The following is a 72,089-nucleotide window of genomic DNA, read 5'->3' as shown; positions in this document are numbered from 1 at the left end:
TTTTGTTTTCATCACTCAAGTGGGTAAAATCTGGAATGATTGAATTACTTAATAAAAAGTAATTATTGCTTCTAACTTTTAAAAATGGAAATATAGTTGACTTACAATATTGTATTAGTTTTAGGTATACAACATAGTGATTTAAAAATTATATACATTATGCAATGCTCCGCATAATAAGTATAGTTACCATATGTCATGATACAGGTTATTACAGTATTATTGACTATATTCCAATTCTTTCATTCTGGATTATCTGCTTCTTTTTGAGATAGTTGAATGATCATTTAAAAAAAGTCTCTATTTTTATTATGATGACTTAAAGTATATATTTTGACAGAGAAAGAAATGGCCTGTGTTCTTTAAAAGAGATGGACATTTGAAACAGGTTGTTTTAAAAAAACAGAAGTGCATAAAAGGCAAGTGTTGAAAGCATAATAATTCAAGCTCTCTTTTAATGAAAAGTTGTTCTTATACTAATAATAAGCAGGGTCTTATGTGAGAGATAGAAAAATGTAGAGGGGAAGTCCCCAGGGAAAATTTTCCTCTTTTTGAAGATTCACTTGATTGCATGGTATGTCTATTTCCTCCATTTTCTTTCTGTTCTGAGCATCTAGAAGAAAAACTGCAAAGCCAGAGTTTGCCGCCAAGAATCTCTTTATGATTTACAGAAAGAGCTGATATTGAGTGAAACAGAAGCATGAGGAAGCCAAATTTACTTCTCTCCACAATGTGACCCCACATGGAAGTCTTTGAGTAGCTCTGGAAAGGCACCTGTTATAAGGCTTACCAAAGACAGTAGCATTATCCTTTCTTAATGCATAAAATAGAAATCTTAGGTTAAAAATAACTAAAGGAGTTGCTCTAAGTTATCTATCCCTTTATAAACATTGATTTTTTAAACTGCACATCCTTTGTAAATTAGATGAAGTATACATGCCTCTCATGGAAAAATTAGGAAATAAACAGTAACATAAAAGAAAAAAAAAGAATCTAAACTACCCATAATACCATCACTCTATTTAAGTATGCTTATGTAATAATAGTGTTTCATGATCCACCTTTTCATTCAGTAACATAATATTTTACCTATTGAATATTTATTACATAAGTCTTCATGTAATGTGTGTAGTTATTGTCTTGAAACAATTGAGGAGAAATTCCTATAAGCATATCTCCTACATGCATATCTCTTCTACAGTATTCATTTCCTAGATAAATCCAGCTTTTTGACCTGCATTGCCATGCAGTTCTGAAGGTAACTACATAGGACACAGCCAGGGTTTCCAGGAGAGAAGGTACGGCACAGCAGAATTCTTACTGATCTGGAAGTCAGCACAACTGTTTCCTTCACTTCCTTGTGTGACCTTGGACAACATACTTGCTTTCACTGGGTCTCATCTATGGAATGACTATGAGAATGTCTACCCTAATTCTGTCACAGAGTGTGTGAGGTTGAATTGAGAGAGTATGTCAAAGTATTTTGTAAATGATAAAGAGCTTTCCAAGTGAAAAGTATTAATATTAGCTGAAATCAATCAATCATATATACTATGTATAAGATTCTATTCTAATTAATCTCCTTTATTCATGACAGCCTTTCTGTGAAGGAAGTATTATCATTAGCTCTAGTTTATAGATTTAAAAAATCAAGAAAGAAAGGATAACTTGGGTAAGCTCACACAGTTAGCGATAGTACTTAAATTTGTAACCAATTTATTTTTCAGAGTGTTGGCCCTTCTCCTTGATAGTAGCAGGAAAGTGTGGGCCTTGTAGTTAGCCCACCTGGGATCCAAATACTATCTCTGACTATGTAAGTTTCTCCTTGTGCCTGTTTCATTATTGGAAAATCAGAGATACTATAACACCGACCTGACCTCTTTGGGTTGTTATGTGTAGAAAATAAAGACTTATTTGTAAAGGACTTGGAACAGGTGCCAGGCCCCAAACAAGTGACTCAAAATGTTAATTATTATTCTTGTCAATAAGGATAACCCTTTCCATAAGAGCAAACCCTGTGGTGGTGAATTTGCGCATCTAAACTTGTTAAAGTAATAAATGCACTTTCTCTTTTCCTATGATATTGTTTCCCCACGTGTCCATGCTCTTACTTTTCCTAAAATCTTGAACATACATAATTTTTGGCTTTATGAGTAGCTTTTACTTTGTGAGGAAGTTAGTTACAGTTGAGGGATATTCAACATTTAGCTTACCAAAGGTTTAAAGGCAGTTAGTAAACATCACGACTACATTTGAAAGTAAAAACTAGACATGTTTTTTTTTCATTTTTCCCAAGAAAACTAACAATAGGTTTTTAACTATGATCTTGCTTTTTTTTTTTTTAAGTTTAAATGCTCAGAAAAGAAAGAACACTATCTTCTTACTGCTCTTCCTAAAACCGTTTCTCTCTCCCTCTCTTTTTGGGATGCAGTTTGGCTTTGAGAAAATATTGTATAAAATGGTAGTGGTATATCAAATAATTTAATACTATGGAAAGGATTGTGAACCAATCATAATATTTGGAATTGTAAGAAGGGATCATTGAAGAGTTAGTGGCTATGTAAATGTATTAACTGAATAAACCCAAAGTGGAGATTTTTAACATTTTGGTGGAAATATTTTCTGCCTTGACTACCTATTCTTCAGCTCTTTGATTTTCGGATCTCAGGAAACTTAAAAGTCACATACCCTGGGAAGGAGTATAGAATTAGAAAACATCCTCAAAGGACTGGTTAAGTGAGAGATACATGGCAGGGTTCTGGTAAGTAAAATTGACTAAGGAGCTCAACAATTTCTCATATCAAAGGGAAAAATAATTGTTCTATCTAGAAAGTCTGTTTCAAAAATCACAAATCCATAATGCACAAATCTTTCGAATTGAGTAATCCATTTCTTTACCAGGAAACTGTTCTAAGATAAAAACCCCAGAGGGAAAATTGATATATGCATATAGTAGTCTTACATCCTGGATTTTATGGGAGCAGTTTTTGGATTAGATGATGAGTCCCATCCAGTTTGAAAACATCATTATGGCAAATCTTTATGAAGATTTAATTGAGGTATTAATTTTTACACTAAAATAGTGGAAATAATGTAATGTATAATGAAAGGATTGGTGGTAGATGGAAGGAAGATCTGAATCCCTGGATAATAATGAAGTGGTCATTATTGCATAATGGTGGCATTCATTTTTCTCCTAATCCCCCTTCTGGAAATTCCCTTTCTTGCACAAGTCAGCTTCAAGCTACTTGGAAGGACAATCCTCCTTCTAGGAAAATATTCATCTCACCACATAAAAAATTACAATCCATACCATATTAGTATGAATGGAATGTTATAGTTCCTAAAAAAAGAATAATTATAAAAACTTGCTATAGTATAGGAACGAGTTTGATGTTATAGTAAGCAAAGCATATGTATAAATGAAAATACGTTACAGGGATTGAATTCTAGATGCTTTTCTTCTTTACTGATTTTCCTTAATGTTATTTTTACACTGTTTTAACAACAAATAACAATGCACTGTCACTTACTTTTTTAAACTTAGGTAATTTATTATAAAGTAGATCATTTCCCTCTCCAGTTTTAGTAGGAGATATCCTATCATCTAAAACCTAATCAATTGACCAATTAAGCTTTTGGTAGCACTTTGTCTAGGTAAAAGTATTGGCAATCAGAATACTGTATTTCAGAGTATTTTGATTGATGTTGTTAGAATTTGCTCCTTAAGGAGCTTAGAAAGAGGTAATGTGTAAGGAAAACAAATGACATATGTCTAAATGTCTTTAGGCTACCATAGCATTACTGTCCCATAGAAATTTTGGATAATTGCTTTTAACGGTTTATTTGCCAGGGGTGACCACATCACCAAAATAATACAGTCAAATATGAAAAGAATGACAAACAGAAAAAAATACATTTCCTTCTTTTATTTACAATCAGACAACCAAACAAAATGACGTAATTTTATTGATCCCAGAACTGTTAATCTAAATTATCAAATAGAACACAGATATTTTCATATGAACACTCCAGAAAATACCTAGATGTGTACATTCCTTAGGTCATATACACTCTAAATGGCAAAGTGGAACCCAGTACTTCCATGTATTTATATATAACCTGGCCACTTTATGATTATAAGTGGCCTCATAGATGCTTAATTTCATAAGCTGATATAGTTAATATCACTAGACTTATATTTGAAGATTTGAATAACTGTATAACCCTGACTGCTTTTTGTGAGACTATACTGACCTGATAATGGAGGGATCATCAAGTGTATCTTGGATTATGTTGAGATGCCCCAGAACTTTCCTCAGGGCTGCCTTTATCTCCTTATTCCGGAGGCTATAGATGAGGGGGTTGAAGAGTGGGGTTACCATAGCATAGAACAAAGTTGCGACTTTCTGTATACCAGCAGAATGTCTGAGTCTAGGGCTCACATACATGACCATCAAGGAGCCATAGAAGAGTGATACCACAGCCAAATGAGACCCACAGGTAGAGAAGGCCTTATGTCTCCCAGTGGCAGAAGGCATACGCAACACAGCTAATAAGACAAGCGTATAGGATCCAAGGATGAAGAGGAAGTTACCAAAGATAACTAACGAGCTTAGAGTGTAGCAAAGCTGTTGGGTTGTTGGGGCAGAGGCACATGCCAATGCAAACAGTGGCCCTGGGTCACACACAACATGGTCAATAATGTTCGGACCACAGAAGGGCATCTGAGAGATGAATACAATGGGGATCACGAACCACAGAAATCCACAAACCCAGCAGATAATGACCAGTTTGGTACAGAAATGCCCAGTCATGATATTAGGGTAGTGCAAGGGACGGCAGATAGCAAGGTACCGATCAAAGGCCATGACGGCCAAGAGGAAACATTCAGATGTTCCCAAAGAGAAAAAGAAATAAAATTGGAGGAAACATCCAGCAAATGAGATGGCCTTTTTATCTGAGAGGAAGTTGACCAACATCTTGGGGACTGTAGAAGAGACATACCAGATCTCTAGAAAGGAGAAATTCCCCAGGAATCTGTACATGGGGATGTGGAGTCTCCATTCACACCACAGAGCACAGACAATGGCCCCGTTCCCTGTTACAGTCAAAGCATACATTGTAGTAAAGAGTGAAAATAGGAGGATCTGAATTTTCCACTCACAGGAAAAACCTAAGAGTATAAATTCTCTTACAGAAGCAAAGCTGGAATATGGCTCAGAGACATTCATTGAGTCACTAACCTGCAAGATCAAGAGACATATTGTTATCAGTTAGGACTGGTTTCAAATGTGCTCCTTTTTCAAGGTAAAGAGAAGACAATGAACATGGGGTCATCAGGAAGAGAATGTAGTCTACTTGTTCTTGGCTATATACTCTGAGTTTTGGGCATAGTAGGTAGCTGGCTGCACAGAAACAAACTTTTGCCTGCTTCTGAATCTCTCCCTCATTATGCCACCATGATAGAACTAGGCAAAATTAAACTCACTTTGTAAAGCTTGTTATTTTTGGGTGGGGAATGATCTATGATAGTTTCTGAGTAGCATATAACACAGAGTTAACACTTAGTTTCTTATCCTAAACCCATTTTATAGTGCAAGAGACTCAGTAAAGAAGGTTTTAATTTTACCATTAACATCTCAATTAAATATGTTACTTAACATATCATTTAAATATGAAAAGAAATGGACATATTGTATAGCAATTTGGCAGTAAGTTTAAAGCCAATATCCCTGTATTTTGGTTGTTACTGCTGTTAACTTAAGCATTGTAAAAATGTAATTCTATAATTTTACTTACCAACACTGACTTTTAATATTGCAGTTCTTCAGTGTCTTCTGTAGGAAGCAGTGGCTTTAAGTTTTCACTTAATCTTTCACCTGTAAAAGTTTGCAAAATAACAGCTAGGTATGGGACTTTTTTTGAAGTCTTTTTCTTTCCATAAAATTTGGGATTGATTTTTCTTATATGCTTGTTTAAATTAAAAATTTGTACCAGATGGGGTGCCTGGGTGGCTCAGTTGGTTAAGCGACTGACTGTGGCTCAGGTCATGATCTCACAGTTTGTGAGTTCGAGCCCCGCGTCAGGCTCTGTGCTGACAGCTCGGAGCCTGGAGCCTGCTTTGGATTCTGTGTCTCCCTCTCTCTCTACCCCTCCCCTGCTCACACTCTGTGTCTCTCCATCTCTCAATAATAAATAAATATTAAGAAAACTTAAAAAAATTGCACTAGAAAAGAGAAGTCAAATACTTTAAGTACACTTACTTTATCCTACATTCTCATGGAAAAGGTGTCAGGGATCTGAGTTTCCTGAGCATGTGTGCGTGTGTGTGTGTGTGTGTGTGTGTGTGTGTGTGTGTGTGTTGTGGCAATATGCAGGGATGTGAGTTCTGAAAGTTATAAAGGCTTACATTTGGGTCACAAACACAAAATTTTCAAAAACAAATTTGCTTCTAAACTATTGCCCATACCAGTGCTCTGAGAAGTCTTTTATAATGATTTGGTGGAAGCTGTCTTTGTGCTTTTAGTAGCATGTATCTATTTTTTAAACGTTCCCCAAAAGGAATATTAATATTAAAATTAAGAAATTCTGGAATGAAAGAGAATTGACACGGAGGTGTCATGACTTTCTGCAGTGCTCAAAAGGTAAAAATACCACAGTTTTGACATCTACCAAATCTCTAGGGGACCTGGGTGATGAACCATATACTTCTTTGTCCAGCTGGATAAAGAGTTTTATTGCTTCACAAAAATTAAGAATGTACTTTCTTTATCACACGTTCTCCTGGGACTTGGCCTCTATGGCATTAGGAAAGTTCTTCTCTAAGCTGATGGATACTTAAAAAGTTAATGATTGCATGTTCTCTGAGGAGTCAGTAAAGAGTGACAACTTCTCTGAGGCACTATTATTTACAAATAGTTTGCCTACCTGGAATATGGATTCTAAAAAGTTTTTAGAAGACAAAATTTGAGGAAAAATAAAGCAAAATGTGTCATCAGAAGTTTTTTTTATTTTTTTAATGTTTATTATGAGAGAGAGAGGGAAACAGAGCATGAGTGGGGGAGGGACAGAGAGAGATGGAGACACAGAATCCAAAGTACGCTTCAGGCTCTGAGCTGTCAGTACAGAGCCCGATGCGGGGCTCGAACTCACAAACTGCGAAGTCATGACCTGACCTGAAGTTGTACACTTAACCGACTGAGTCACCCAGGTGCCCTTACCAAAAGTTTTGATATGAGTTTCAGGAACACTTCTAATGTCTGTGCACATGTTGGAAGATACAGAAATGAAGTACAGTGAGCTTGATGAGGAAAATGTCGAGGTATAGAACACTGTAGGACATTGACAATAAAATTTGTAGAAGTTAGAAGTAGGTTTTAAAAGGACAGCTTGTCAGAATTCTTTAGGTAGGAGAGAAAAGAACAAGAAGTGTCAGTTTTTTAAGTTAACTGACTGCAATACTACAGAGGAACATGTGACTTCCCAATTAATATGAGAGGAGTATTTGATGTCATTGATTGGTGTCCCCTTTTTACCTTATGGCATATGAAATTTATGTAGTATGACTAAAACCCCGAGGTGGGAATGGTGCTCATACCACATAGTGTAAACTGATAGAGAACATCATGATTGTATTCCATAGGAACGCGGGTCTGTGGACCACAGAATGAGGAATATCTAAAAACAAATTCCTCACATGGAAAGACTAAGGAGGAAAAATGGTATTTAGACCTTTATTACCTCTTAGTTATACTACTTCAGGACTTAGAAACTCCTAAAACATAGCCTTGATCTTATTACTTGCCTGATAAAAAACATCAATGGTTTTATTCAGAAATTCTCAAGTTATCCATTAATTGGTATCAATTTTCTTATCTTTCCTTACTCCCTTTTATACATAGATTGGACAGCATTTTATTCTCTAGATAGCTTTGAATTTCCCATATTCATTTCTTTGTGGTCTCTCTGTTTAGAATCTTCATTACTTCCATATACAACTGCAAAACCCCCATCTATCCTTCAAGGTCTATTTCAAATGACATTTTTCCGTAATGCTTTTCCTTATTCCCCTAACCAAAGCAGCTTTTACATCTCTGAATTTTTATTTAACCATCTTTGTATCTTTCCTAAAACATTTTTCACAAGCTGCTGTATGTTATCGTTATTTGTGTACTTATCTTTTCTCTCCTCCCACATTGTTAAGTCTTTTAAAGTTGAGAACAAACATCAATCAACTTAGAATTAATCAAGGTGAAAAAATATATGCATCTACTGGTCCTCATTAAATATTTGTCATATAAATGACATTTTAAAAATTATATGAGTTTTATTATTTGTAAAAACAACACCTGGCATACCAAAGTTAATAAAGACAACTCCAAGGTGCATGACTGCATTATCCTGTATTTACAGATGTGAAAGAAATTTGGAGGAAGGGAGAAATCTATATAGGTTAAAATTCCCTATGACAGACATCTTAGCTCATTGAAGAGGGCTTGAGGTATGACGTAGAATAATGCTACTCAAAGTATGGTCAGTGCACCAATGCAGTCCTCAAATTGTTACCAGTCCATGGCAAATACAGAAATCAAGAGTAAGCATTTAAACACACACACACACACACACACACACACACACACACACATATTATTAACAATAGACTAATTATGGAAAGAACCCAAATGTCCTTTACTGATGAATGGATAAAGAAGATGTGATATACATACACAAGAACTATTACTCAACCATAAACAAGAATGAAATCTTGCCATTTTCAATAACATGGATGGAGCTAGAGAGTATTATGGAAGGGAAATATGTCAGTCAGAGAAAGACAAATAGCATATGATTTCACTCATATGTGGAATTTAAGAAACAAATCAAACTAACATGGGGAGAAAAAAGAGAGGCAAACCAAGAAACAGACTCTTAACTATAGAGAATAAACGTATGGTTACCAGAGGGGAGGTGGGTGGGGAATGGGCTACATAGATGATGGGGATTAAGGAGGTCACTGGTGATGAGCACTGGGTATTGGATGGAAGTGTTGAATCACCATATGGTACACCTGAAACTAATATCACACTGTATGTTAACTAACTGTAATGTCAATAAAATGCTGAGAAAGAAAACACTATGAAATAAAAACATTTATGGGAAACAAGTTTTATGTGTGTTTAATAATACAGAATGGGCTATATATATGTTTTTATATTTCAGTTTCTACTTATTTTTACTTTACAAAATTGTCAACTAATGAATTGGAAAAAAAAAGCTAGGCTTCACTTAAGGTAGTTTCACAAGCATTGAATTAGAGGACAAATGAATTTACTTTTATTTTTTATTTTTTAATACTTTTTTCAAAATTTTTAATTATTTTCATTTTGAGTATAGTTGACATAATGTTACATTAATTTCAGGTGTGCAAATTAGTGATTGGACAAGTTTACACATTATACTGTGTTCTGCACACTTATAGCTATAATCTGTCCTGTTACATTGCTACTACAGTATCACTGAATGTATTCCTTATGCTCTGCTTTTTATTCCTGAGTTGTTAAATCCGTAGGTGGAGACCTGTATCTCCCCCTCCCCTTGATCAATTTTGCCCAGCTCCCCACCCCCCTTCCTTTCTGGCAACCACTAGTTCTCTGTATTTATAGGTCTGATTCTGCTTTTTCTTTGTTTTTTTTTTTTTGTTTGTTTTTTAAGATTCTGTTTATGAGTAGAATCATATGATATTTGTCTTTCCTGGTCTGACTTATTTCACTCAGCATTATACTCTCTCGGTCCACCAATGTTGTCTCAAATGGCATAATCTATTGCATCCTTTTTTATGGCTATATAATATTCCTGTGTGTGTGTGTGTGTGTGTGTGTGTGTGTGTGTGTGTACGCACCACATTTTCCTTATCCATCCATCTATTGATGAACACTTAGGTTGCTTTCTTAGGTTGTCTTGACTATTGTAAATAATGGTGCAATAAGCATAGGAGGCACATATATCTTTCTGACTTAGTGTTTTTGTTTTCCCTGGGTAAATACCCAATAGTGGAATTATTAGATCATATGGTATTTCTACTTTTAACTTTTTGAGGAAACTCCATACTGTTTTCCACAGTGGCTATACCAATTTACATTAATAACCAATGGTGCATGAGGGTTCCTTTTCTCCTCATCCTTGCCACCACTTACTATTTCTTGTCCTTTTTATTTTAGTCATCCTAACAGATGTGAAGTGACATCTCATGATGGTTTTGATTTGCATTTTTCTGATGATTAGTGATGTTTAGCATCTCTTCATGTGTCTGCTGGCCAACTGTCTTCTTTGGAAAAATGTCTGTTCAGATCCTTTGCCCACTTTTAAATTTGATTATTTAATTTATTTATTTATTAATTTAATTTAATTTAATTAATTAATTTATTTGATGTTGAGTTGTGTAAGTTCTTTATAGATGTTGGATATTACCCCCTTATTGGATATATCATTTACAAATATCTTCTTCCATTTAGAAAGCTGTCTTTTTATTTTGTTGATGGTTTCCTTCTCTGTACAAAAGGTTTTTATTTTGACATTGTTCCAGTAATTTATTTTTGCTGTTGTTTCTCTTGCCTCAGGAAAACTATCTAGGAAAATGTTGCTATGGCCAATGTCAGAGAAATTACTGCCTATAATACCTTCTAGGAGTTTTATGGTTTCAGGTCTCATGTTTAACTCTTTAGTTCATTTTGAGTTTACTTTTGTATATGGTGTAAGAAAGTGTTCCAGTGTCATTCTTTTGCATGTAGCTGTCCAGTTTTCCCAGAACCATTTATTGAAAAGACTGTCTTTTCCCCATGGTGCATTCTTACCTTCTTTGTCATGGATTAATTGGCCATATAAGTATGAGCTTATATCTGGGTTCTATCATGTTCTATTTTTTTTTTACTTTTCTATTTTATTTATTTTTTAAAGTTTTTTTTTATTTTTGAGAGAGAGAGGGAGGGAGAGAGCAAGCGAGTGAGAGAGAGAGATGAGTTAGTGCATGTGGGAGAGGCAGAAAGAGAGGAAAAGAGAGAGAATCCCAAGCAGGTTCCATACTGTCAGCACGGAGCCAATTTCGGGGCTCAGACTCACAAATTGTGAGATCATGACCTGAGCTGAGATCAAGAGTTGGGTGCTAACCTGACTGAACTGCCCAGGTGCCCCTCTATCCTATTCTATAGATCTATGTGTGTATTTTGTGCCAGTACCATATTGTTGATAACTAGTATATCTTGAAATCTGGATTTGTGACACCTCCAGCTTCATTCTTTCTCAAGATTGCTTTGGTTATTTAGGGTCTTCTGTGTTTGCATATGAATTTTAGTGTTCTAGTTTGGTGAAATATACTGTTGGTGTCTTAATAGGTATTGCTTTGATTTTGTAGATTATTTTGGGTAGTATGGCCATTTTGATAATGTTAATTCTTTCAATCCTGAAGCTTGGGATATTTTTCCATTTGTTTGTGTCATATTGAATTCCTTCATCAGTGTTTTATAGTTTTCAGAGTACAGGTTAAGTATTCACCTCTTGGTTAAGTTTATTCTTAGGTATTTTATTCTTTTGTTTTTAATTTCTTTTCTTTTTCTTTCAAGTTTTTATTTAAATTCTATATTTCAGGTGTAGAATTTAGTGATTCATGAGTTACACAAAACATCCAGTGCTCATCACAACAAGTGCCCTCACCTTTAGTAGCCCTCAGTTTTTTCTCTAGACTTAAGGTTTCCTTCCTCATCTGTTTTTTGGAATAGTTTGAGGAGAATAGGTATTAGTTCTTCTTTAAAGTCTGGTAGAATTCACTTGTGAATGCATCTGGTCCTAGACTTTTATGTTTTGTTTGTTTTTTTGATTACCAATTCAATTTTGTTACTTATAATTGATCTGTTTAGATTTTCTATTTTTTCCTGGGTCAGTTTTGGGAGGTTATACATTTCTAGAAATTTATCCATTTCTTCTAGATTGACCAGTTTGTTGGCATATAATTTTTCATAGTATTCTCACAATCCTCTGTATTTCTGAGGTGTCAGTTGTCATTTATCTCTTAATACTGATTTTATTTATTTAGGTCTTTGCTCTTTCTTTTCTTGATGAGCCTGGCTAAGGGTTTTTAGTTTAGTTTAGTTTTTTTTTTTTTCCAGAAAACCAGCTATTGGTTTTGTTGATTTTTTTCTGTTGTTTTTTTAAGTCTTTACATCATTAATTTCTGCTCTGATCTTTAGTATTTCCTTTCTTCTATTCATGTTTGAATTTGTTTTTTCTTTTTTTTTCTAGTTCCTTTAGGTGTAAGGTTAAACTGTTTAAATTTTTTCTTGTTTCTTGAGGTAAGCCTGTTTGCTTTATATTTCCCTCGCAGAACCTCTTTTTGCTGTGTCTCAATGATTATTTGGACTGTTGTATTTTCATTTTCATTTGTCTCCATGTATTTTTCGATTTCTTCTTTGCTTCATTGATCCATTGGTTGTTTAGTATCATTTAGTCTCCATGTGTTCGTGTTTTTCTTAGTTTTTTTTTTCTTTTGTGATTTATTTCTAGTTTCATAGCATTTTGCTCAGAAATCATGCATGGTATGATCTCAATCTTCTTAAATTTATTGAGGCTTATTTTATGACCTAATATGTGATCTAATCTGGAGGATTTTCCATGTGCACTTGAAAAGAACATATATTCTGTTCTTTTGGGATCGAATATTTTACATGTATATGTTCTGTTCATCTGGTGCATGTGTTATTCAAAGACATTATTTCCTTATTAATTTTGTGTCTGAATGATCTATTCATTGATGTAAATGGAATGTTAAAGTCTCTTACTTTTATTTTATAACCATCAATTTCTCTCTTTATGTCTCTTAATATCTGCTTTACTTTTATTTTATAACCATCAATTTCTCTCTTTATGTCTCTTAATATCTGCTTTATGCATTTAGATATTACAGTGTTGGGTGCACAGATATTTAAAATTGTTATCCTCTTGCTAGGTTGATCCCTTTATCATTTAATGCCCTTCTTTGTCTCTTGTTACACTCTTTGTTTTAAAGTCTATTTTGTCTGGTCTAAGTATTACTACCCCAGCTTTTGTTTCCACTTCTATTTGCATGGTGAATGTCTTATCATCACTTCACTTTCAGTCTGTTTGCATCCCTAGGGCTGAGATGAATCTTTTGTAGGCAGTATATGGATGGGTCTTATTTTTTTTTTTTATCAATATCACGACTCTATGTCTTTTGATTGGAGAATTTAAGATTCTCCATTTAGATTTAAAGTCTTTATTGATGGGCATGTACTTATTATCATTTAATCTAAAATTTGTTTCCTAATTGTTTTTGTAGTTATTTTTTGTTCTTTTCTTCTTCTTCTCTTGCCCTCTTTCTTTGTAATGGATGAGTATCATAGTGTTTCGTTTGGCTTTCTTTCTCTTTATTTTTGTGTGTCTGTCATAGGTTTTGGGTTTGTAGTTATCATGAGGTTCAAAGAGAACAGTAGAACTCACCTGAATGAGGAGGGCATTCTAGGTAGGAGAAACTGTGTATAGAGAACCTTGATGGAAAGGGTGGTTTAGCTGTGATGTGAATTTTTGGGATACTAGGAGGGGGAAGGGAGAGGATGGGAGTGGGTAAGGAAGAAAGCCTTACAGTAAGGAAGCTACTTTGGATGAACCAGAGAATGAAAAAGAAATAGGCAGATTAGAGACCCATCAAGTCAACAAATTGCTTCTCTCAAGTAATGTCAATCTAAAAATTTTTTGTTTTCATGATCCATCCCCTCAGACCTTGTGTCCTCCATCTATTACAAGTTCCTAAAACAACAAATAGCTAGAGGACTAGTTTAAATATTAATAATGTCACTACCCACATCTACTGCAATTAGTTTCTTTTCTTCATTCTCTAATATGCTTTGCCTTAAGTCTGCCCAAACTCATAGGATCTCTTTCCCTTATTGTTGTCTCAGTATTTGTTTTACAGTATTATCAGTGAGAAGACTTATGCTCAAAGCAGGAAAAACAAATAATGGTGATTTAGATTAATTTGATGTTAATTGTCCATTTTAGTAAATGAAGTGATTGTGTTGAGATGAGTTTATTTTCATTTATTTTTAAAAGTTTTTAACTTTTTTTATTTAAGAGAGAGAGAGAGTACATGAGCATGGGAGAGAGGCAGAGGGAGAGAGAGAATCTTAAACAGGCTCCATGCACAGCACAGGGCCTGACATGGGCCTTTATGCCATAACCCTGGGATCATGACCTAAGCCGAAAGCAAGAGTCTGATGCTCAAATGACTGAACCACCCAGGTACCCCTCAGATGAGTTTATTTTTAGCCTTGACCTGTTAATATATTTTATAAGCATATATATTGTATTGTCCCCCCAGGTCCCCCAAAATTTTTAAAGACCTCTTAAATATTTTTATTGAGACATAAGTAACATATAACATGTTAGTTTCACATGTAGAAAATAGTGATTCAATATTTGTATATATCACAACATGATTTCCACAATAAGTCTAGTTAACACCCATAACCATCACCACACAAAATTACAAGGATTTTTTTTTCTTGGGCAGAAATCAAATAACTTTCTCATCACTGGATGGGAATTCAATACGTTAGAGAACCAGTTGTTGGGGTGGAGCATTAGATGTATAGCTGAATGGGCTTATATAGAAGTTTCTTTCCAACCTTAAGAATCTGTGACTGAATGATATGTAAACCTCATTATTTGGTAAAGATAGTTCAACAATGATAATGCATCATTTGACAAATGCTATCCTGAGTGTGGCCATAATACCTACAAGGAAGAGAATTAAAAACTGTAGAGAGTTTTGCAATTCTCAACATATTTTATGATAGCACAAAGTTGCCAATGTGGGGTGGTTTTGTCATTGTATGACACCAGAAAAACCAGGCTGTATGTGAGGGGTTTATGCTTGGAAAGGTCATGCTACTAAAAAGCTATCTACTTCCTGAAGTGTCTTAGTCTGTTTCCTGCTGTAACAAAATTACTATAGACTGGCTGGCATATCAATAACAGAAATCTATTTCTCACAAATCCAGAAACTGGAAAGTCCAAGGTGCCAGCAAATTCAGAGTCTGGTGAGGACATTCTTCTTATTCACAGATGGTTGTCACTGTGAATACTCACACAGTGGAAGAGCCAAGGATCTCTCGGGGGTCATTTTTATAAGAACACTAATCCCATTCATGATGGCTCCACTCTTGTGACCTCCCAATACTGTACCATCACACTGAGGATTAGCATTTCAATGTATTATTTTGGGGCAACACAAATATTCAGTCCATAGCATGAAGGTTGTAAGGCTTTCAGGGCAAAGGAATACACATATCCCCTGCACAAAAATGATCTTTTCCAGATTTAGCAGTGGAAACAACTCTGATTCACAAATAATAGATATTGAGTTTTTGTTTTGGTATGTAAGAGCATTTATACAGGTCATGATATGGTTAGATAGAACTCTGGCTTGAGAGTCAGGAAAAAGTTTAGTTATGTAGCAACAAAATTATCATAGAGTAAATGGTATCTGTATAGTGGAGAAGACTATTTTTAGAAACTGCCTAACTTGAAGGCAAATTCTTTTTCTGCTAAAAGCCAGAGAGATCCCTGAGAATATGTGGAGAGAGAGTGAGAGAGAGGAAACGGAAGAGAGGAAAGGGAAGAGAGATTGAGACCACTCTCATAGGTAACTGCAGTCTAAAATTTTTCTAAAACTTTATGGAGAACACATTCTTTGAGTCCTGTCTTTTGCATGGATTTTAGCAGTAATTTAACAACAGCAAATAGAGTGGTAGAACTGTAGTTGCTTAGGATTCTGTAGAAAGAATTTAAAATTGGAGTATTGTAAATAGAATGATTAGGTTTTCTCTTCAATTAGTGCATTGACTTTGTATTAAAGAAGAGCCACAGGGATTTTAGCTGATTTGGAATGTGGACAGTGTGGGCTACAGCAGAGGGTCATTATTCTCTGATGAGAATAATGGAAGAAGAGGATTTGAATAGGAGCAGGAAACAGTTTTTTTCTTATTAATGTAATTTATTGTCAAATTGGCTTACATACAACACCCAGTACTCATCCCAACAAGTGCCATCCTCAATGCCCATCACCCATTTTCCTTGCCCCCCCCAAACCTTCCACCCCCCTAAATGATCAGATTGTTCTCTGTATTTAAGTCTCTTATCGTTTGTATCCCTTTCTGTTTGTAACTTTTTTTTCCCTTCCCTTTCCTTGTGGTCCTCTGTTAAGTTTCTCAAATTCCACATATGAGTGAAAATGTATGATATCTGTCTTTTTCTAACTTATTTCTCTTAGCATAATACACTCCATTTCCATCCACATTGTTGCAAATGGCAAGATTTCATTCCTTTTCATTGCCAAGAAATATTCCATTGTATATGTATACCACATCTTCTTTATCCATTCATCAGTTGATGGACATTTAGGCTCTTTCCATAATTTGGCTATTGTTGAAAGTGCTGCTATAAACATTGGGGTACATGTGCCCCTATGAATAAGTACTCCTTTATCCTTTAGATAAATTCCTAGTGGTGCTATTGCTGGGTTGTAGGGTAATTGTATTTTTAACTTTTTGAGGAACCTCCACACTGTTTTTCCGAGTGGCTGCACTAGTTTGCATTCCCAGTAGTGCAAGAGGGTTCCCCCTTTTCCACATCCTTGCCAACATCTATGGTTTCCTGAGTTGTTAATTTTAGCCACTCTGACCAGTGTGAGGTGTTATCTCAATGTGGTTTTGATTTGTAAAATTGCTTTTCTTAACTGGGTTGTGTGAACATGACTCATCTATAGAGATTTTGTTACAAAATTGACATGTTAAGACACATCATTCGTCTTCTGAATTAGAATCTCCAGGGACAGGGTTCAGGCAAATATAATTTGTAGAAAGGTCCTATTGATTTTGATAGATACTCCTAGTTGAGAAAGAATGATATATAGCAATATTTGAAGTAAAGAGGTTAACTAGGAATTTGAAGAAGACAGAGAGCATATTATCTATGAAAGTCCAACCTATAAAAATAAGAAATGTATATGATCTTCAATATAATGTATTCATTAAACTATAAGTATTACACAATAAACTATTGAAAGTAGAAATCTGATATCAAGTTCTAGTTCCTTCTCATGAAATAAGTGCCTATGATAATAACATAATAATCTGTTTCATTCTGGGGTACATTTGTTTATAAGTGTTTTTACAATGTGTTGACTATACTGGTAATTTTCTGCATGTCTTATGTTCTTTTACATGAGGGCTTTTTTTTTAATATGGGTGATTCAGCATTTGCATGTGCATTTGCTCATAACCTATGTTAAGATAGTCTTTGTCAGTTGTATTGCTGAGAAAGTCTGCTTTTCCTTTAAGACACTAATATTTCTGCTTTGTGACTCAGGAATGCCTATATTATTGGTATATTCTATACTCTATCACACTCTGATCTGAGTATGCATTGTTTTGACTAGTTAACTCTGTTCTAATGCCTATGTTTTCAGCTACATTCTAGTAATTGGGAATTTTCTTTTGGATGGAAAATTAACTTCCAAATGAGAGCCTGTACTGAGAATAAATTATCTGCAGACAGAAGAACAAAATATCATAATGATGGAGGTAGTTTAGTATTCACTTTTGCTAGGTTCTCTGACAAGTACATGAATTCACTTTATCCTTACCACAGCACTATAAAGAAAGTTCTCTTATTGTTACCTCTTTAAATATGAAATAATGGAGTCATGCAGATGGGAGGGGCCAGGATTTGAATTCAAACAGCCTGGTTCTTAGCAGTACCACATTTTGCCTGTTAACTACAAAATTATTTGTAATTGTCTGTTGAGCAAATCAATTAAGTAGCCTCTGTACTGAATGTTTTTGAGCTTCCTGACCCACCTCTGATTTTGGCTGCATAGAGTCCCTTGGGAGCTCAGAATCAGCCTGATGGCATCCCTTCCCCCTCAGTCCACACCCATGTGTTGTTCTGCTTTTTTCCCAGGGCATTTTCTGAAGTCACAGCCGCTGGCTTAGCATACCAGCCAATACATTTTGGAAACATAAGGAGTAAAGGTGCAACCATAGTTATTTGATAAACGTTTTAGCCTCATGCCATTCAGATAGACAATTCTCAGAGGTGCTAGGGGAATCAATCCCTCAGTGATTACTGTAGCTTCTTCTTAGTCCTCATTCCTGTTTCCTGAATCTACTTCCCAATAAACTACCTGCACCCAAGGCCTTGCCTCAGTTTTTCTTTTGGGCCAACCCCAAAAAGCCATTCTACTTTAATTGTGTTGGAAACAAATAATTGGTAAACTACCTGTTAACAAAAGGGTTTATTATCTGACAGTTAAGTTCACTCACTCTCACAGTAGAGAGATCAGTATTTCAAATGACTCATTTAATGCCCTAACTAGAAGTATATATACTTAAGCAATGTTAATATTAAGATCAGAATAGGTGAAAGGCAAGCTTTATATTTGAAGTGGGAGAAGAGTGATTGTGTGAAATGAGGCCGTATGAAGCTCCAGCAACCTGTGTGTTCTCAGGCACAGCAAATTTAGGAAAATGTACATATGTAAGTGGACGATCCATAAATTGACCTATCTATGCTTATGTACCTCTTGGAAAGTCTTCATGTATTCCCATGGGTATACAAAAGCCAGTTTGAGGATTAATTCTTTAGAATACTGTGTGTGCATGTACACCAAAACTAAACCAAACCAAAGAAAAACTTAATCACAGGGTATTTTGGATGTAAATGAAAGAAATCTACTCTATGTCCCAAGAAAAGTCGAGGAGATCTGTTGTAAAAGGGCTTTGCCGATAGTAATGGGAGGTGACTTACATGCGGAGTCTGTGATTTCTTTTGATTTTGTTAAAGAACATGAAAACACAGAATTCGTAAATATTCATATTCATTTAACATTTATTGCATGCTTTCTATGTGCAAGAGATGTCTCATTATCTCATTAGAACCACACACTAATTGTTCTCTTGTGTAGAAATTACCATTCCAATTTTAGTTGAAATTAAGTGACTTGCCAAATTCACATAGTTGACTGATGGAAGAATGAGTTCCTATCCAGACCTTCTGATTTAAAGTCCCATATCCTTTCAAAGACATCACAATGTAATTGATGTTGATCATCTGCTAGATGGCTAGAAGTTGAACAGAAACATAAGGCTTTCCCTATTCCCACCACAGACACAAATGTCTCGTATTGCTTTGACTGAAGTTTTCCTTAACACTAATTTCTACCACCACAAAACCCAGGCAAAATTAAATGTTTCTTTCTTTGTGTTTCTGGGACAAATCGTATGTATATTGATAAGAACATTTATTGCATTTTATGGCGATTATCTTCTTACTTGTCTGTCTCCCCTACCAGATGGTTATTTGATGGAAGAGACTCGGTCTGAATTATCTTCCTAATTATCTTTATAATCCAGTGCCAAGCAAAGTGTCTAATATGGAGGAGGCTTTCAGTGACTATATGTCCAATGAATGACTGCTCAAGTGAATGAAAGTAAAAGGGTGGCCATTTCACCCATATCATACTAAACTAGATTATTTCACACTTCTGCTGGGTCTGCTGTCAAAGACTTTTAAAGACATTTTAAACTTTTCCAGAACTTTCCAGAGAGCATTTTTCATTTCCTTATTCCTAAGACTGTAAATCAAAGGGTTGAAGAGTGGAGTCACCATTGCATAGAACAAGGTCATGATCTTTGGCATCAGGGTAGAATGGCTGGATCCAGGGCTCACATGCATCACCATAATCGTCCCGTAGAATAACAGCACCACGGACAAATGGGATCCACATGTTGAAAAGGCCTTATGCCGACTGGATGCTGAGGGCAACTGAACCACAGCAAGTAGAACCAGGGCATAGGAGATGAGGATGAAGAAAAAGCTAAGGAGGATGATGAGGGAGCTTAGGGTATAGCTGATGAGCTTGGACACGGGGGCAGGAGCACATGAAAGGGTCAGCAGTGGGCCTGAGTCACATACAAAGTGGTCAATTGCATTAGGACCACAGAAAGGCAGTTGGGAGATGAGAATAACAGGTACCAGATACCAGAGAAAGCCACATACCCAACAGGAAATTGCTAGGTTGAAAGACTGTTGTCTGGTCATAACTGTGGCATAATGCAGAGGATGACAGATGGCAAAATAGCGATCAAAGGCCATTGCTGAGAGAAAGAAGCACTCAGTGGAGCCCATGGAAAAGAAAAAATATAATTGAAGGAAGCATCCAGTGAAAGAGATGGTCTTGGTCTCTGAGAGGAAGTCGATCAGTGTGTTTGGAACAGTGGAGTTGACATACCAGATCTCCAGGAATGCAAAATTCCCAAGCAGGATGTACATGGGGGTGTGGAGATGTTGATCCCAAAAAACAGCACAGATAATGGCTCCATTTCCCATGAGAGTCAGGAGGTAGATGATGGAGAAGAACATAAACAGGATGACCTGAATCTCCCTGCTGCAGGGAAAACCCAGAAGGATGAATTCTCTCACTGACTCAGAAGAGGATCCTGATCCAGAGATGTTCATTTAGGATGTAATCTGTGCAGCAATGAGACATCACCATGAGACCAAATCCTAACAACTGAGCATAACATACAATGTCCTTCATGATCTGATCTTTATCTACTTATTTAACCTCATCTCTTTCCCTGTGCACCTTTGAGCTCAATGTCCAGTAAGAATAGTTGCATTTCCACCAAATGACATGCTGTTCTCCCTACCTAAGGTGTCTGTTGCTCCTTCCTTCTTTCTTTCTATCTTTTTGCTTTTCTATCTCTTCAGTGTATAAGCTTTATGAGACAGAAGTTATGTTTTTCATTTCTATATTATCAATGCCTAGTGCAGTGCAGCCTCTATAGCCATGCCCACATATTTGCTGAATCAACATTAAACAAATGACTCATTATTTTTTTAAGCTAGAATGAATGAGAAGTAACATTCTAAAATCTCTGGTAGTTTTCTGCACTAAATAATTTACACCTTATACTTTGTATCATGGATATTTCTTTACATGTTTTAGCTTACCTACTAGACTATCAACGTCTGAGAATAGAGACCAACTGTTAATCATCTTTGATTCTTTTTCTGTATCTAATACATTATGTTTTAGGCCATATGTACTATGTAATTGTTAAATGAGTAAATCATTATACCTTCAGTTGAATCTTAATTCAGATTTCTATCTAGAAGCCCTTAATCATTTCATGTATGTAGGGAAAGAACCATTCCATTAGACCTTGAAGCTGGGAGGGAAGTTGTAGGGACAGATGAGAGTAAGGGCATACTACAAAGAGGAGGTAGTAGACCAATATGGTATGTGATTAGAGTAACCAAATGTACCTGTTTATCTGGAACTGTCCCAATTTTAGCATTGACGGACTTGTGATTCAGGAAACCCATTAGGCCCAGGGAAGCAGGATGGATGGTTAGTCATCCTATTTGAGATCCTGAAGTGGACCCAGACTACACTAAAAATGTATATGCACTGGTTCCTTTGGGTCCTATTGAAGCCTATTCCTTTCAGTTGTCCACAGAGAAAAGGGAAAGGTTGTAAATATGACCTATGAAAGTACTGAGAAGATACCTGGGAACCATAACAAGGAGCTGCCCAAATTGCTTTCCTAGGACTTCTTGATGTCTGTGCCATCTGAATACTCTAGTTATCAAATACAGCTACATGACCAAGGTCCTAGGGTGGGTAGATGTAGCCCTGATACATTTCTTTCCCTCAAGACTAAATTACTCAGTAAAGCAGCACTATGGACCCAGAAGATTTTCTTTGAGAAACTCTGCTTTTCTCTGCTCTTGTGGCCCACTTCAGACAGTTGCTACTTCAATTCATATTTCTGTAAAAGTATTATTAGAAGAAAAGTACTCCATGAAGCCCAAGAAGAAATATAACTGGAGGAAGCATCCAGTGAGACAGATTGATTTAGTATTTAAGAAGAAATAGGAGTTTGTGTTCTGATCTAGATTGAGTTGATTATTTCCCCAAACATTTAATGTCTGGTTTCTGTGGCCAACCTAATGAAGAAAATGTATAGCAACTCAGGGAAGAGGAAAGACCTGAAATAGTTTGATTTGGTTTCTTCACTTAAGGTAAAGAAATACTTTGCTCTTCCCAAGGAGTCTTCTGGGGTTGGTATTAAGTATGTTTATGTCTGACATATCCTGCAGGACTTTTAATTTCTCCATGCCATTATCTTGGTTTGGCCAGGTTTTCTGCCTGGGTCTGCTTCTCTCAGCTTGCAGTGATATATCATACGATCTATTTTTACCAGATAAAACCATTACTGTGATTTTCCCAGCTGTGGCTACTCATGAGTTAAATATGTATGTGTGTGTTTACATATATATACACACGACATGAAGAGCCAACATTAGTTTTAAATGCATTTATGAAACATCTCAAAACTGATTTGCTTTTCCTAATTTCATAACCTGCTAAGACTTCCTAGTGAATGATATTTGTATTGTGACTTTGTCTTCAGTGCTATGTCTCTTTGGAACCCTGGAGTGATGTGTACATATAGCTCCTAAAATGGAATCAGGGAAACAATGCTTTAAGTCCTGTTTAACATTATCTTCTATGAGTTCTTGTCATAACTGACTCTTGTTTTCAAAAGAACCTATCTTGGAGTTGTGAAAAAGCTAGAAAAATTAATGTTTTAGAAAGCTGATTCATCTGTACTTACCTCAGTTAGTGGCAAACACCACAACTTTGCCAGGAATTAAAGCTATTTGGATTTTGTCCTTCAGATCTTTCATCAAAGATACTAAGAACAATAACAAAAATTAGGATTATTTCTCTAGGGGGAAAAAAAAGGTAGGAGCATGATGCAATTTCTGCATACTGGTAGCTATGTCCTTTCTTCTCAGTCTCAATTTTAGTCTCAAAAGTGTGGATTCCAAGACCTTCACTGAAAAACAAACTCTCTTTTGTTCAATTAACTGTGCAGTGGTTGCCAGAGTCTCATCAGGGGAGATGCCTGGAAGATGATGTGGGAAAGATATTGGAAATTGTTTCCAGTTTTTAATTTTGACGAAAGGATTCAAGTAACACCTACATAAAACATTTAATATAGAAATGGAGTTCTGGAGAGGACCCTATTCTCTATATATTCCTAGTCTGTATTTCCAGAGATTGGCCCCTTGTGTATTTTAAAAAGTGACTTCTCACCTCAGTAGTCCTTTGGTAGTCCTTTGGGTAGGCTAGTCTCTCAGGCCAGCATCTGCCTTTACTTCTGTGATTAGGTGTCTTTGGTAGAAGAACTAGGAAAAATAAATAGTTGTGTAAGATGAATATGTGGCTGTGTCTCCTGAACTCAAAGCTAATTATGAATTGTCCTTTATTTTGTGAAACCAAGGGTTCCTCTAGGGAAAGGAGGCAGCCCTATTGTCAATCCCCAGAGAGATGTAGAAAAAAATTTCTGGCTTATGAGGAAAAAAAAATGGACAACTTAAAGACTGAAATATTTGTTTCTAGTGCAGGAAGTAAATCCATTATGGTACATTTTACATTTTTGGTTTTCTTCAGAATTAATGTCTTATTGTATTAGCTTTGTAGTGTCATAGCATGATGAGCTCTCTCAAGATTCTCTTAACATTCTTCTAAGCTTTTGTTTTTTTAAGTCTATTTATTTTGAGAGAGAGGGATAGAGAGAAAGAGAGTGCATGAGCAGGAGAGGGCTAGAGAGAGAGGAGAGAGAATCTGTCAGTGCAGAGCCTGGCATAGGTCTCGATCCCAGGAACCTGAGATCATGACCTGAGCAGAAATCAAGACTTGGATGCTCAAGTGACTGAGCCATCCAGGTATCCCTCTTATAAGCTTTTGTGTGTGCATGTACTTTTTTTTTTTTTTTTAAGAATTATCCTTTTTTTGTTGAGTATAAGGGGCCCATATAATCATATTATAAAAATATTTCCTCTAATATGTTTCCTGCATATTTCTTTAAGATCTCACCATCTGACTGACTTTTTAGGGAATTTCTGGAATAAGGCATAGTAACAAAGAATAATCAAATTCCCACTTGTATTTGGCATTTGAGCAAAAAAAAAATTGAAGAATAAAACATTTATAGGTCATTATAGTGCAATGCGGGGATCTTTGAGCATCAAGAGTCAGTGTGAGTTAGAACCACAATATGTATATGGTGATTGGGAAGAATTACAAAAGGTAGAGTGAACAGGAACCAAGATATAGTTGCCCACTTAATAATTTTGTCTAGGATCAGTTCTTTCCATCTTAATGTCATCTGTGGTAGACATACCACAGGTTGTCAACTATTATCTTTTGTACCAATCCAAATGAAAATATGTCCATTTTGTAATGAAGAAATTTTTTCCAAAATTTGTGTACATCATGGTGGGGAATTGCCCACTGTGATGGAGATACTTTTATTAGCATCAAGTTTGTAAGGATATTGGAAATTCACTGGAATTTTCTTCTGCCTTAGTGAACAGTAACATTTGGCATGTAGGTTTGTTTTCTGTGGTATTTAGATTCACTTTTTGCTGACACATCCCCACCACTGAGTTAGCAGCTGGCAGGCATTTCTTCTCCATAAAAGCTAAAGGTCAGCATCGTTTTTTTAACATCCATCCCTCCTATCCCTAACAGATTTCTTCCATCATGGCAATTGATTTCAACTTCTCTATTGTGTAACATCCACATCCAATGACACCAGGCAGGTGTATAAACATGCTGATTAATGGATATTGGGATATATATTTTTTTGAGAAAAGATAACTATCCAGAAATAAAAATGAAAATATAATGAAAATTAAAAATTTATGGACAGGTTTAATAGTGGATGGGACAGCAAATAAGAAAATAAATTAACTAGAGACTACATCAGAAAACTTTCTACATTAATGCATTTTGAATAGACAAAAAAGAGAGAAAAATGGAAGAGAGGTTAAATATGGAAGTCTAACAGTTTAATTAGTAATCCTGAAGAAAGGAAAAGTCAGAAACAATATTTAAAGAGATCATATCTGAAAAATTTTTTAGATTTGGTCAAGCATAAAAAGCTAAAACTTCAAAGAATAAGTCCAATACATTCTAACACTGAAAATTAAAAATTCACACTTTACAAATTATAAACAATGGAAACTAAAGACAAAAATAATAGCTGTAAAGGAATGTGAAGAAAAATAGACTCTAGCTCCTGCCTTCTAGTTCTGTGACTTATTCACTCCATAATTGGAAGCCTGCAACTCCCAATCTCCTTTACCCATTTTGCCCATTTTCCCATCCTCCTCCCCTCTTTCAATCATCAGTTTGTTCTCCGTATTTATAGATATGATTTTTTGTTTATTCATTTGTTTTGTACTTTAGGTTCCACATATAAATGAAAACGTGATATTTGTCTTTCTCAGTCCAACTTATTTTATTAGCATAATGTTCTCTAGGTCCATCCATGTTGTTGCAAATGGCAACAACAAGTCCTTTTTTTGTGACTGAGAAATATTCCATTGTGTGTGTGTGTGTGTGTGTGTGTGTGTGTGTGTGTGTGTATGTATACCTATATCATCTATCTATCTATCTATCTATCTATCTATCTATCTATCTATCTATCTCTATCTGCCACATCTTCCTTATCCATTTGTCTACTCCTGGACACTTAGATTGCTTCCATACCTGGGCTACTGTAAATAATGCTGAAATAAATATAGCACATGTCTTTTTGAATTAATGTCTTTGTTTTCCTTGGGTAAATACCCAGTCGTTCTGTTTTCCACTTATCCTAAAGATATAACTCTTTGTGTCCCCCTTTGTGTGCTTAAGATGAAGAGTGTTTATTATAAGGCTCCCCATGTAGGGAAGACCCTGGGCCTTAACTTCTTTTTGCAAAGCTTCTGAAATGAATCCCTCATTTGCCCTGGCACAATCCTGTCAGGGAAAATGAAGGTTTCGTGCTCCACTGTTTTGTTTATTTCTCTGGGTTCTGAATCACCCAAAGAATCCAGTGTTGTTGTTCCCTTCTATCTTGTTAGTTTTTTGATGCATTTTATCATTTTTTTTCTGTTGGTAGTAGGTCTAAACAATTTAGGTTTCTATTATTAGTAATTAAGGCAACTCTTGTCATTTCTACTTCTAAAAAAATCGTAATTTGTCCATTTCTCTTTGTTTCTACTGCTTTTACATTAATCCATGCTTAAAAATGTCTGATCTCTTAAAAATATCAAATCTATCCATTTATGCCTATTTCCTTTGCCAGTGTCCTAGTGTAACTATTATTAGTTCTTTTCTGGAAGGCAGCCAGTTACCTGCTTTCCCATTTTCCTCTATCTGATCCTTCTAGAGTGATACTATAAAAAAAATTTATGAAATAATTTCAGTTACTTTTTAAAAATTACTTCAAATTCTTTCCACTCTTTTTAGAATAAAGTCCAAACTCCTCACCATGACCTATAGGACTCTGGCTACCTATTGAAACTCATCTCATATTCCCCCTTGTTCACTGTATTTTAGTCACCATGCTCTCTAACGTTGGTGCCTCTCACTTGCTCTCTATTACATTACCCTGTTTTTTTCATTCATAGCAGTTATCAAAATCTGCAATTATTTTATACCTTGTCTGTCTTTCATATTAGAATGTTTACTCTGTGAGGGACAGTGTCGCTTCTGTTCAAAATAATTATGAACTCAGTCATTAGCATAGTGCCTGGCATATATTTGTAGCATTATAAACAATTGTTGAATGAAAATACATGTTCTTTTTTTTCTGTAGGAATTTTTACATGTTATCTGTGTTCATATTTTTTTTAACCTATGGTTGGATTTGTTAACTGCAGCTGAAAGTTCTCTTTGTGTATGTAAATGATGAAATATTTTATCCTTCTTGTATGAGTGCTAAATATGTTCTTGTTCCTAGAAGAAATCTATATATTATATTGTAGAGCTTCTTCAATTTAATGGTGCTCTAATTATAGTTGGTTATGGAGAATAAGTTCTTTCACAAATTTTAAATAAGGGAAAGAAATAAATTGAATTTCTAACAATTTAAATGAGCTAGCCTTTTAAGAAAAAAATGAACAGCTTCTAACAGAAACTGGTAGCTCAGAAGCATTTATATGTAAGAATCCAAGTTCAGGTATTCAGAATAATTCCTTGGACAAATCAAAAGGGCTGGTTAGTTTGGTTTAGAAGGAACTATAAGTTTTTCTTCATCATTTTATAATAGATTAGAATATAACACAAATTTACATTTTATTTTTTGTAAGACCACTTTGTTTTCACATAGGAAAATTGGTTAATATGAATTTAATAAACTTCATCTACTGGTTTTACTGATCAGATGAGCTAGCATTTCACATATCTAGCATTATTAAAAATGTAAAATTATGTGTTCAACCAAATTGAATGTTTTCTAATAAATAGTTTATAAATAGTAATTGTGTTGTTCTGTAATGTCTTATATATAATTTCCAATATACTTTATTAACTTTAAGGCCTTGGACTAACACTAACTTGATAATTGATGAAAAATCTTTGGATACCTAGACAGCTCTTAATAAGATAGAACACAAAAATATTGATTGTGAGGCCCAATTTTAATTTGCTTCCTATTTAAGAAATATAAAAAGAGATGCATGGGATTATAGGAATTTATGAAATGTATGCAATATGGTGATCTGCTGAGATGCTTGTGTGTGAAAGATATTCTCAAATATCAACTCTTCTGTTTGTGCTAGTGAGGAAATAGAAGTTAGTTACTGTCTTAGTTCTTTTGGGCTGCTATAACAAAAATACCATAGATTGGGTGACATATAAACAAATTTATTTCTCATAGTTCTGGATGCTAATAAGAGAGATGTAATGGAAAACTGCTAAATTGTGTTAATTTTCTTTTTAGTGTGGTTGAAAAGGTAATCCCAAAGGTTAAGATTGTGTTGCCCTTTAGGACATTAACCAGTTTACATATAACTTAGAAATTTTATTTCAATGTTTTTTTAATACTCTATATGAAGCCACATTTTTATTTTTTATTTTTCATTTTTTTGAAATTTATTGTCAAATTGTATTCCATACAACACCCAGTGCTCATCCCAAAAGGTGCCCTCCTCAATACCCATCACCCACCCTCTCCTCCCTCCCACCCCCCATCAACCCTCAGTTTGTTCTCAGTTTTTAACAGTCTCTTATGCTTTGGCTCTCTCCCACTCTAACCTCTTTTTTTTTTCCCTTCCCCTCCCCCATGGGTTTCTGTTAAGTTTCTCAGGATCCACATAAGAGTGAAAACATATGGTATCTGTCTTTCTCTGTATGGCTTATTTCACTTAGCATCACACTCTCCAGTTCCATCCATGTTGCTACAAAGGGCCATATTTCATTCTTTCTCATTGCCATGTAGTACTCCATTGTGTCTATAAACCACAATTTCTTTATCCATTCATCAGTTGATGGACATTTAGGCTCTTTCCATAATTTGGCTATTGTTGAGAGTGCTGCTATAAACATTGGGGTACAAGTGGCCCTATGCATCAGTAGTCCTGTATCCCTTGGGTAAATTCCTAGCAGTGCTACTCCTGGGTCATAGGGTAGCTCTATTTTTAATTTTTTAAAGAACCTCCACACTGTTTTCCAGAGTTGAAGCCACATTTTTATATTATCTTTTGAACTGGCTTCATTATCCTGCTCTTCTTCATTAAGAGTTAAATATAATTTTTGACATGTTTTAAGCACCTTTTTGAGAATTTTGTTTATAACATTTAAAAAATTATATTTGACAGCAACAATTTATAAAAAATATTCAGTTGCTAATCACAGCAGCTGTGTTTTCTGTATAAGATCCATACATAGGCACCAATTAGATAAGTTGCTTGAAGCATCATCAAGAGATTCGGGTATTGTAATGAAGTCTCTGTAACACCTTGAGGGAAGTGTTTCTGCTTCTACAGCTTGCAGTGCTAACTTAGTATTTATCATTCAGCCTTGCCTACTTCAGGACCATGTTTCATATAGAAAGCAGTGAGAATCATTTTACTCAGGTATAGATTGACACATAGAAATTGGTAGCATAACTAGTGCCAAATTAATCAATCCAAAGTAAGTAAAAGGGGTGGGCTGTGTTATGCAATAAGGTCTGACTGTTTTGGAGTCTGTGGGGTCTAAGCTCAGCTTTTTAGCAAGAACTGAGATTCAGACAACAGCAGCCTAGAGAATCCTAAGGCTCATTAGGCTGAGCAATGGCATAAGAACCATAAAAGCCTCAGACACATCCAGAGCCCTGGGGACAAGAGGTCTTTCCAATTGTACAGCCAGGCCTCAACTAGAGCGTGACTTATAAGAAAGCAGTTAGGGCACAGACTCGGGCAACTATGATGATCATCTGAGAATTTATAATGTTGCTGGTCTGAAAGTATGAAGAGATTGGTGGGAGGAATAGCAGGGTAACATATTCCTTCCTCAAACCCACATAGCTCCTGACATGTAATCATGTAAGTTTCTAAAATGTGTTTTTTTAAAGCTCCACTCACCCCATTTGCTCCTCTTTCTATCTCTGAAACCATATTTATACCTCTCTGACATTCATTGTTTTTAAATTTAAGAAATCATTTGAGTTTGTTCTAGGTTTATACCCTTAGATGCATTCACAGAGCAATGAAATTCTCATAGCATCAGAGAATTCTAGGACTGGTGATGTCTTGGAAGGTAAAAACAAGGTTTGGATAAAATAGGATCAGCTTAATATAACAAAAGCACTGGACCCATGGCAGTATTGTCTTAGGATTACCTAATTCTACAGTAGTTCCTCTTAGATCCTATTTTCCATTTATTTATTTCAGTTGCTTTTTGCTAAATTCTTAATTTCTCCCAAATGAAATTTAAGGTGCAATATTTCCAACAAAGATTAGAGCAGAAAGATTAGAGCAGAAGGATTATACCTTCCTTCTCAGTTGGAGATACCACCATAGGTATCATCTTCAATGAATGAATGGTGTACATTTCCTGGTGTTACAGGAGAAATTAGAAAATACATCAAATGCCCCCAAAAGAAGTTCACATAACATTTAAGCCTCAACTGGTAAATCTCTTTATGTCATTGTTGTGGTCAAATTTCTTCTTCTGAGAATACTTTTAGCTCAACACAGGCAAAAATAGACAAAATAGCAAAATACATTGTTTGAAAAAACCACAACCACTCCCACAAGGAAAATTTTATTCCTTTTTTAAAGTATTTTCTGCGTAGACCTCTCTAGTTCCTTGTGTAGAAAAACTAGAGTAGTTGCTTAACTGTCCACAAATAGCCCTTGATTGTTTTAAGAGTTTGGTTTTGTTCTCTTTCCTCCGTGCTGCTTTGGGTACTTCCATAAAGGCTTTCACTTCTCATTAAGCATTCTCCTCAATTCCTTTGTCTCTTTTTGCCAACTTAAAAACATTTTTATTGACTTTCACGAATTCTTAGTTTATTCTTTGAATGTGAAGCATAAAACACTTGATAGGGTGAATGTTGCTTCCCAGATCCCAGCAGGGGGTCAGCCTAGGAAAATGTTGTGGTGGAAGGTATTTTTAGGTGATGGACAGTCCCTCATGCTTAGAGATAGTGCTGGTTTTGTCCTTCACAGAATACTCACAGGCTGGATTTCTTACTGTGAGCAGAGACTTCAGAAATACAGAAACTGGAAATATTTCTTCCAAACATGGCAGTTAATACCGCAAATGAACTTTCTATATTGGTTGGCATTGTGTTTTCATATTATCTGAAGGCAGAAAATTTCTTCAGTTAGTAAGAAATTTAAGAATAACCAGAATCTAGCCCATACCTCAATTAAAACTCAAATATAGAGTTGTCTGTATTTGTCTCATGAAATGTAATGATTTCAACATCACTATTAGTGAAGTCCTATTATGCTAATGTCCTAGGGATGATCTGAAAATATTTATTGTACTGAAGTCCCTGAATATTAAATATTATTTTAAAAAGTTAGATCATAGACTAAGACTTAACAATGTTTTGGAGTAATTAGGTTTTAACATTTTTTACATACTCTTAATCTACCCTTCTGATTGGTTTAATTTTGTCTGTTTTAGTACAAGCTTATCTTTATATCTGTCCTATGGAAATAATAAGTGTGTAATACAAGTGACTACCCTTTGCATATTGTTTTCACATTAGGAAATAATCACATTATTACTCAGCCATAAATTATAAGAATGCTTTGGATTCTGCTTTTCCACTTGTTTTTTTCTTCCTTGTTTTCAGAAACCTCTTTTGAATTTTTAAAAAATAATTTTGGTTGTTCTTTCTCAGGCTCTTTCTAGTTTTCCAAAGATGAGGTTTGAAATTAGATGCAGAATTTCAATGAAAACTTGACCTCGTCTAATTAAATATTTTAGATAATTGGAAAGAACACCAGATTGCCATTTCCATATGGAAATTCACAATCTTTGGTATATCCAAAGAGGATTGGGAAACTTCCATTCTATTAGAGTTCAAGTAGGGCTGTACATATGACAGAAAATGGTTTCCTGTCTTTTTTGCTTTGTTTTGTTTTCCAAAATGCATCTACAGAGTGAGATTGTTTCCTCCATTATTTACCAGATTGTAGAATTAGATGCACCTGGGCACCTGATATAGGCAGGTGAAGAGGATGGTCACATACGTGGTATGATCAAGACATCCAAAAGTTCCTTTGGCCCCAAATCTCTCTCTCACTTGCTTATCTTGAAACAATGTGTAAAGCAAAATTTCTTGGTATTAAGAATTCTTATTTTTGGATTATCTGAATAATTATCAGATAACTTTACCTGACTTATTTGAGAGAACCAAGTACAACCTGTAATACATAACTGAGACTGAAGACAGAAAAATACAAATTTTGTCTCACTTAATATTTTACCAAGAGCTAGTTCTAGATTCAAAATCTAATCTGGACAGAGAAACATCTGCTAATTCTTAACCACTTCAATGGAAAGAATGTACCAATGTTCCCTGATTTTTTAATTTGTAATCTGAGATATTCTCACCCAATATTGCAAGTGAATGTAAATGTAGAGAAGGAGAAAATGGATAAAACAATATCGTAGTGTAAACTTTATTTCTTTTAAGTGTACCTATGGTTGTTGAAAAGTCCAAAAGCAGCATAATTCTGACTTCCCTCATTATCCTTTCCTATGAAATGGGTCATAATGAGCCTCTTTTGTAACTGTCTCAATGATAAGGATCATTGCCCTTGGTCTCTGCTTTTGGTGATTAGTGTGTTCTAGCCACTATCCTACTCATCTTAAGTTAGATGATTCCTTAAACTTTAAAGACAAAGATTTAATTTCCTGTTACCCAGTGTCTACAAATTTTCCAACCTCCATCACCTATGATAATAAATAAAAACAAAGAACATGAGCTTCTTTTCAATCCTCCCTAAATAATTTGTTTCTTAACATGTGCATTTATAATAGTTACTAACTTTGTACAGTATAGTAATTTATAGTACAAAGCATTATTCCTTCAATTTGATAAATTATTACACAGTAAGCATTGTGGTGTAAGTATAGAGATTAATAAGAAATACTGCCCCACTTTAGGGAGTTAAGTAATTTTTTATTTAAGTGCATTTTATTCATAGATTATATTTGATTCTCAAAACAACCTTGGAAGATATTATTATGCCTATATTAGATTGAATAAACAAAGAATGAAACTTGGGTTTGATACCTTGCCTGAGGTCACTGAATTGGTGAGTGGTTGAGTTGGGCATTGGATCTAGACTTCATTCCAGAACTCGTGCCATTAAAGGCTATAGTTTTGTCTCTTACAAAAATGGAATGATTTTCACGTTCTCATCACCTCATGCCCAGGTAATTTTCTCCCTCCCTAGTTTGTTGTAAATGTAACTTAAAAGCATTATAGGAATGAAGGGTTGGAACGAATGCAATGTTCTATTTATACAGGAATATATTTCTTGTTCTATTTATACAGGAATATATATTTCCTACCTCACAGAAATTGCTTAAGATTTTTCATGTTGGGGTCGCCTGGGTGGCTCAGTTGGTTAAGCGTCCAACTGTGGCTTGGGTCATGATCTCACTGTGCATGAGTTTGAGCCCCGCATTGGGCTCTGTGCTGAGCTCAAAGCCTGGAGCCTACTTCAGATTCTGTGTCTCCTTCTCTCACTTTGTGTCTCTCACACTCATGCTGTGTCTTTCAAGAATGAATAAACGTTAAAAAAATTTTTTTAAAAAGGTTTTTCATCTTGGAATATGATTCCATAAACACCAGACCCCAAATATTATATATATAAATTTTTGTCTAAGTTAAATCTTTCTTCTTCCAATTTAATTCTTCTTTCTCTAGGTCACTTGGTATTCTTGACTTGATGAAAAAAAGAAATGATTCTAAAGTGACAGAATTTGTTCTTCTGGGCCTATCATCCTCTTGGGAGCTACAGCTATTTCTCTTCTTAATATTTTTGTTTTTTTACATGACTGTTGTTTTGGGAAACCTCTTGATAATTGTAACAGTGCGAGCTGATGCTCACCTGCTCCAATCTCCTATGTACTATTTTTTGGGCCATCTGTCCTTCATTGACCTATGCCTGAGCTGTGTTACCGTGCCCAAGATGTTAGGAGATTTCCTACAGCAAGACAAGATCATCTCTTTTTCAGGATGCTTGGCCCAGATCTACTTCCTGCACTTTCTGGGAGCCAGTGAGATGTTTCTGCTGACAGTCATGGCCTATGATAGGTATGTTGCCATATGTAATCCTTTGCACTACTTGACAGTCATGAATCGTCAGCTATGCTTTCAGTTGGTTTTTGCCTGTTGGTGTGGGGGTTTCATCCATTCTATCACACAGGTCACGCTGGTCATACAGCTGCCCTTCTGTGGTCCCATTGAACTGGACAACTTCTACTGTGATGTCCCACAGGTCATCAAGCTAGCGTGCACGGACACATATGTAGTAGAGGTGCTGATGGTCTCAAACAGTGGTCTGTTATCTCTCGTCTGCTTTTTGGTCTTGCTGTTCTCTTATGCCATCATCCTCATCACTGTGAGAACTCGCTTCCGTCAGGGCCACAGCAAGGCACTCTCTACCTGTGCCTCCCACCTAACAGTGGTCAGCCTGATCTTTGTGCCATGTGTATTCATCTACCTGAGGCCTTTCTGCAGCTTCTCCGTGGATAAGGTATTCTCTGTCTTTTACACAGTGATCACACCTATGTTGAATCCTCTCATCTATACACTCAGAAATGCTGAAATGAAGACTGTCATGAAGAAGCTGAGAAAAAAGCATGTGGCATCCTTCTGCCATGTTAAAGGATGAACAGGAAGATGTGATTTATAAAACATAACTTTCTTGGGACATTCTTGACTCATCCTGTACATGAGTACATGCATGAAACCAATTTGATGACTTTGGTATAAAATCCAGCATAAACATTATAATTGCTGTTGATTGCTATTGAGGCATAGTGACTTTGTCAGATGTCAAATATTAAATAGGGAAGTCAGGAATGTGTAATGGCCCAGGAATTGAGTACTAGGCTCAAGAGGACACCTTGAAAGTCCAACTCTTCTATCCTTTTGTCTATAACTAGTCTTTATTTAAGTCATTTCACTTTGATTTTTTATTTTACTTTTTAAACAATCCTTTTTTTAAATTTATGTATTTATTTATTTTGAGAGAGAGAAAGTGAGTGTGAGCAAGGGAGGGGCAGATAGAGAGGGGGAGAGAGAGAGAATCTCAAGCAAGCTCTGCACTGTCAGCACAGAACCTGATGCAAGGCTCGAACTCAGAAACTATGAGATCATGACCTGAGCTGAAATCAAGTTGGACACTTAACCCACTGAGCCAACCAGGGGCCCCTCATTTTACTTTTAAATTCTCTTCAAATGAAAGAAGGTATCCCATCACCTTTTTTTTTTTTTTTTTGTCCTGGTCCTCTGGCTGTAACAACTCCTAGTGTCAGGAAGTTCCTTCTGATATATCATCAGAGTCTCTTCTGAAGTAGTGTGAATCCCTTTCATCCTGTCTCTAACAAAACCTGAAATAGCACTAACCACCCCACATATTGATGTTCACCCAGGAACTGTTTTATATTGTGCCAAATTTTAGGAATGCACTTGAATTCAACTCACATAGTGAGCAATGCTCTTAGTGAAGCTTACGTGTGAAGGGAAGGAAGTGCCAGGTGATGGAAACTCCTAGTGTCCTGCTGTGGAGGCTTCTCTAGAGGAGGCATGCCATTCCTCTTGAGTGTCTCTTTGGGTGGAATCACACTGGGGCAAGTTGATAAGCTAGCTCTTCAACTGATCATAATGTTTAAGAGCTCTGACCTGTAAGGGGAGGGGTGAAGAAATGAACTGTGGTTTAAAGTACTCATAGTTATTACCTCTAAGTCTCAAAAGTACATTGCGGAGTAGGTAATATTATTCAACTTCAATTTTACAAACAAGCAGATTTATTAAATGACTTGCATAAGATCACTCAGAAAAAATATGATCAAGTAAGAAAGTATGAATTTTAGATAATTAAGATTAAGCTAATATTTTTCTTTCCAGAAAGTCTTTACCCTAATTAGATGGACTAATTGTATATTTTGTGTTTTACCTAGAGAGGAACTTCAGAGGTAGGAGATCACTAAAAACATGCACAAAACATTTATGTTTAAGGTTATCTATTTCTGGCATAAGGATCTTTGCAACTTTTTATGTCTATGGAAGGGTATTAATATTAATTCTATTTACTAAATAATACTTTAATTATGGGTTTTTAGCAATATTTTTGTATGTACCCACTTATTTCCTGATCAGTTGCAGTAGAGAGGGTTTTTTAAATCACTTAGCTAAAAAACATAACTAAGGAAAGAATATTCAAAATCCCACCTAATATTAAGATTTACTAGGTAAATTGCAATGCCTGTGGTCATGTAAGAGCTTGGATGATTTCTTGATAGTTTGAGTGGGTTAGTATCCCTGGTACGGATCATACTCTTCTCTTTCACTCCACAACATTTCTACAGAGGTCCTTTGCCTGTAGTGAACATCTAGAAGAGCAGACAGGAGGACATTGTTAGCTACAGAGTAATGTGTGAGTTGACAAGAATATTTAAGTGGTGTTGTGGGTTAACCAGACACATTTCAGGGACATGAAGTTCCAGGCTTTCTTTTCATATCAGCTGGATGCAACCTCCCTTTTTCTAATGTTCCTCTTTCCTAGCAAAATTTAGAGTCTTGGGAAATCATTTCAAATGTCCTGTTCATATCTGGGATTGGTAGCATTATATTCAGAAAAGCAAGACTTGTGTGTGTTTCCTTTTGCATTATTAATCCTCCAATAGTTGCTTAATCCATTATCTATATTAAAATTCTCTTTATTAATAAGTTGATAACATTTCTATTTTTCAGACTGTACACAATTGCTATCATCTCCAGAGTTCTCTTCTTAAATGTCTTGGGCCTACTTCCAGGGCCTGCCTGAGACTCTTCTTTGGGTCCATCCCTCTGAGGACAGACCATATCACTGGCATGGGAACCTTCAGGTTGAGGGCACTGTGTGTAAAGTAGGGGACAGAGCCTGGAAATCTGGGCTTCAGAGTCCATATTCATACATGAGAGACCTCTTGTGTTGGGCTTTAGAGCCAGAAGAAGAGGTGGGCTGGGGACTAAGGGCCAAAGCTTGCTCTTTCCACACTACCATTCTGGTGTACAAATTCAAGGAGTCTGAGGATTTTGTAGCAAATATGAGAGTATGAGAATATTGTTCTCTGAGTATGAAAATTTAAGTTTATTTAAATTTTGTCACCTTGATTTAAAGCTGTTAGCCATATGTTATTTGGGCTGCATTTGTATTCTTGCTCTGGGTCCCATGGATATTTGGGGTAGGTCTGCCCCCTGTTTCCAGATCATGTGGTCCTTTGAGGGGGTACTGAAATAACTGAAAGGAGACAAAGACAAGCCTGGTTTATCATATCATGAGAGGATTATTGACTTAATATTTCCAGAACACATGGAAAGTAAGATTTCACATTTGTAAACTAGCTCCAAAGTACACATTGTGAATGGGGGCCAATGTGGTAAGAAAATCCTCCTTCCAGGGTGCCTGGGTGGCTTAGTCAGTTAAGCATCTGCCTTTGGCTCAGGTCATGATGTCACAGTTCGTGAGTTCGAGACCTGCATCAGGATCTATGTGGACAGCTCAGAGCCTGGAGCCTGTTTTGGATTCTGTCTCCCTCTCTCTCTGTCCCTTCCCCACTTGTGCTGTCTCTCTCTCTCTCTCTCTCTCTCTCTCTCTCTCTCTCTCTCTCTTTCAAAAATAAGCATTAAAAACAAATAAAAAAATAAAAACAATTAAAAAAAAAAGAAGACAAAATCCCACTTCCCTTTGTCAAATTTCTCCCTTTAAGGGCCCTAGAAACTACAAAGTATTATTGGAGAGAAGTCAGCATGCCACCACAATATATACTTTTCTTTCCTTTTCTTTTCTTTTCTTTTCTTTTCTTTTCTTTTCTTTTCTTTCTCTCTCTTTCTCTTTCTTTTTCTTTCTTTCTTTCTTTTTCTTCCTCTTTCTTTCTTTCTTTCTTTCTTTCTTTCTTTCTTTCTTTCTTTCTTTCTTTCAATGTTTATTTTTGTGGGAGGGAGATGGAGAGAGAAAAAAAGAGAGAGAGAATGAGTGGCGGTGGAGCTGAGAGAGAGGGGAACAGAGGATATGAAGAGCTCTGCGCTGACAGCAGAGAGCCAGATGTAGGGTTTGAACTCAGACACTGTGAGATCATGACCTGAGCTGGTCAGACACAACTGGCTGAGCAACCCCAGTGCCACACATTTACTTTTCATTTATAGAAAACATTTCCTGGGAGATATTCCTCTGATAAACAAGTCTTGGTGATTTTTTTGATCTTTTAATATTCATTCACTCATTATTAATTCATTAATTCATTATTAATCTATTATCAATTTATTATTTTAACAACTATTTCCAGAGTGCCTCTTGTGTGCCTGGAAATGCGGTAGACATCTTGCCGTTTGGGTGTTCCACCAAACATCAACAGACTGCCCAAATATCTAATTATGAAGTCTCTCAATAAACACCAGAGGAATGTGAAGAGCATTCTAAGACAGTATGTAAGTCCAGATAATTGGGGAGAATAGAGCACAGAGGAGAGAGTAAGTCAGAAGTGTGGACCCTGGTGTGAGACAGCTTCATCATGCCCAGCTCACCACTTACTAGGGCACAAGGAACTTAATCTCTCAATGCTCCTTTGAGTATACAGTGAGGACAATAATAGCGTACAGAGCATAAGGTTCTCAGGAAAGCTACACAAAATAATACTTGTAAAGCCCTAACAAGCATTTCTGCATAAGACAGAACTCAGTAAGTATTGATTGCTTATATTACCAGTACTATTATATTTTATGTTAAAAGGGAAACAGAGGCTGAAAGAAGACTGTACAATTGTTTGATCCTGAAGAATCACAGGACAGAAAGATGAATTAAGAGTTTTTGACTCCAGATCCATGCCATATGATAGTAAAATCCCTGGTAACTCCCCCATTGACATTGAAACCAACCTTGACACGAAATGTCATATTGGGCAATATGTGCACTCTCAAAATTATGTTAAAAAATCACATTTTAAGTGTTTTTGAAATGTTCTGGTTAATTAAATGTATAGAAAAGTTACAAAGCTAGTACAGAGTTTCTGTACAGCTTGCACCATTTCTCCTATTGTTAACATCTTACATGATATGGCATATTTGTCAGAACTAATGAGCCAAAGCTGATGCATACTATTAGCTAAACTCCATATTTTATTTATATTTGTTTTATTAGATTACATTTCAGTAGTTTTTCCTTAATGAATAGGCTTATCTAAGTTATCCATTTTTTATTTATTGTACTTTTAGTTATTATTATCTTTATGCTTATTATGTTTCCAAGACGCTTTTTGTAATTATCCCATAAACAAAGCACCTGGTGAGATTCTTTTACTTAGAGAAAATGGTGAAATCTATAATGTAAACACTCACAGTACAGTCTGCTTCCTCTCTTAAGTGAATAAGTCTTTCCTGTCCCTATCAATCTTGTCCTCTTTTTTTCTTCAGATATATAGTTTCTTATCTGAAAGTTGTATCTTGTCCTAGACTCTGGTACAAATATTATCATGGAATCTGTAGGGACATAGAGTATATGTGGGGACAAGAAAATCTAGGGTAATGCCTAGGAGTCCCAACATTATTCACTGGGCTACAGTACCACTCTAAACCTTGGGCTCAGGTCTACTGACTACGCTTGTTCTGAGACCAAGTCATGGTCCCAGTCCTCCCTTATGGTTTCAGTCCTGTCGCGTTGCTTGAGCCTGTAAACTACTTGCTGTTCTCCTCATATCTTCATGCCTCTGAAGATGTTGCTGCCTGTGCTGGAATTAGTGACCCACTTCTTGCCTTCAGTACTCAGATTAAGAGTCTTATTTTCTTGCAAGTCATCTCTGAGCCTGTCCTTGTAGAGTTTCATTTATTGGTCCTCATATGAATTCTCATAGCTTGGTGTGCTTATCTTTCATCAGCATAACACACACCATAGTTATTGTACTTTTGTTCCCTCACTCATTGGGCTGCCCCATTATTCAGTGGTTGTTGTATCTGGAGTGTCTGGCATGGTGCCCAGTACCAATAAATTCTTTTTTTTTTTTTAATTTTTTTTCAACGTTTATTTATTTTTGGGACAGAGAGAGACAGAGCATGAACGGGGGAGGGGCAGAGAGAGAGGGAGACACAGAATCGGAAACAGGCTCCAGGCTCTGAGCCATCAGCCCAGAGCCCGACGCGGGGCTCGAACTCATGGACCGCGAGATCGTGACCTGGCTGAAGTCGGACGCTCAACCGACTGCGCCACCCAGGCGCCCCCCCCAATAAATTCTTGATAAGGTTTTTTTTTTCCAAATTGAGATATAATTGACCTATAACATTTTGTGATTTTAACGTGTAAAATATGTTAGTTTGATGTTTATATATTGCAACATGGTTACTACTATAACTTTGGCCAACTCTTCTATCACATCATGTTATTATTATTTCTTTCCTGTGGGAAGAACATTTCAGATCTAATCTCTTAGCAGTTTTGAAGTAATTATTGACTACAGTTGGTATGTTGTGCATTAGATCTCTAGAACTTATTGATCTTCTAGTTGTAAGCTTGTTCCCCTTCACAACATCTCCCCAATTCTCCCACCCCCACCCGTGGTAACTACCATTCTACTCTCTGTTTCTACAAGTTTGGCTTTTTTAGACTCCACATATAAATGAAATCATACAACACTTGTCTTTCTTTATCTGGCTAAATGTGTTTTTAAAGAAAGGAACGAAGGAAATGAAATAAAAGAAGGAACTTAGGCAGGAAGAAAGGGAGGGAGGAAGAAAGGAAAGAAAAGAAAGATAAGGAAGAAAGAGAGAGAAGCACATGACAATTTTTCATCTCAAAAAGAATTTGAGTGGGGAACCCAGTGAAAACAGTATGCTCACAGCCATTCCTTGTCTGAACAGCCCCTTTATTTATAACCTAGAGTCATGGGACAGTAAACTGCTGCTGACAACAACAAAAGGCCTTTCTGGGCTGCAATGTGATCATCCTTTCTGCCTTAGAAAAGCACCCTAACTGAGGTGAATGCTATTTGAATTACTGTATTTTCTCTTGTTGTGGTTGTGCCATTCAAACACACAGAACTTTAGGCATGACCTGGAAGTTCATGCTGCAATTCAATAACACATTTTATACTAGAGGGCAGAGGTGTAATCCTCAATTTTTGTCAAGCCCCCTTGACCTGAGTTCTTAGAAACTCATGCATGTAATAATAGGACTGAGGCAGTATCTTTACTGTGTCACTAAATTAAACATTTTGCTTGTGTACTTGAGCTTCAGTAGTTTTTAAAATGAATTTTTAAATGAAAACACTTTAATAGTTTTATAAACTAATATACTTGGGTTAGTGGTCCAATATAGTGATACTGAGCATCACCAAGTTTCCTTTGCCCCAACTTTAGCTATGAGTAAATTGTGCAAAGCTGCAAAAGTGGCCTGCTTATTTTTAACTAGCAATTTACCAAGTAGCCTTCAATATGGTTTTACAAGGGGTCACTTAATGGGAATTATACTTGGTACTTTCCTGCCTAATAATACTCTCTAGATGCTACCTAATCATCTGGCCAGCCATTCCCTCAGGACTCTGATGATGCATAAAGATTGCTGACAGTTTCTTTCTCCTGGAAGCCAGGAATACAGAAATAAAGTCTTACAGACCAAGATCAGAAGCCATGGCATGGCTATAAGCTCATAAAATCCTGAGAGAAAGAAGGAGAGAACAAATGAACAAACAGGACCTCTTCTCAAGCTGTAGGCATAATCGTCTTGTGAAATGCAACACACACATAAGAGAAACATCACTGTACACATTTCAATCTTTTAGCGTGAATATCTAGATATAGATCACATTTCCATCTCTGAAAGGTTTATTGATCTAAGAAGATCTCAGGTTGTCCAAATCCATGTCGTGGGACCACACTCAAGAAGACAGCCAGAGTAAGTTTCCCATCTGTAATGATAAGTTAACAACCAGGGTGAGAGGTAAGGGCAATTTTCATTGATTCAAATCATATTCAGGGATAAAGAGAAATCATTAAATTCTTCATCCACTTACAACATCTGTTATAATAATTCTTTTAAGTGATTTAGGAAATAGTTTGCTGTAGTTTAAGGTGTGTATCAATATTATTTCAGTTGGAATTTAGTTCTAGCTTTATCACTAGCAGTGCAGCCTACATAATTCAATTTCCTCTTACACTTCACTAGTTTCATTCATGGTTAGATGAGTGGAATAAAGTCAAGTAATCACTAATATTTTTTTATCTATGTAAGTATAATTTTTTACATAAGTTATGGTTCAGTGTAAGAGGATTTGAGAAGGCCTTTTAAACATATTACTCTAAAATGAATGACTATGTCAGGCATTGGGTTTTACTTATCTTTTTTATATTCACGGCATAACACCAGACACAGAGAATGTGCTCAATAAATATTTATTAAGTGAAAGGATAAATAATATTGGTGTTGCCTGAAATATAGAAGATGATATGGATGGTACCTTAAATAACCTACATGGTGTTACATTAACACATTTGCAAGTTGTTTTGAAGCCTTATTCAGATTATTATTCCTTATCTCTCAGTTCCACACATAATTAGTAAGTTTCTTTCTCAATTGTAGACAATTAGAGGGACAGGATAAATTAGGACTTTGAATTTTTCTATAGGTAAAAGTTCAAAGTATCTACAGGTAATAAAATGATGTCAAATGACCAGAGGCATGAAAACATACATGTTTTCTGTGTACATGTCTCTATGAGGGATATTGATGTCAAGGACACTATTGCACAAAGAACTCGCCATGAGATGGAACTTGGTGTTAGGAAGGAGAAACAGAATATTTGATCCCTGTTCTTTGCAAATTGTTCACAGAAGAAACTAAGACTAAATCTCTTTCTCAGAGAATTTCAGGGCACTGCAGTCTTGCTATTTATTTTATTTGAAATAATTCAAGTGGGCTTATGGAGTTAAATAAATGAGCGATCTTATTTCTTTAACAGCAGAGGTACCATTATAACTAGTGTATATTCTTTGTCATTATCTGAGAGACAAAATTTGACCTAAGAACCTGTACAGACCAGTGGAAATGCTGATGAGTCCCATACAAGCCCTGGTCCACAGTGTTCAGACATTGGATACTGATGCTTCTGAATTTTTTTCACTGAAATGATTATGACTTAGTTTTACAGGTAACTTGTTGTTTTAGTGTCCATTAATTAATTTGATCCTTACCATGTGTGGCATTATTCTTTCACAGGAGAGGACTCTGAAGTTAATAGAAGTAAGGAAAATGGTGTTAAGATCACATAGCCTGTAAGAGGCAGAGCTGTTGAATCAGGCTCTGTTGTTCTATCTTTAAATCCTGTTCTCTTTCTCCCAGCAAAGATAGTAGAAGGATCTTGGTCTTAGACTTGAATTACCTTAATCAGCTTATGAGGTGATCCCGGATAAAGTTGAGATTGTCACTACTCAAGAAGAATACGGTAGCTGCCCAAACATCTTTGATATCCTTGCTTGAACTCTTAAAGTGATTAAAAAATATGCACTATTTTCTGCTACTACTCTAAGTCAAAGAATATATTTGAGAAAGTGGGTGTCATCAGTAGGTAAGTTTTGTAAAAATGGAAAGCATGGAAATACATATAAATGGGAATTAGGAGATGAATGTAGTAAGGAATTTAGCATCTTACAATGACTCCTATCCAGGCTTTTCTCCTTCCTTCCAGTCAGCATATTCTCTGGTCACAAAGATGGGGATGATGATTATGTGTTCACTTATAGTGTGCCATGTACATAAGTGCTTTACGTAAGATACACACCTAATCCTTACAGCAATTATGTGCTGTGTGCTATTTCCTTTAAAAAAATTTTTTAATGTTTATTTATTTTTGAAGGAAAGAGAGACAGAGCGTGAATGGGGGAGGGGCAGAGAGAGAGGGAGACACAGAATCTGAAGCAGGCTCCCGGCCTCAAGCTGTCAGCACAGAGCCTGTGCGGGGCTCTAATTCACAAACTGTGAGATCATAACCTGAGCAGAAGTCAGAAGCTTAACCAACTGAGCCACCCAGGAGCCCCAGTGTTGTGTGGTATTTTTTATCTACATTTAACGCTTGAGAAAACTGAGAAAAGGGAAGTTAAGTAACTTTCCTAAAGTCCTAATGTGAACAAATAGGGGAGCTTGAATTTGAACCTAGGAAAGTTGGGTTTCAAGCTTCTTTGTAACAGCTACTCTTCAGCACCTATTCCTGCTGCCCTCCTGCTGCTAGAGTGATCTTTCTTCATGATCCGCCAAATCATTCACAATAAATTCCAACTCCTCAACTTAACATACAAGACTATGATCTGAGCTCCTCTTCCTTTTTAGCCTCACTTCCTGACACTTGCTTTCATGTATTCTGTGTTGAATCATGTCAAACCTGTTGGCATTCCCCAGTGGGGATGCTATGATGACTTACACTGTCTTCATATATTCCAGTCCATTAGGCCTAGAATGTCCTTCCTGACCTGCCCTGTCTTCTATGCCCTCACCCTGCAGTCTTCTTCATCATCAGGTTAACTCTAATTCACCTTCCAACATTCCACTCAGTGAAGACCTTCCTTGGAGACGTGTCTCCGACTCTCCTCTAGACCTGGGATTGCTGGTTTACATGCGGGCCTCCCCTCCTCTGGCAACATATGTCAATGAAATAACATCAAGATTATCAGTACCACATCGCTTATGACATCCTCAGTGTAAGTTTAAGCAAAGTTGGGCACACACTCTGAATGTTGTGATGATCTTGCCAGTTGTAAATGTAGTGTTTGCCTCAAAGTACTGGATACAGCTTTACAAAATTTCACAATTAAGGGTGCCTGGGTGGCTCAGTCATTGAGAGTCTAAGTCTTGACTTCAGCTCAGGTCATGATCTCATGGTTCTCTCATGGTTCGTGAGTTCAAGCCCTGCATTAGGATTCTCTGCCTCCCTCTCTTTCTGCCCCTCCCCCTCTCTCTCTCTCAAAATAAATAAATAAACTTAAAATAAAACAAAAAAACAAAAAAAACCTCTTCACAATTAGCAGAAAAGGAGTCTTTTGGCTATTACAGAAATTTTAAGACTTTTAAATGAGAAAGAAGTCATGCTGACTTTATGCCCACAGTCCCACAGCTCCAGGAGTATGCATCATATGAGAACTTTAAGAGACAAAACAGATGAACATAAGGAAAGAGAAACAAAAATAATATAAAAACAGGGAGGGGGACAAAAACATAAGAGACTCTTAAATATGGAGAACAAACAGAGGGTTACTGGAGGGGTTGTGGGAGGGGGGATGGGGTAAATGGGTAAGGGGCACTAAGGAATCTACTCCTGAAATCATTGTTGCACTATATGCTAACTTGGATGTACATTAAAAAAAATAAAATTAATAAAAAAATAAAATAAACTTTAAAGTCCTTTTGCCTAGGTTCCAATACAAACTCTGTCAATTACCTAGCTCTGTGACCTTGGGCAAGTTATGCACTTTCTCTGTGCTTCAGTTTCCTCATCTCTGAAGTGGGGATAATGATGATAGCCTACACTGTAAGAATGTTATGAGGATTAAATGAATTATTACCACTTAGACAATAGTAACTACAATAGAAATTTTCTATTATTACCTAAATGATTTTCAACCCTTATGATTCTGCCATTTGGTTATGACTGAGAACATTTTGGCTTTGCTGTTGTAGTGTCAGAATATTCAAAGATGTTAAGGACTTGGAGCATATCCTCTAATCAAAGGACTTTACACCATAAGAGCACAGTTGATTTTTTAAAAAAAGGAATTCCTTTTCATGAGAAGTTTATCTTTCTTTCTTTTTCTATCTCTAGTTCTTTCTTTCATCTATTATCTATCTATCTATCTATCTATCTATCTATCAATCATCTATCATTATCATCTTTTCACTTATTGTTCTACCTATTATTTATTTAGGGGGATGAGTGTTGTGTGGGTTTTGGAATCAGAATGTCTCAATTCAAATACCAGCTTCTTCACTGACTGTGTTTTACTAGATAATTTACCTAATCTCTTCAAAATTTTGTGCTCCTTAAAATGGAGATAGAAATTAAAATGTTGCTGTGAGGATAGATGGGGTAACATATGCTAATAGTTTAGCATATAATCCTGCACATAGTAAAGTGCTTAGTAGATATTTACTACCTGTATCACCACTATTAATAATATGTCTACCATGGAGATGGACAGATATTATCGTTTATTATCTCAGGAATAAAATTATGGATAAATTTTAATATTTTCTATATAATTTTTATATAATGAATAGATCAAATGAAAACTTCTACTTACTAAAAAGATCCCATACTTCACAGACTCAAATGACAAAGTAAACCACCTCATAAATACAAAAAAAGTTACACAAATGATCTAATTTTATTTCTGTAACAGTTCTGTGAAGTAAAATAATTTTTGTTACCCATCTTTTATAAATGAGAAGACTGAGATTGAGAAAGTAGATTTACTTAAAGTATTCCATTTGGTGGGGGTGTTCAAATTTAAATCACTCAGCTTTCACTATCCAGGCAGAAAAAAGGTGTTCCTAGCAAAGATGAAAGATAGCTAGTAATTTGCAATGCTTCAGAAAAGCCATTTTTTATTCTGAGGAACTTCTTTAGATCCTATCTTATGATTTATCTCTTTCAAGAATTTTTCCCTGATAATTTTTACTCAATATTTTTATCTGTATTCCCTGAGCATCCCTGTGTATAGTTTGTAAAATGGTGTTAGACTTATTCTTTAACTACCATTTACAGCTTTTTCTGTATGGAAATTTAACTACTGATTCTTACCTATGATTACAAGGACAGAAGGCTATTTCAAGGCAAAGGGATTGAGAATGATAGGGGCCTCAGTATGTTTTAGCTTTTCAACTCTTTAGAGCAACATAGAGAAAAACATTTCTCTGTATAGGTTGACCACTCTTCACGTATTCCTTACTGACAAGCAAAATGAAAATTTCACATGGATACCAAGTCTTAGGACTCAAACTCCCAGGATGTTACTTATAAGCATGGGTTTTTGGTAAGCAGGAGACCTCTGTTTCTGCTGTTGTTCATCACTAAAAATGACTTAATCTTTAATTGTATTGAAACTCCCAACTTAATTTAGAAACTAAAAACAGTCTATCATTTGATTAAATAGAATGTTAGTCTTCTAAAGTTGATCTCTGTACATTATGTTAAAAAAGATCCATCTAAGAAATTTGGCATCAAATCTCGGATTCTGACTTCTTATATTTACCTTAAGCCTCAAAAATTTATTTAATAATTGATTTAAAATTTTCCATCTGAAAGAGAATTTCTGGCAATACGAGAGAGAGACAGACAGAGAGAGGGAGGATTAGGGAACAACATTAAATCCAATAAAAAATCGTCATATTCTCTAGATTATTATTTGAGAGAAAAGAACTATAGGTCTGAGTGTAACAGAAACCAAATGTGAGTCAATAATGTGGTAAGAAAATTGACTATGCTCAAGAAATATGAAGTTTACTCTCCTATATTTAGCATCACTTAAATATTTTAATAAGACTTCTCCTTTAGGCTGTACCATGCTTACAGTGGTTTATATTTATTTATTTTTGCAGAGAACCAGAGCCACCAAGCCAGTACCATCTGGGTCCCATGGAAGTGGCTAATAATGTCACTGAATTTATATTCCTAGGACTTTCCCAAGATCCTGGAATGCAACTGATGTTCTTTGCCTTATTTCTCCTCTTCTACATCGTGATCATGGTGGGAAATCTGCTCATTTTACTTACGGTCTTTTCTGATCCCCAGCTCCAAACGCCCATGTATTTCTTCCTCAGTAACCTGTCCTTTGTGGACATTGCCTATTCCTCAGCCACAGCACCCAAGATGATTGCAGACTTTATTTCTGAGAAAAAGACCATTTCCTACTGGGGCTGTGTAACTCAGATGTTTACCTTCCACTTTTTTGGGTGTGCGGAGATTTTTGTTTTGACTGTTATGGCTTTCGACCGTTATGCTGCCATCTGCCAACCTCTCCGTTATACTACCATCATGAGTGCCAATGTTTGTATTGTTCTGGCATCATTGTCCTGGTTAGGAGCCCTGGGTCATTCCTTTGTTCAGACCCTTCTGACCTTTCGGCTGCCTTTCTGCAATGATCAGGTCATTGACCACTACTTTTGTGATGTCCACCCAGTCCTAAAGCTTGCCTGTGCTGATACAACCCTGGTAAATATGTTGGTGGTTGCCAACAGTGGTCTCATCTCTCTGGGGTGTTTCCTCATTCTTCTGGCCTCCTACATGGTCATTCTGTTTAGTCTTCGTAAGCGGTCTTCAGAGAGCCGGCGCAAGGCTCTCTCTACCTGTGGGTCTCATTTCACTGTAGTAACTTTCTTCTTTGTCCCTTGTATATTTATTTATCTCCGTCCTTCCACTACTTTCCCACTGGATAAGGCTGTGTCTGTGTTTTATACTACCATTACCCCAATGCTAAACCCACTCATCTATACTCTGAGGAATGAGGATGTAAAGAATGCCATGAAACGGATATGGAGTCGCAAGGTCTCCTTGAAGGAAAAGGGGAAGGGATAGCTTGTCAGAATTGCAAAATCCGAGAATTAGCTAATACCTTCAATTATCTGTAACTTATTAATGATTTTTAAGGAATAGTCCTTAAAATTCAATTATCTTGTACTTTTCATTTAACCAGGAATAATTTGAGACTCTTTTTTCTATGTTTAGGTGGGCTAAACTTAAGCCTTTCTATACTGTCTAGGTTTCTATACTGTCAAGGTTTATCCTCTCTTACTTTTAGAGTAGGAGAGTAAACACTCTGAGCCAGTATCTCTTTAACTGCTTTATGTCCCTTCAATTCAAATTAAGCTTTCTTAAACTATAATTCAACAATGTAGAATGATGTTACAAGAGAAAGATCTCTGAGGAATCTGACCATTTCTCTTAAAAACAGAAGGCTAACTTCCCAGAAACTGCCTCCTTGTCTCCCAGTCTCCCTCCCTTCCCTCTCTTCCTCCCTCCTCCTTTCTTTCTTTCCTTCCTTCTTTTTTTTCCTTTTTTTCCTTTCCTAGTCTTTCCCCACAAATACCGTATAATCTAGTAGGGGAAATGGATTCATAAAGAGATAACGATAATACATACATAGAATGCAGTGAAAATGCATACATAGAAATATACGCTGCATACAATTAAGAGGTTAGTGTACATTCATAAACTGCCCAAAGGATTGTTTCTTTACAGGGGGAAAAGTGGTAAATTTTACATATTTTGTGTGGAGCAATTTTTTAAAGATCCTGTTGGAAAATTTGAATACTCTCTATAATCCTAGTAGTATATTAATTGTACTAAAAGTTATCCTACTTTTATTTTTGCAATACATAGAACAGACTAATTAAAACAACTAAAATGAATTGACATTTGAACTATTGCAATGACTAAGTCAAGGAGATATATTATACATTTTTGGTTAAATTTATTTTCAATTTTTGAAAGGGACAGAATAGATTCTTTTCTGTTGTGTTCTTAGTAAGGTCAGAGGATAGCTGGATGGTCTCAGTACTTCAGAAAAGCAATTTTATTCTGAGGAACTTTTTAGATCTTGTTTCTATATCTCTATATCTTTCAAGAATTCTTCCCTGATTGTTTTCATCCAACATCTGTTTTCTGTGTGCCTTAAGCACACCTCCATATGGTTTATAAAATGGTATCAGACATTTTTTCCCAGTTTTTTCTCCCTTACTGGATTTTACCTCATTTCTGTAATTTATTAATGATATAAATAACATATCTTACCTTTTTTCTACTCCCTATATATGGCACAGAGCTGGATGCACAATACCTATTTGTGACAGGGTCTACCTGTTGTTATCCCAGTATCCACTGTTTCTTTTTTCCCTTAGTAACAAAGACGACATTATTTATGGTGACCCCATTAAAATATTAAAATACCACCACTAACCTTTTGTTGCATTTCCCTATAGTTATTTTTCATATTACCTTTCCTCTGTGAAAAAGGATCATTCTATCCTTTTAAAAAATAACAAATATATACTGAACTTATATTTAAAATTGTGGGCTACATGAGTTTTCCTTTTTCCTCCTAAGATCTAAATAAAATAACAATAACAACAAACGAGAAAAAAGTTTAGACTCACGAATAGGACAGAAGTTAGATGCAGACAAAAGATTTCAACATATGTTTGGAAAAGACAAGACAAAGGCAGGGTAACTGATAAGGCAGAGGAGAGAAGGCTAACATGAAAGTAGCAACTGAGAGGAATATTGAGGAGAAATAGACAGATTTATCTCCCAGAATCCCTGACATGTTTGAGATGCCAGGGCACCAGGCAAGGATGATAGTGGGGTTCAGGGCTAGTTATAGGGCAATTAAGAGAAAGGAATGGTTCAGTCTACCACCTTTTCTTTTCACCCCTCACTCTCAGATGCTCACACAGGCATACACTTCACAAACAGAATACTGACATCTTTGCATTAAGAAATTAAACTATGTTAGAGAAAAGTCTTTCACATTCTTCCTTTGGAGATCACAAATGGAATGGCTGCCTCTCTGCTAGAACCTTGATCAGAAGCCCAGCAGTCAGTAAGCTCTGCTCTGTTGATCTCTGCCTTTGGTCAAAGTTTTGGTGCCTAAGTCTTTAATATACATAAGGTAGTTGAAGTAAAACATGAGCTGTTAGGAAGGCAAAAGGGAATTTTGGAATCAGAGATAACACAAATTCACTGTAAAAACCATTGATATCTTTTTGTTTTAATGTTTATTTATTTGTTTTGAGAGAGAGAGAGAGAGAGAGAGAGAGAGAGAGAGAGAGAGAGAGAGAATGAGCAGGAGGGGGCAGAGGGAGAGAGAGAGAATCCTAAGCAGGCTCTGCACTGTCAGCAGAGAGCCCAACTTGGGACACGATCTCACAAACTGTGAGATCATGACCTGACCTGGATGCTTAACCAAATGAGCCATCCAGTCACCTCCAAACAACTGAATATGAAAATTCAAGTCAAGAGGTAAAACACTTAACTCATATTTGTCCCAGGAGAACAGAGAAGACAGAGGGGAAGAATTTAAAAGAAACAATGAAAAGAAAACTCAGAGCAGGAGGGTTTAAGTCTCCAGATACAAAGGATGTACTGAGTGCCTACCCTAGTGATGAGAAAACAGTAACTAAGGCACATTATTATGAAATTTTATTACCCTAGAGATTGATAAGATCATAAAATTATTCAGAGAGAAAAAATACAGGCCGCAAAAAAGTATGCAAAATCCGAAAGGCACTAGAGTATTCAATAACAACGCTGGTCCCTTCAATACAGTGGAAAAGTGACTGAAACTGATTCTCAGGCAAGAATTCTATATAGAACAAAACCATCAATCTGGTGTGAAAGTAGAATAACACATTTTCAGTCATGCAAAGATTTATAAAATTTACTCTATAGGTACACTTTCTTTGAAAGTATGGGAGGATGTGTCCCAGGAAAAACAACTAAGAGGAGATAGGCTCAAGAAATCAATGCAGGGGTGGCCAAAAGCACTTTTAAGATGAGAGCTGTGAAGCAGGCATAGGGGGCAATAGAAATGGATGAAAGCAGAAGGATAGAAGCCCCAGGAAGGGAGGCTTTGGAAAACAGAGAGAGAGTGGGAATTTATATTATTTAAGATGATGATGAAGCATCTTAATTATAAAGGTATAGGCAATAGGATGGAGCAAGTTGATGGGTTTAAGGTCACATTTATCGAAAACTGTTATCATTTAGGACTCTTATCAGAAAGCTGATGACACACTCAAGATAGGATAATTCACAAAGAGAAATTCACAGGGGGACTGTCTATAAAATTGTAGATATGGAGGAGTCACATGGGACAGCATATAACCAAGGGTAAGGAGCAGGAGAGCTGTTAATACCTTTGTGCCTGAAGGCAATGGCAGAGAGTAGATACAGACACCTGAAAGGAGAGAGATTTTCTTTCTCCTGATTTTTTAAAAATTAAGACTAAATTTTCCTAGAGCAGTTTTTGGGTTCACAGAAAAATTAAAGGAAAGGTACTAGGATTTCTCATATACTTCCTGCCCCAACACATGCATAACTCCCCTCATTATCAGTGTTCCCCAACAGAGTGATATATTTGTTACAGCATATCATAATCACCCAAAGTCTAGTTTACATTATGATTTACGCTTACTGTTGCATATTTTGTGGGCTTGGAAAAATGTATAATGATATGTATCCATCAGTATATTATTATACAGAGTAGTTTCACTGCCCTAAAAATCCTCTGTGCTCTGCCTTTTCATCTTTCCCTTTCCCAATCCCCAAACCCCAAGCCCTGGCAACCACTGATCTTTTTACTGACTCCATAGTTTTACCTTTTCCAGAATGTCATATAGTTGGAATGAAACAGTAGGTAGCCTTTCAGATTGGCTTCTTTCATTTAGTAATATGTATTTAATTTTCCTCCATGTTTCCCTCTCTTTAAAATTGAAATCTGATTGACACACAATGTCACATTAGTTTCACATGTGAACCATAGTGATTCAATAAGTCTATACATTATGCTATGCTCTTCACTGGCATAGCTATTGTCTGTCATTTTACACTGTTACAATACCATTAACTATACTCCCTATGCTGTATCTTTTATCCCTGTGATTTATATATTCCATAACTGGAAACCTGTATCTCCCAATCCCTTTAACTTATTTTGCCAATCCCTAAAACTTCCTTCCTTTTGGAAACCAATTAGTTTGTTCCCTGTATTTATGGGTCTGTTTCTGTTTGTTTGTTTGTTTGTTTAGTTAGTTAGTTAGTTTTTTTAGATTCCACATGTAAGTAATATCATATGGCATTTGTCTTTCCTTGTCTTATTTCACTTAGCATAATACCCTCTAAATCCATACATGTTGTTACAAATGGCAAGATCTCATTCTTTTTTTATGGCTGAATAGTATTCTATTGTAGCTATATACTACATCCTTTTTTTTTTTTTTATCCATTCATCTATCTGTGGGCACTTGGGTTGCTTCCATATCTTAGCTATTGTATATAATACTGCAATAAATATACAGGTGCATATATCCTTTTGATATCCAGTATCAGATATCAGTATCAGAATTACTGGACCATATGGTATTTCTGTTTTTAATTTTTTGTTGCATCCATGTTGTTTTCCATAGTGGTTGCACCAATTTACATTCCCACCAACAATGCATAAAGTTTCCTTTTTCTCCATATCTTTACCAATACTTGCTATTTCTTGTCTTTTTGATTTTAGCCACTCTGACAGGTATAAGGTGATATCTCATTGTGGCTTTGATTTTCATTTCCCTGATGATTAGTGATGTTGAGCATCTCTTCATGTGTCTGTTGCCCAATTGTTATCTTTGGAAAAGTGTCTATTCAGATCCTCTGCCCATTTTTAAATTGGGTTATTTGTTATTATTTTTGATGTTGAGTTGTATTAAGTTCTTTCTTAATATGTTTTGGATATTAACTCCTTATTGGATATATCATTTGTAAATATTGTCTTCCATTCAGTAGGTTGCCTTTATGCTTTATTGACTGTTTCCTTTGCTGTGTAGAAACTTTTTATTTTGATGTAGTCCTAACAGTTTATTTTTGCTTTTGTTTCTCTTGCCTGAGGAGACATATCTTGAAAAATATTGCTGTCGCTGATGTCAAAGAAATTACTGCCTATGTTCTTTTCAGGAGTTTTATGATTTGGGGTGTCACATTTAAGTTTTTACCCATATTTAATTTATTTTTATGTATGGTATAAGAAAGTGGTCCAGTTTCATTCTTATGCATGTACCTGTCCAGTCTTCCCAGCACCATTTGTTGAAGAGACAGTCTTTTCCTCATTGTACACTCTTGCCTCCTTTGTCATGGATTAATTGTATAAATGTGAGTTTATTTCTGGGCTCTCTATCTTGTTCCATTGATCTATGTGTCTACTTTTGTTCCAGTACCATACTGTTTTTAATTATTGTCACTTTATAGTACATAGTTAAATATGGCATTGTGATACTTCTAGCTTTGTTTTCCTTTCTCAAGATTTATTTAGCTATTCATGGTCTTTTTTGCTTCCATACACATTTTAGGATTATTTTTGCTAGTTCTGTGAAAAAATCCTGTTGGTATTTTGATAGGGATTGCATTGAATCTGTACATTTCTTTGGATAGTAAGGCCATTTTAACATCAATTCTTCCAATCCATGAGTGTAGAATATCTTTCCACTTGTTTGTGTTGTCTTCAATTTCTTTGATCAGTGTTTTATAATTTTCAGAGTATAGTTGTTTAACAGCTTTGGTTAAGTTTGTTTCTAGATATTTTATTCTTTTTGGCATGGTTGTAAGTGGGATAATTTTTAAACTTCTCTTTCTGGTATTTGTTATTAGTGTACATAAATGAAACCAATTTCTTCATATTAACTTTGTATCCTGCAACTTTACTAAAGGTAACTCAGTCATCCTTACTTTACAAACAGAGAGTTTAATATAAAGATAATTTTAGGAGGAAAAATATCTGAAAGATAAGAGATGGAGATCAAGCTGATAGAATAAAATTGAGATAGAACCTAAAATTCTTTTTCTTTCTTTCTTTCTTTCTTTCTTTCTTTCTTTCTTTCTTTCTTTCTTTCTTTCTTTCTTTCTTTCTCTTTCTATCATAATCATCATCTATCTATCATCTATCTATATATCTGTCCATCCATCCATCTATCTATCATCTACCTTACCTACCTAAAGTTTTCAGAGAACATTTCTAGATGAGAGGTATAGGCAAGTGTTTGTGTATTCATAGGTGGAGAATCATTTATAGGTTGATTTAGGGAAATAGGGACAGTTCCTCTCTTGCTCATCATTATATGCCTGGTGCCTGCTACCATGACTGACATATAGTAGCTAAGCACATGAAGAAGACATTGAATAAAAGTTAGAGATTTTAAGGAGTTATTACTTAAGATCTTTATTGCAAACATCACTAAACTGTTCAAGTAATTCAGGCAGTATTAGATTTTGATAGATCTCCATTTTCCTAAGGATCCAACATCTCTAAGTGAATTGGAACTACACATCATAGTTTAGAGAGCATATCCCACATCATAACATTTTGTAGTTATAACTTAGGGAAGTGAGCTATTTTCCTTACTTGTTCTGGAAAATTCAGATATTGTGATTCTGTGTTCCTTGGATGAAGAACACATCAACTTTTAAATTATTCCCTCAGTGTTTTGATTCCTAACTGGCTGGCCCTGGCCTCCAGAGAATTGATTTTCTTAGTCAAAATCCATGATGCTAGTTAGCTCATTGTTACATCAGGGAAGGAACTGATATATACCAAAATATAGAAACAAAGCTTTCTGTTGTGGATGGGGGAAGAGGCACCTCTACCCCCTCTATAGTCCTTGACTACACCAAGACTGTCACTAGCAACTGGTAGGTGGAATAATGGTGTTAGAATATTTACATAAACCACTCTATTTTTTGAAACTATGAGGTAGATATAATAATAAGAATGATTATGTAAAATACTCAAAGAATAGTGGTAAGAAGCAGAAGCTTCTAGTAAGGAAAGGTGTTAGGGAAACATGGTGATCATATACAGCCGGCCTTAACCATGGTGGACAAACTATTTCTTCTTTTGTTTCATGTCCACAGGTATTTTTAAACCCAACTATGAACTGGACATTTAGAAGATGACTTCATCATCTCATACTTGCAGGATGAGACATTCTTGAACAGTCTCAATCAGAGAAGGTTTTTCTGTCTTATGGATCTTCAGTAAGTACCAAACCATTAAAAGAACCTTCCAAAATTTTGAATCCTGTCACTCCTGAAATGAAGTTAGGAAAAACCTCACTTATGATAGTTCTTCAGGATGATTTCTGTGAATATGGGGAAGATAGGGCCTGACATGTTTCATTTTGAAGGGACTGGAGTTGGTAGTCATGACAACTCTGTAAGTGAAAATAGAAAAAAAACCCTTAAAAGCAGGCTTTCATTTGAAATTAATATGGGTAGAATAGGTATCTTAAAAAAGGGGACTCGAAATAAAATCAAGAATCATGAATCAGAGTCATAAAACACCAAATGGATTAATAAAACATTTAGTTTTAGAAGTATTTGACATTTTTTCCTATAAAGTCATCTAGTTTATTCACTTATAAATTCATTCATTCATTCATTCATTCATTCATTCATTCATTCATTCATTCAATAAACACATCTTAGTGACTGTAGTGGGGCAGAAGCTATCTTAGGCACTAGATAGATATATAAATGAGACATGCTTCATGTCCTCAAGGGGCTTAGAGTTTCAGTTGCATTTTGGCCAAAATATAAACTGATGTGAATAGATGTGAATAGAGCATTACTATGCAAGCCCAAATTTCTCTGGTGTTTGTTAGAAATCATTCATACAGATTTCAGTCATTATGGAAAAAGGCCTCTGAGACTAGTCAGAGGACTTAATAATAGTGATTTATCAACAGTCACATAGGATTAGAGTCTAGGGAAAACAGGAGAAGATAGTAGTGTTTAGAAGTCAGATGTTCTTGACCTCTTCTCTGAGCTATTTCTCAAATTTAGTCTTCTGGATCCAAGGAGAGTAGTTGGGGATAGAGAAATACAAATAGACATTAAAGGGCAATATTTTAGAAATTATATATAAGAAGAATAGTTTCTCTATTGAGCTTGATTCTTTGCAAAGGGAATATAAACATCATCATTATCATAATAATGACATTAATAATAGTAATTTAAGTAAGTATGAACTATATTTTTCTGAGCTTTACATGCATTAGCTCATTAATCCCTACAATAAAAACTATGAAGTTGGTACTATTACTATCTCCATTGCACTTATGGACACATTAAGGAAGAGAAGTGAGTGAGTTGTTCAAGATCACATAGTTAGTAACTGGTCAGCTGCAATTAGAACCAAGGCACTTACACTACATATCTGTCTATTTTAAGAGAAATGCACAAGCAGCAAATGATCCTCTCATACTGAAATAAGCCCTTCTCAGATCCCAATGCTTTCTTCTTGCCTAGTTTATTGTGGGCAACAAAATATCTAGGAAATCTAGGTAATTACTACATTGTAGTATTCTCTGCTGTTGGTTTTTTTGTGAGACTCAAGATGCCTGGTCTCCACATACCCCTGTATGTGGTGAAGATGCTTTTACTTCCTCCCTATCTTACATAATATGATAGGTAAGCTCGATGTCTTAGGAATAGGGAAAATGAATGTAAGTTATGTATTTTATGTGCTGTGTATATCTACAATGGTGATTAAATCACTATCCCTCCACATCGTCACCCACATTGTTCTTAATTTTATCTTCATAGAATCAGCGAATTATACAGTAGGTTATTCATTAAAATTCTAGTTGAAATCCCTCATGTTGCTATGAAGAAGCTGCTGTAGAGGGAAGTTGAATGACCTTTTTAAGGTCACACAGATTTTGGTGGCTAAGCTGTCATGGGAATCCAAGTTTCTTAATTCTTGTTCAGAGCTCTTTATAGATGCCCTTTAAATTGGAGTATGCATCATATAAATATCCTACACTGTGTAAAATTCACCTCTTTATAAATATTTTGGAGAAATTAAAGGAATATGTAATACATATGTCTGTATGTGTATGTAATATAAGAGTTATAAAGATAAAACAAAAGATTTCAAATAATGACTTAGTTTTTGTGATTCCTTATCCTACTATTCTAAAAATATCTTTTTTTCTTAATGATTTGCTTTAACATGGATCTTACTGAAGTAGAGTACTCTTTAAAATTAAAGTCGACATGTCTCTATTTTCTAAAAATCTAGTACCTTCCTGCCGTGCTTGCCTATAGCCTCCCTTTCTCACTTGACCTTAGTCCCCCTTTTTCAAGGTCCCCTAGCTTAGTAAGGCTAAAGCTCTCCTACATAGTCTTCACCATTGTCCATGATCAGTGGGTTTGGAAGGCTGAAGTACTTTTGGGGAAGTACTTTCAATTTATTGAAGAATTTTCAATAAATCATCACTTGAACCTATTTATGAACATTTTTAATTATTTTATAAAACTGTTTTACTTTTTCATTTAAATGAATACTCACTGGTAGCAACATGACCCATAAAGATGGACTGTTTTCATCGTCAGAAAAAATGCCTGACTAATAACTTCCTCTTTCTTTTACAGCCTTTTTTCCCCTTCATCAATACAACATTTCCTTTTCTTCCATTTTCCCAGCCTCTCAGTTTCAGCTTACTCCTTCTACATCATGTTATTGAAGCAGAGTCTGAAAGCAGTTCTTATGGTTGTGAGTTTTTGGTTTTTGGGAGGAGCTAGGATGAGTGACTTTTACTCTGGAAGACACTGGCTTCTTCATTCACATCTTCATCTAAGGAAAGAGAATTGACAGTGGTCATAGATGATAGTTAATGTTTTAAAAATGCCTCTAGTATGAAGGTAACTGCATATCTCTTGAGTCGTTTCATCTTTTACTATTTCAGGATCTATGTGATAGCATCCCTAATTCCTCAAGATATCTATTGGCAAGATATCTATTCTTCATGTGATTACTGAGAGCTTGGCTAGATACATGGATGCACACTGCATTGTTGGTAAGAAGTTCTGCACAGATTCTTAATTTTCCCCAAAGCATTTTTTCCCTTGAGGAGAGTTCACAGTTCATTCACCTGTAGGGAGAGTGTCTGTACTTCTAGGTATCTCCCATAGTCATCCTCTAGATACTATATCCCTACAGATTAAGCACAGAATGGGAATTCGCTAGATGTTGTTAAAAGAGGAGGAGGCTTTTTTAGAATCCACATATAAGTAAGCTCATGCAGTATTTCTTTGTCTCGCTTATTTCATTTAGCATAACATCCTCCAAGTTCATTCTTGTTGTTGTAAATGTTAGATCTCTTTTTTTTTAAAGACAGAATTATATATATTATTATATCGTAATTTCTTTAGCCATGTGAGAGGAGAATGGTTGTTACCAGGGACAGAGAGGTGAGGGAAAATAGAGAGATGTTGCTCAAAAACAAATTTGCACTTATGCAGAATGAATGAATAAGTCTAGAGATCTCATGTACAGAATGATGACTATCATTAATAATTCTGTACTGAATACTGAAAATTTGCTGAGAGAGTAATTTTTACGTGTTCTTGTCACTGAAAAAAAAAGGTAACTGTGTGAAGAGATTATATTAATTAACTTGATAATAGGACTCATTTCACTATGAATATGTACATCAGATTGCCATGTTGTACACCTTAAATATATACAATTTTTATTAAAAGAGAACAAAAAGAAGAGAGGGCTTGTATCAAGAAACTTAGGAGGCATAGGTGTAGGCAGGATGAATTAAAATCCACTTGACCAAGCAACATAGTTGCTCTAAGATAAGCAGTGGCTTGGAATAGTTATTTCCTAAATGGCAGCCTAGGAAGGAAATGCCCTACCTCAGTTTCCATAGGTGGCTTCGCTTCCTGCAGAATTTCCACAGACATGATTCCTTGCTCCTGGCTCTATTGGCACAATCCCAAGCTTTTCTTAGGGGGTGGACAGAGCATCCCTAAATAGTTATGGCAGATTCACTCAAATTGTATTAAAAACCTCAATGTGGTGGATGAACCTCATTTTTGACACAGAAGAATTAAAGATACATTTTTTAATAGTTTGCCATTATGGTGCTCAAATTCTGACTGACTTTGGTAGTGGGACAATGACAATATACAATTCAACATTAAATCCTGCCAATTGGATCTCCTAAGTATTTTCTAAAGAAAACACTTCGTTTCCCTTAGTAGCTGTTGCTGTATCTGTAGTTTAACCCACACCTAATCCTACTTCAATTTATTTGCAAAGAGGCAAGGGTGATATTTCTAAATCACAAATCTTGTTAAGTTATTCTTTAGATTTTATTCTAAAATATATTGGAAGCTATTAAAATATAATTTTATTCTTATAAGACACGATACTTGGTCCTTTGGCTATCTCCATTCTGTTTTTGTGCTTCAGGAAGTTGCAGATCTTCTATAGCTCCTAGAAACCCTTCCCTATCACAAGGCCTTTGCATTTGCTCTTCCCTATTCCTAGAATGCTTTTTCTCTTGCTTTCAATTAGTTGAAATGTCACTAGTTCAAAGATGCTCTTCTAAAAAAGCCATCACCATCACCACCATGTGCCACTACCATTTATTTTCTATCATAATCCCCTTTTTACTTCACTCTTGTCTCTTATCAATAGTGGTAATTATTTGTTTTGATTATTTATCATTCATTTATTTACTTATTGCTTGTTTACTAATTAGTTTTCTGTCAATCTTCTAAAATGGAAGTTTAAGTGAGTCAGAAACCAAGTCTTCTTGTTTATTGTTGTATTCTCAGCAGTTAAGACATAGTAGATATCCTCTAAATAGTTGTTGAATAAACAAATGGGTTATTTATAGAAGTGACACAGAAGCTATATGTTTTGGGATAGAGCTTTCAATATCATGTGTAATGTTTTATGGAGGCTATCAGGCACCCTCTCTAGGTAAATATAGTAAAACCATTGCTTTCTGGATTCCTAGGAAATATGTCAATCTGGATAACCATGCTTTTAAGAAAGTTGAGGATTGAAAATTGGCAGCATTATCTTTATTTTGATTAAAAATTTTCCAAACTAAATTTTAAATTTCACTGTATTACTAAACGTGATTAATTAACTCACTAAGGCTCACCTTGGGCTATTCATGAGTGGGTATATTTATCCTTTTGCTAAAAAGTCCCACAATGCTGAACTTTCTCAGTGTTTTTGTTTTCTTCCTTTTGTGTCAGATTGCTGGCAAATACTGGTATTTTCTCAGTGTGTTGACTTATAGTGAACCATCCTTCTTTAGCATTATTTTCTTGCTTTTATAGCATATTAGTTCTGAAAGTCATATGTCTATGGTCATTAAAATTATGCACAAATTGAGTGGGTAGCTTTGAAGGAAGAAACACTGGATTACTTCAGTCAATAGTATACATAATCTTGATTGCCTGGATGCTGTTTCATCCACTTGGTTTTATAGAATCTTAACTTTGTTTTTCTATGCTTACCTCCTGAAGAGAGGCAATATTATAAAACAGCACATCAGTAGAACAGAAGCAACTCTTTCATATTGGTTGTTGGCTATAAGAAATACTTACTTTGATGGGCAGTGTTTATATTACCTAAAAGAGGAAGCATATTTGGTAAAGTGAATGATTATATTATTTTTATTCAATGGGTTTTGTTTTATCTAATAGTAGTAGGTTCAAGACTAGGCCTTGAGCAAAATTTTAACAATAATCTTATTCCCACTGTCATCTTGAAATGGCAGAATGGGTCAGTTTGGGTAGTAAGCAAACCCATTTCTTAGATCTCTATATCTTTTTCCTACCTTCCTGGGGCAGTGGATAAAATGCACGGTCAGTACAGTAATGAGATCTGATCGCAGCCCAAAGAATTATCATCTATGTCCCTGCATTGTTGTATATTGTGGCTACTTACCTATTACCAAGGATTAAGCTGTATAGGCTTTGGTTAAAGAAGAAATGTCCATTCATTACACATGAAGCCCTGGGATCTTTTTGAAAGATTAAAAAGAAAATACTGCCAGATCAGTGTACCCGATATTAGACAAGCAAGTTTCCAAGTTGGCTATATTTCTCAACAACAACAAAAAATCTAGAAATAACAGCTGTTTTTCTTATTACCAGTCTACAATTTGGCTTATCTTATAAGTAGCTGCATATATTTCTTACTAAGGTAGATGCATGGGGAAAGAATTAGTGCACTGCTGAGTTTCACAAAAAATAGAAATTAATAACATTAATAGATTGGGATTTTGGTTTCTGATATGTGACACACTTCATATGATTTCAGTGTTTCTAATTTTCAGGTCATCACTTACTTTCCCCCTATTTTGGCTTATCAGACATCAAATGGGACAATCAGATGTATCCTAATACAGTCTCTTAATGACAGAGGCCAATCTGATGATTTCAAAAGCAGTAAAATAATGCTATTTGGAATAATTGCAATTTCTTTATTTTTTTTATAGCCACATTATTTTTAAAAAGTGAAGAAATGGAACCTGCAAATTACACCAGAGTGACAGAGTTTGTTCTCACTGGCCTATCCCAGACTCGAGAGGTACAACTAGTCCTATTTGTTATATTTCTATCCTTCTATTTGTTCATCCTTCCAGGAAATATTCTTATTATTTGCACAATCAGGCTTGACCCTCATTTGACCTCACCCATGTATTTCCTGTTGGCTAATCTGGCCTTCCTTGACATTTGGTACTCCTCCATCACAGCCCCTAAAATGCTCATAGACTTCTTTGTGGAAAGGAAGAGAATTTCCTTTGGTGGGTGCATTGCACAGCTCTTTTTCTTGCACTTTGTTGGAGCCTCAGAGATGTTCCTGCTCACAGTAATGGCGTTTGACCGCTATGCTGCTATCTGCCGTCCTCTCCACTATGCTACTATCATGAATCGACGTCTCTGCAGTATCCTGGTGGTTCTCTCCTGGTTGGGGGGCTTTATTCATTCTATAATACAAGTGGCTCTCATTGTTCGACTTCCGTTCTGTGGGCCCAATGAGTTAGACAGTTACTTCTGTGACATCACGCAGGTTATCCGGATTGCCTGTGCTAATACCTTCCCGGAGGAATTAGTGATGATTTTTAGCAGTGGTCTGATCTCTGTGGTATGTTTCATTGCTCTCTTAATGTCCTACGCCTTCCTCCTGGCCATGCTTAAGAAACATTCAGGCTCAGATGAGAGTACCAGCCGGGCCATGTCCACATGCTATTCCCACATCACCATTGTGGTATTTATGTTTGGGCCATCCATCTACATTTATGCTCGCCCATTTGACTCTTTTTCCCTAGATAAAGTGGTGTCAGTGTTCCATACTGTGATATTCCCTTTACTTAATCCCATTATCTATACCTTGCGAAATAAGGAAGTAAAGACAGCCATGAGGAAGTTGGTCAACAGATATATTTTATGTAAAGAGAAGTGAAAGTGGCATATTCTAGAATCTTTCTGAAGGTCATCGTCCTAAAGTAGGAAGCATTTGCAGTGGTAATAATACTGCTTTTCATCTGAGTTCTTAAATTCCTACCAGATTTTTTCCCTCAATTCACTGAAAAAACAAAGAAAATAAGATAAAAATAAGTTTACTCACACCCTCCATGAAACTTACAGCAGATCACCATTAGAAATTAAGATATAATGATGGTGTAGGGGCACCTGGGTGGCTCAGTTGGTTAAGCATCTGATTTCGGCTCAGGTCATGATCTCGCAATGAGTTTGAACCCCACGTCAGGTTCTGTGCTGACAGCTCAGAGCCTGGAACCTGCTCCAGGTTCTGTGTCTCCCACTCTCTCTGCCTCTTCACTGCTCATGCTCTGTCTCTCTCTCTCAAAAGGAAATAAAGATTAAAACAAAATTAAAAAAAAACATATAGTGTGATGGTCTGCTAAACACATTTTCACTAATTGTTTATTGAATGAGTATTCTGAAGAGGCTTTGGCTGTGAGGAGAATGTTTGTTGACAAATAATAAAATAAATAAGACCTGGGAGACATGTTGTCTATGAATATGAAGAAGTAAGTGGCTAGCATATGAATATGAGTAGCTTCAAGTGACCAAATTAAATATTGTTCCCATGGTTCAGTCCTAGCCCAGTGGGATGGTGTTTGGTAACACACCTTCCTGGGACTAGAAAAACAGATTATTTTGTACTTTATCTTTTCCTACTCCAAGAATTCATGATGGAAACTGAGGATTTATTTACACAAGCTGTTTTAAGTCATATTTCATGTGGCAACCACTCAACAGTATTGGTGACAGAACTCAAGATTTTGTCACAGCCTACAGCAATTTTTATGAATTCATAGCAGAGTTTGTTACTATGTGAGACTGTGAGACCCCTCTCTTTCCAGTGAAAGTCTCCAGCCAAGTAGTGCTTTTTATAGCCAGTCTCTACTTACATCCTCCAGTGTGAAAGCAGACTTGGAGGAAAGGGATTCTAGGCTGACTAGAATGAACAGACATCTAGCTGTGTGATGTTTAAAAGATTATTATCTCCTTTGCCATTTTTGTGTGTTTTCTGTATTTGCTAATTCTTCTTCTCATGTTAAATTAGTTTAGTAGGGTGCTGCTTTTGTTAGCCCTATAATTCAGAGTTCTTTCCCATTAACCCATTTTTTTTTTCATTAGTACATATGGAAGAGACCTAGATGTATTGGTTTTAATAATCTTTTAGTGATTTATTTATTAGAGATCTATTTACTATTGCTGACACTAAGAACCCAATTATTGACTGTGCTTCAGAATATAAAAGAATATTTGAGTTCATATAAATTTATTTACTTAAATTAACTTTTCAATTTCAAAACTAGGGTTCTCTCCATAAAAGAGCATATTATTTGTTGTGAGCTTTAGTCTTATATTTTCTTTGATAATGGTATATGACTAGCTTTAGGAATGAAAATAGATAAATGAACGATGAAAATGATGAAAACCTCAGGTACACAGGATAGAATAATGGTGCAAAAAGTTCATTCTTTGCTGTGGGAAGTTTTCTCTACGATGACCCTCTTTCATGTTCAAAACGACAGGGACTTCTCTTCTAAGAACCCAAATATACTGATGGAATTTATGATTCCTGAATTTTAAGTTGATTTCTCATTGCCTGGAAATGAATAAAATAGTAGACTTCTCTAATATTTTACAACATGGCATGAAGAAACCATCTAACACACAAAAGATATATACATACACAATAAAAAGTAATTTATGTATCTAGATTTTATATTTCCTTACTGTTATTTCTCTCTATCTGAACCAGACAGACTTCTATTCATTTGGTCACTTATTCTTCATTTAGGTAGAATGAATGTTTTTGGGGAAAAGACTACTGACTCAATATGCTCTTCAAACACTATTATACTACTACTACTGAAGGATATTTGCTGAAAATATTGAAGCTAGGAATAAGAAGAAAAGATATCAAACATAGCAGTGTAAAGAAAATATTAACGGTATCTCAATATTAATAAGATGGACTTTACTGTTACAGATGGTAAAAACATCTCTATTATCCAAACAAAAATAAAGGTCTTCTGTTTTTTTAATTAATAGAATAGGTTCATTAAAAATTAAAAATATAAGAACTTGTAAGTAGAAAAACAAACATTACTGGCAGTCTTTTTTTCCGCAGGGATTGGGGTTTTTGTTTAACAAAGTTTGTGAAGTTTCACCCAACCAGCTCAATTGGAAGCAGGCCAGTTCGCCTGCCTGCATTGCTACAAAACACAATAAACTAACATTAAGTGAAGGTGAGGTGGAAAAAAGTCTTCAGACAAGTAAGTGTAAAACTCAGATTTTATACCTAGAAAAACTGGCATTTAATTTAAAAGGCTATGACTACCATCAGGTTTAAGCATTAAACAAAATTCTGGGAATGTGGTTTTCAAGAAATTCTTGAAGAAACTATCAGAATAAATTTCAATCAGTCATGAAGATCGAGGAGCTAGGACAGAAGTATGGGTACTGAATATTAAATATATTACACTATATCTAAGACTGAAACTAATGTGATTTGCATGATCAAACAGTATGAAATGCCACATGCCTTGTAATGCAGAAATGATAGAGCTGCATTCTATTTCCGTCTGTGGCACATTAGAGAGCTTTACTGAACCTGTCACTAAAAATGAATACACACGATGGATAAACATTTTTTTTGAAATCCTTTGATTAGCGAAAAAAAAAAAATGACAGCATAGAATATTGAGAATCTGGAAATCAAATGAAATTGGGAACCCAGAGAAATAAATGGTGAATAAAAATCATCTTTTATTGTGAAAACTTGTGTTCTGTTTTTAAGGCCAGAGTTTGTGTGGTAGGGACAGAGATGGACAGGAGACAAAGCCCTGGGCTCACACAAGGAAATATTCCACAACAAGCTGAGATCTCAAAGGATATATTCTCAAGGTAGTGGTGAAATAAAGTTTTCAAAAAAACCACCACCCATGGGGCGCCTGGGTGGCGCAGTCGGTTAAGCGTCCGACTTCAGCCAGGTCACGATCTCGCGGTTTGTGAGTTCGAGCCCTGCGTCGGGCTCTGGGCTGATGGCTCAGAGCCTGGAGCCTGTTTCCGATTCTGTGTCTCCCTCTCTCTCTGCCCCTCCCCCATTCATGCTCTGTCTCTCTCTGTCCCAAAAATAAATAAAAAAAGTTGAAAAAAAAATTAAAAAAAAAAAAAACCACCACCCAAAATGCTAAAAAGAGAAAAAAGAATTATGAACTATAAGTGAGATCACACATATTTTTTGAGTTTGAGTTTATACTATTGAGTAGTCTGTATCACTTCTAGTTGATTATTTTATTTACAGTTTCTGGTTCCAGAGTTGTAATGCCTCCTGATAGAAGGAAAGACAAATACCATATGGAGTATGCTGCCATTATCCCAAGACTTTTAAAGCATTCTACATATAAGAAATAAGAGTTTACAATCTGACATCATGAGCACACAAGAAAGCAAGGCTCTGTGAGTGAGAGCCAGAAGAACCACAGAAAAGCAGAAAAAAAACCCACTACAGAATATAAATTGAATATATTTAGTATTCTTTGAGAAATAGAAAAAAGGTTGGAAATATGAAAAAGGAGGACACTATAAAAACAAATAGGAAAATTATATGAAAAACAAAGAGAACTTAGATTCAGTTAAAAAACTCCATAGAAGCATCTGAATGCAAATTAGACACATTCAGAGAAGAAATTATAGAGTTGAGTAAACTACCAACATTGCAGGGCAGAAGCCAAATGGGATAAAAAGGATGAAAGAAAGGGTAAGAGACATTGAGAACTGAATAAAAGTTCAGAGTTTCCAGAGAAGAGGGTAGACAAAATGTGGCAGAGGTAATTTTGAAGAGACAATGTGAGACACATCATAAAATCCATAAAGACAACTGAGCAGATGTTGAAAGTATCTGAATAGAAAAGCAGGAATTACCCTCAAGGGAAAGGTAGTTAACAACAGACTACTTTAACAGCAAAACTGTAAAACGATGAGTTATATTCAATGTTCAGAGACAAAATAATCATCAACTCTGTGAGAGTAAAATAAAAACATCCTTAGGAAGAAAAAAAAATTAAGAGGAATTTTGTAGGATATGCTTGAAATAAGGAAATGATCCCAGCTGGGAGATTTGAGATAACAGAAAAAGAATGGCAAGTATGTGGTAAATCTAAACAAACTTCTGTATTTAACTACCAACAGCAACAAACAAACTTCTTAAGTTTAGAAAAAGTAAGAACTATTCCGATTCTGTGTCTCCCTCTCTCTCTGCCCCTCCCCCCTCTCTGCCCCTCCCCTGTTCATGCTTTGTCTCTCTCTGTCCCAAAAATAAATAAACGTTGAAAAAAAAAAAAAAAGGGAGGCGCCTGGGTGGCGCAGTCGGTTAAGCGTCCGACTTCAGCCAGGTCACGATCTTGCGGTCTGTGAGTTCGAGCCCCGCGTCGGGCTCTGGGCTGATGGCTCAGAGCCTAGAGCCTGTTTCCGATTCTGTGTCTCCCTCTCTCTCTGCCCCTCCCCCGTTCATGCTTTGTCTCTCTCTGTCCCAAAAATAAATAAACGTTGAAAAAAAAAAAAAAGAAAAAGTAAGAACTAAAGTTTATGGAAATAACATTTACATAAGAGTTGTGTGATTGGAGTTAAATGTAGTAGTCTTTGTATTTTTCAGGAAGATGGTGAGGATACTGGTTTACTTTAACTCTGGGTGACTATCAGACTTAATAGGTTATGCCACAGAAAGAAAGATCATTGGTTTTACACATTAGAAGTTTACTTCTCACTTACATAAGGCCTGTTGCAGGTTTGGGTGACACTCCAGAACACTGAAAAAACAAGGTTAAAATGAAAAATAACAAATAAATTAGAAAAAATATATAAAGTTAAATTAGTTAAAGTTCATGTATTATCCTAGAATTGTGCTATGCAATACATGGGCTACATATGACTTTAAAAATTTTAACTAACAAAATTTAAAATTTCATTTCCTCAGCTTATAGCCACATTTCAAGTGCTCAATAGTCACATATGGCTGATGGCCACATCACTTTTCCAGGATTTGTCTTTATATCATATAATAAAATAATTTCTGGAATTTTTAATAATATCAATAGATCCATATTATAGGCAAAGATAAAATTAGTATAAACCTTTCTTTCCTCTTCTTCAACCCAGATTGTAGTGATGAAAAGTTTTATCATTCTTAATTTTACCTTTCTATTGCTTATACTTCAGTTATTTAATTACAGCTTTAATAATAGACTTTGACTTCTAGAGATGACATAAGAAGCAATTACTCTAAACTCTCTTATTTTTAATCTCCTAAATAGGATTTTGTTATAGGACTTCTTTTTTTTCTGATTTATGGAGTCTTATTATCTATTAAAGGATATGATGAGCATAGAAATTATAATAATATAAACCCAGGCACACCCTATCACCCTTTATAAGTAAAGGTATTAGCATTATCTTTGTGGTGTGCTATATGCCCTTTAGTCCCATTTTTTTCCCCTCTCTGGTCAGAAGGATATTGCTATCCTGTTTTATCTGTTTGCTGAAGACTCCTCACTGTTCTCTTGGTTGGAAGAAATTTGTCCTTAATATTACACAGGGAAAGTGCATGAATATAAATTTCTGGGTTAATGCATATTTAAAACTGTCTTGAGACTTTAAAGATAGCTTAGATTATATAAAATCCTTGTATACTTTAAGTTTTTGAAAATATTGCTTCACTTAAAAAAACAACAATTTTCTGGGGCACCTGTGTGGCTCAGTTGGTTGAGCGTCCAACTTCAGTTCAGGTCATAATCTCCCGGTTCATGAGTTCAAGCCCCATGTCAGGTTCTGTGCACTCAGCTCAGAGCCTGGAGCCTGCTTCAGATTCTGTGTCTCCCTCGCTCTCTGCCTCTCCCCTGCTCATGCTCTGTCTCTCTTTCTTTCAAAAATAAATAGACATTAAAAAAATTAAAATAAAACAAAACAACTTTCTATGTTGCTATTGAAAGAAGTCTGATGTTAACCTGCAGAGGAAAAACTTTTGTAGGTTTTAATTAATTACTTTATTAATTAATTAATGAGAGGTGAGGGTTGGGGGAGGGACAGAGGGAGAAGGAGAGAGAGAATCTTAAGCAGGCTCCATGCCCAGCACTGAGCCCCACTTGGGGCTCCATTTCACAACTGTGAGATCATGACCTGAGCCAAAATCAGGAGTCCAACACTTAACCTGAGTGGCTCTGTTGGTTAAGCATCCATCTCTTGTTCTACCTCCTAGCCTAGCCTATCACCATCTCTTGTCTACAGTACTTCAAATGCTCCCTAACTGGTCTCCTTGCTTCTACTCTTGGCTTCTAAAACCCATTCTTTACCAGTATCAGAATAATCTTTAAAAAATGTAAATCAGATATTGTCACTCATCTGTTTATAACATCTCAAATGAAATGATGACCAATTGGCATTTGATCCATATCTGGCCCTTCCTCTCTATCTTGACTAACACTTTTTAAAAATTCCATTTGGCCACTACTCTCTTGCCATAGTGGCCTTTCTCTTTCTTTCTCTTCCTTTCTGCTGCTTAGTGCATCATTCTCTTCCTGCTTCATGGCCTTCTATCAGCTCTTCAGATATCCACATAGTGGGATTATTCCAGACATTCAGATATCTGTTGAAATGCCAGCTGTCCAGCAAGACTCTCCCTGGCTAGCTCACCTAGCACAGCAGCCTCTTCCCTGACTCTTTCCAGCATATCACTTGGTTATATTTCTACCCAGCACTTACCACAGTCAGATATTTCCTTTCTGGTGTGTTTGTTTATTGTCTTCTCCATGCATTTGAATGTCAAATTCCCAGGAACTTTTTTTTTTTTTGGCCTCATTCAGTGCTACATTGCTGACACTATAATGCCAACTAGCTCATGATTTTAGTTTCTAAGATTGTCTAAAATGATAAATTTTTCCCAGCAGAAATAAGAAGTCTCCATTCTGAAAACTAGTTTAGATCATCAGGTTAATTTTAAGTGCCGTGGCAAACATTAGAAGACAAGGTCCCTGTTTATGTATAGTTATGAAAAAAAAAACCCCACACATTTTAAGTCTTTGGTGGCAACAGACTGTAACATTCTCCAAGATGAGTTTTCTCCCCATATTTCATTGTTCGTTTCTTTTCTTGTTTATTTTTTGAAAGACAACCACTTTATTAGATTTATTCTTAGACACATTGTCACTTTAAGCAGTATCTTTTTTTTAAATATGAAATTTATTGTCAAATTGGTTTCCATAAAACACCCACTGCTCATCCCAACAGGTGCCCTCCTCAATCCTCAGATTGTTCTCAGTTTTTAAGAGTCTCTTATGGTTTAGCTCCCTCCCTCTCTTTTTTTTTTTTCCTTCCCCTCCCCCATGGTCTTCTGTTAAGTTTCTCAGGATACACCTAAGAGTGAAAACATGGTATCTGTCTTTCTCTGTATGACTTATTTCACTTAGCATAACACTCTCCAGTTCCATCCACGTTGCTACAAAAGGCCATGTTTCATTCTTTCTCATTGCCACGTAGTACTCCATTGTGTATATAAACCACAATTTCTTTATCCATTCATCAGTTGATGGACATTTAGGCTCTTTCCATAATTTGGCTATTGTTGAAAGGATATGGAGAAATGGGAACCCTCTTGCACTGTTGGTGGGAATGCAAACTGGTGCAGCCACTCTGGAAAACAGTGTGGAGGTTCCTCAAAAAATTAAGCAATATCTTTCTAATATTATACTGTTGATCCTCGAACAACACAGGTTTAAACCAAGTTCACTTCTACATGGACATTTTTTTGACACAGTACAGTACTGTAAGTCTATGTTCTCTTTCTTACGATCTTTTTAATAACATTTTCTTTTCTCTAGCTTACTTTCTTGTCAGAATATAATGCATAATACACATAACATAGAAAACATGTGTTCATCAACTATGTTTATTGGTAAGGCTTCCAGTCAACAGTTGGCTATTAATAGTTAAAATTTGGGGTAGTTAAAAGTTATATATGGAGAATCACCTGCATGGGAGGTGGTTCCCCTAACCCCCAGGTTATTCCAGGGTCAACTGTATTTTCAAATTGTTTATTGCTAGTTATACAAAAAAGCTACTGCTTTTTATAAATTGATCTTCTACCCAGTAAACATGCTCAACAGGCTTAATCTAATATTTTAACTGCAGATACTCTTGAGGTTTTTTAATGTAGACAATTATATTGTCACTGAATAAGGTCAGCTTTGTTTCTTCCTTTCCAATCCATATAGTTGTTTCCTTCATCTTTATATCACTAGTTTACCCCCCACACTGCAATGCTGATGGTCCTGAATTTTCTTGCCCACCATTCTGAGCGTGTCATTGCCTGTGGGGTGATATATATAAACTCTGCTGAACCCTGTGGAGCTACCGGCTGGCACCCACTCTTTAATGGCATCATCATAAAGCATTACAGCAGCTCTTGCCTGACAGATATTCTGTTCTTTCAGGTCATGGTGCCGCTGCCCAGGGATGTTGACTTAGGGGCTGGGGTGGGCTGCAAGCAGGGCCTCTCCTCCCTGTGCTTTGCCATGTCCCCCACACAAAGCAGTGGTGGCACAGGGGAGGCGAGGATGTCCATGACTTCCAGGGCAGAGGAGGGCGGAGCCCCAGCTCCCCTTGGCCCCCATGCAGGGGCACCTGCAACCTGTGAAGGAGCTGGTCTCAGGGCACAGTGCAGGTGGCGCCTTGGCCACAGAGGAGAGCCACAAAGCCAAGGCTGTTTGTGTCATTTTTTAAAAAACAACTTTCTTTTACTGTCGAGTTTTTTGTATATAAGGTTTTACAAAATATGCATTTCCGTGTCTGTCTTTTCATGTTCATTTCCTATTTTCCTAATATAGTTTTTGTAATTGTTCTTGTTTTTAATTTCCCCTTCCTGTTTATATTATTATAATATCATGTATCTCTTACTTCCTCTATTCTTTCCATTTGACAGTCTTCGCCCTTCTCTTTGGTGAGCTGGATGTAAATTAGAGTGAAATGTTTTTATTTTCCTCTCCTTTTGTTATTTTATTCTATTATTATTTTCATTAAAGTGCTCTCCTTAATCCCTAACACCTATTTCACTCCTCCTCTACCAGGTTACCCCTGGTAACCATCCGTTTGTTCTCTTTAGTTTACAGTCTGTCTCTCTATCTCATTTTTTCCCTTTAATTTGTTTTGTTTCTTAAATTCCACATGAGTGAAATCATAGTATTTTTCCTTCTCCGACTTATTTCGCTTAGAATTATACTCTCTAGATCTATCCATGTTGTTGCAAATGGCAATATTT

General features: G+C 35.9%; 5 protein-coding genes across 5 annotated transcripts; 3 read left to right on the top strand and 2 right to left on the bottom strand.

The window, feature by feature from the left end:
- Positions 1-4,247: 4,247 nt before the first annotated feature.
- Positions 4,248-5,261, bottom strand: LOC122468056 (olfactory receptor 11H12-like). The gene has a single exon (XM_043554537.1). It carries the CDS (start codon positions 5,232-5,234, stop codon positions 4,248-4,250), a length of 987 nt encoding a protein of 328 aa, XP_043410472.1. The 5' UTR covers positions 5,235-5,261.
- A 14,398-nt stretch (positions 5,262-19,659) lies between these two features.
- Positions 19,660-20,586, bottom strand: LOC122467903 (olfactory receptor 11H2-like; the record flags this gene model as incomplete). The annotated part of the gene is made up of 1 exon (XM_043554478.1): positions 19,660-20,586. A coding segment is annotated over exon 1 (927 nt), but the record flags the coding sequence as incomplete, so codon positions are not given.
- Positions 20,587-33,342: 12,756 nt separating this feature from the next.
- Positions 33,343-34,329, top strand: LOC122467902 (olfactory receptor 4Q3). The gene has a single exon (XM_043554477.1). The coding sequence runs from the start codon at positions 33,382-33,384 to the stop codon at positions 34,327-34,329; it is 948 nt and encodes a 315-aa protein (XP_043410412.1). The 5' UTR covers positions 33,343-33,381.
- A 12,976-nt stretch (positions 34,330-47,305) lies between these two features.
- Positions 47,306-48,244, top strand: LOC122467901 (olfactory receptor 4S2-like). Its single transcript, XM_043554476.1, has one exon. It carries the CDS (start codon positions 47,306-47,308, stop codon positions 48,242-48,244), a length of 939 nt encoding a protein of 312 aa, XP_043410411.1.
- Positions 48,245-61,763: 13,519 nt separating this feature from the next.
- LOC122467900 (olfactory receptor 4M1) lies at positions 61,764-62,705 on the top strand. The gene has a single exon (XM_043554475.1). The coding sequence runs from the start codon at positions 61,764-61,766 to the stop codon at positions 62,703-62,705; it is 942 nt and encodes a 313-aa protein (XP_043410410.1).
- Positions 62,706-72,089: the final 9,384 nt, after the last annotated feature.

Source organism: Prionailurus bengalensis, chromosome B3 (genome assembly GCF_016509475.1).
Source record: "Prionailurus bengalensis isolate Pbe53 chromosome B3, Fcat_Pben_1.1_paternal_pri, whole genome shotgun sequence".
Lineage (NCBI taxonomy): Eukaryota > Metazoa > Chordata > Mammalia > Carnivora > Felidae > Prionailurus > Prionailurus bengalensis.
The sequence above is the reverse complement of the archived record's forward strand: the minus strand, read 5'-3'. Positions and strand labels throughout refer to the sequence as shown.

What these genes read in the sequence shown, in the direction of transcription:
- LOC122468056 (XM_043554537.1), bottom strand. Translation starts at nt 5,234, where the DNA reads ATGAATGTCTCTGAGCCATATTCCAGCTTTGCTTCTGTAAGAGAATTT.
- LOC122467902 (XM_043554477.1), top strand. Translation starts at nt 33,382, where the DNA reads ATGAAAAAAAGAAATGATTCTAAAGTGACAGAATTTGTTCTTCTGGGC.
- LOC122467901 (XM_043554476.1), top strand. Translation starts at nt 47,306, where the DNA reads ATGGAAGTGGCTAATAATGTCACTGAATTTATATTCCTAGGACTTTCC.
- LOC122467900 (XM_043554475.1), top strand. Translation starts at nt 61,764, where the DNA reads ATGGAACCTGCAAATTACACCAGAGTGACAGAGTTTGTTCTCACTGGC.